Source organism: Phaseolus vulgaris, chromosome 10 (genome assembly GCF_000499845.2).
Source record: "Phaseolus vulgaris cultivar G19833 chromosome 10, P. vulgaris v2.0, whole genome shotgun sequence".
In the NCBI taxonomy this organism is placed as follows: domain Eukaryota; kingdom Viridiplantae; phylum Streptophyta; class Magnoliopsida; order Fabales; family Fabaceae; genus Phaseolus; species Phaseolus vulgaris.
Window position 1 is genome coordinate 16479201 of NC_023750.2, and position 70248 is coordinate 16549448.

Consider the following 70248-nt stretch of genomic DNA (forward strand, 5'->3'; position numbering starts at 1 on the left):
CGAATGCTTCGTGGAACTCGCACCATAATTCCTTGTGGGGTCCCAGCATTTTGTCGGACTTCTCAGGTGGCCTCAGTCTGTCGGCTATGTTAGGCACCGCTATCAGATCTTCGAAGTTCCATTACGAAGTTGTGTCTCGGTGGCCTGTTCCCTTCTCTTCTATCCTCTGCTCGACCCCTAGGCTGGGTCCTCCTTGGCTCGTAGGCACGCTTCCTGTCCAAATGTTTCCTCTCCGTGGTGGCTTGGTGAACCCTAACGGGTTGTGTTCGTATCTGTGCTTTGGGCCGCGTGGGCGGCTTGGTGCACTTCTCATACGCCTCATCTTCTGAGGCAATGTGCTCTACTGCTCGTCGCCTTATTTCAGCGAAAGTTTTTTGGGCGACTGTAGTTGAGCGTTTTACTAAAAGATTCGGGTCGTACCCCCTTCCTGAATGCATACACGATCATGGGTTCTTCCGAGGTGCCTACCTTCACCACTTGTGCCCCAAAACGGCTTATGTATTCCTTCAAGGTTTCGCCTTGGAACTGCTTGACGTCGAAGAGATCATGTGAGACTGGGGCAGGAGTCTTGTTGGTTAGATACTGCTCCCTGAATAGTTGTGAGAGTTGGGCGAAGGACGTGACGTGGCCCTCTGGGAGGCTGATGAACCAATCCATAGCCATCCCTGTCAAGGTGCTCATGAAAAGCTTGCACTTCACGGCGTCTGAACCGCCTACCAGCAACATCTGTGTGGAACGCCGTGAGGTGTGCCTCGGGATCCTCTGCCCCTGTGAAGGTCGCTTTGGGTCCCGTGAACGTGTTGGGGATCGTTGTCTCCAGAATTACCTGTGAAAACGGTGTTGTGAATTCCCTGGGTGGGGACGCAGCCTCAGGCTCGTCTCTGCCACGCCATCCACGGCGTAATTCTTCATTGGCGTGGTGGAGCTCGTCGTTTCTTGCTTGGGAGGTTGCCAGATCCGCCTGTATGTGCTCCTGTTCCACCTTTGAGGTTGCCATTGCGTCCTCCATACGTTCCTGCTCCACCTTTGAGGCTACCACTGCGTCCTGCAGCCCTTGCACCATACCCATGAGTTGTTGTAGGGTCATCTCTTCGCTCCTGGCGCGTGGTGGTCGGGTGGTCATGGCTCTCTGGAGATCCTCTCAGTTTATCTGGGTTTTAAAAACTGAAATTAAAACTTGTGTGGTGGAACCGGTGTTTATATCGACCCCACGGTGGGCACCAAATGTTCCGGCCGGTTGACCCGGGTCGTCCTTACGAGTGGCTTATAATCACGAGCCAGAGCACCTTCGTTCTCTCTTGTATATGAGTACCGGAAAAAGAAGAACAAAGGGGCGCCCTCGCGGCCGTTTGCACTCCGACGCTCAAGTCAGCTAGCAAGAAACACCAAAGTGACTGAAAATTGTATGATTATCTCAATAACTGGAACTATGTGACTAAACTGTGTTGCCCTAATTGCCTTGTGCTCACAGCTGGGTGCGCCGTCAAGAACAACAAGGGTCTAATGTTTTGAGTAACTTTATGAGAACTAGATTAAAGGTTGTCAACTGTAAAGGACGTACCTTACTAGGGTTCTTCGTGCCTTTTATATAGGTGAAAACTAGGGTTTACCTTTGTGTTGCTGCTATTATCTAGGGTTCCTTGGAGAAGGTCCTTGTGCCGCTATCCTTAGGATCTTAGCATATCTGGCCCATGGACTTTCCTTATCTGGAGTGCAATGATTAACCTTGCGGCCCCTTGAGCTCTAACTTAGGTACTGTATTTCTCGCACCATCATACTGTTGGAGTGCTCTAATTAAACACGTGTCATGCATGCAGTCTTCCTTGGAGGTCTTTAACGAGCACGTGGGCATTATCACGTGCCCCCTTTGACTTGATCGTTTACTCCGTGCGGAGGGTCCCACAGCGCCGCCACCCAACTTAGGGTTATTCCATCGTGTAGGCCCTCTTCTCTGCGAAATGCTTCTGTCACGCGGGTTGACTCTTCGGGCGATGTCTTACTGGGGCGACGTCTCGTTTGGGCGATGTCTTGCTTAGGCGATGTCCTTCTCTTGGGCGATCACTCATCTTGGCGGTAACCGGCTATGTATACTGCAGAACGTCGCTTCTACATACGGCGACTATGTTGACTTCTGGACCACTTACTTTTCTTTTGTCCATGTCATCACACCTGATGACCAGGTCGGTACAGAATACATCAATCTCTTTGGAGCGCAGATGGTGAAGGTTGGCACCACAGAGAAGCCTATGATCGTCTACGCGTTCAGGAAAGGAATGTCCCCTAGACCCTTATGTGAATCGATCATACGAAGCCGCCCCAAGACCTTTGTTGAGATAATGCGTCGCGTGGTGGAACACATCGCCTTTGAGGGCGAGGTGTGCGAGAAGCGCACAAGTGTCGCACCCGCACGCCCAAGAGCGCAGTCGCGTGCACAACCCGTCAGGGTCCACGAGGCCACGACGGGAAGGAAGAACCAAGACAGGAAGCGCCCATAGGAGGCGAGGAGGCCTCAGGAAAAGGGGGCAGCAGAAGGGAACAGGCAGGTGAGGAAAGGAAATAGGCCGTTAAGGCACAATTTCGTGATGGAGCTGAAGGATCTTATTGTTGTGCCCAACATAGCTGACAGGTTGAGGCCACCAGTGAAGTCTGACAGGGTGCTCGGACCTCGTAAGGACTCGTGGTGCGAGTTCCACGAGGTGTTTGGGCACCATATCAACAACTGCTTGGCGCTAGGCCATCAGTTGGATGAGCTCGTGAAGAATGGCTTTCTGAAGGATTATCTTGTTGGGCCTACTACGACCACAACCCTAACAGTGCCAAAGGAGGATCAAGCGCATGAAATGCCAATCCATGGAGAAGTGCACACCATCTCTGGTGGCTTTTCTGGAGGAGGACCCACTTCCTCTCAGCACAAGAGGTATGTGAAGGCAGTGAACTCAGTTGCTGAGGAGGGTTTGGATGATCAGTGGGATTCAGACCTTGTGTTCACAAGGGCTGACCTACGAGATGTTGTCCCACATGACAATGACCCTGTGGTCATTTCGGTTGTCACAGCTGGGAGAAAGGTGCATAGGGTTCTCGTCGACCAGGGCAGTTCTGCAGATGTCATGTTTTGGTCGACGTTCAATAAGTTGCAGTTGTCCCCTGACTTGCTGAGGCCCTACACTGGATGCTTGTATAGGTTCACATAGGACCAAGTTGAGGTGCGTGGCTACCTGGAGCTGAGGACGACGTTTACTGATGGAACGGTGTCGCGTACCGAGAGCATCCGGTATCTAGTCGTGAATGCTAATTCAGCCTACAACATCCAGTTGGGAAGGCCAGCGCTGAATAGACTAAGAGCGGTGGCCTCCACGTGCCACATGAAGATGAAGTTCCCGATCTTAGTGGCAGGGTCATTGTGATCAAATCTGATCAAGAGGAGGCCCGGAGATGCTATGAAAATAGCTTAAAGACAAAGAGAGGCGTTGGAGAAGGCAGCGTTGGCAATAGTGTTCTCGGCCAGGAGGCTCCGCCACTATTTTCCCAACTTCATAGTGGTGGTGATGACGAACCTCCCCATTCGGAAAGTACTTCAGAAGCCAGATGTAGCTGGAAGGATGGTTCGCTGGGCGGTGGAGCTGTCAGAGTTTGATATCCAGTACGAAGCCCGGGGATCCATCAAAGGGAAAGTCCACGCAGATTTCGTCGCAGAGCTCTCACCAGGAGGTGCCCCCCAAGAGGTGGAGTTAGGATCACAGTGGATGCTCTCAGTGGATGGGTCCTCCAATCAACAGGGGAGTGGCGCGGGAATAGTTTTGGAGGGGCCTAACGGGGTGTTGATCGAGCAAGCCCTACGCTTCGCCTTCAAAGCAAGCAATAACCAAGCTGAGTACGAGGTGCTGATTGCTAGAATGCTTTTGGCCAAGGAAATGGGCGCGCAGAGCCTCTTGGTAAAGAGTGATTCACAGTTGGTCACAGGGCAGGTAACTGGGGAGTATCAGGCAAAGGACCCGCAGATGGCAGCATATCTAAAGTATGTCCAAGTGTTGAAGGGAGCTTTCGCTACGTTTGAGCTGGTGCATGTCCCTAGAGAGCAAAATGCCAGAGCTGACTTGCTCACGAAGGCAGAGGACAGTCATTTAAGAAACGCTCAAAGCACCGCGAAAATTTGTGGAGGATAATAGGGTGGATGTTCTTCACATTAGCGCAGCGAGAGGAAAGCCAAGGAGTCATCGCTCTCTGACTCAAGATACGGCGAGGACACCACGCATCAGCGCCCATACGGCCTCGCCCGAGGAAGAGAAGCGTGTGCAGGTGTGTGCCTTGGAAGAAGGGGATACGTGGATGACACCTTATAGGCGATACATTGCAGATGGGATTCTCCCAGCAGAGCCTGGAGAGGGAAAGAGGATAAAGAAAAACTCTGCAAGGTACACTCTCATTGGTGAAGTGATATTCAGGCATGGGTTCACGCACCCAATTCTAACATGTGTGAGTGGCGACGAGTGTACGAGGATCATATCGGAACTCCACGAGGGATTTGTGGAAGCCACGTAGGGGGAAGATCACTAGCTTCCAAGGTGATTCGCGCGGGGTTTTATTGACCATCAGTGAGGGAAGACTGTGTGAGGTACGCCCAGCGATGCAAGCAGTGCTAGATGCACGCTGACTAGCACAAGGCGCCTCCAGAAGAGTTGAGGTCGATTTATAGCCCGTGGCCTTTCCACACATGGGGGATCGACATTCTGGGGCCTTTCCCTCTGGCGATAAGGCAGATGAAGTATTTGATAGTCGTCATCGAGTACTTCACGAAGTGGATAGAGGCAGAACCAGTGGCACAGATCACTGCGCACAAGGTATAACACTTTGTTTGGAAGAACATTGTGTGTCGTTTCGAGGTGCCAAGGCGTCTCATCTCAGATAATGGCACTCAGTTTGCGAGCCAACAGTTGGGGAAGCTGTGTGCAGAGGTAGGAATCAAGCAAGTGTTTGCATCAGTCGAACACCCCCAAACGAATGGGCAGGTAGAGTCAGCAAATAGAATTTTGCTGAGGGGATTGAAGCGAAGGCTTGAGAAAGCTAAAGGGGTGTGGGCAGAAGAAGTACCAAGGATCGTGTGGGCTTACCACACCACGCCTCAATCTTCCCCCATGGAGACGCCGTTCAACTTGGTATATGGGTCAGACGCCATGATCCCGGTGGAGATTCACAAGAGCTCACCTCGCTTTCTGAGCTTTGTGACAGAGGAGTCCAACGAGGAAAGAAGGGTAAACCTAGAACTATTGGACGAGGCCAAAGAGGAAGGGAGGATAAAGGCTGAAGCTGTGAAGAGGAGAGTGGAGCATCAGTATAGCTCTAAGGTGAAGTCGAGACAGTTCCAAGTAGCTGACTTGGTCATGCGGAAGGTCATCCTTATGAGTTAGAGAACAAGTTGTCTCCCAAATGGACCGGACCTTTCAGAGTAACCGAAGCCAAGGGAAATGGTTCGTACAAGTTAGAGACTCTAGAAGGGGGGCCCATCCCACGCAGCTGGAATGCAGCCAATTTAAAATTTTATTTCAGTTGAAGAACATTATGAAGTACACAGTTTTAAAGGGGACACTCGTTTTCCCTCTCGGAGGTTTTTTAATGAGGTCACCCAAGTAAAAAAGAAGTTCAAGAAAACTTTGTCTCACCCTTTCCTTTTCTCACAATGTAAAGCAAAGACTAAGAAACAAAAACAAAGGCTCAAGGCGTCGCCAACCGTAGGCGTCGCCTGGGGCAGGCGTCACCAAACGTAGGCGTCGCCAGACGTAGGCATCACCAGGTGAAGGCATCGCCAGATAAGGGAGCGGGCGTCAAAATCAAAGCAAGTAACGGGAGCACACGCTCATACGCAAGGATCAAGGTACACTCAGTATAAGCTAAAATCCGGGTGTCTAGTCCATGAGCAGGGGTTAAGGGATTCCTTCGGGACGCCCCCTCCTCAGGTAGGAATAGCTAGCCCCGGTGTCTGAAGTTTAGACACCTCGTAAGGAAGTGGCGGGGGGCGTTTCCTTTGAGCGTGGGCATCAGACAGTAAGAAGTTCGGAGCAGTGGAGAACCAGGTCACTTGGTGCAGATACACGCAATTAAGGAGAAGCATCGTCCTTCGGGAAACCTCCTCCTTAGGCGTAATCACTAAAATCCCTGGTCATCTTGGTGTTTAGACACACCAGGGACGATACGACGATGTTTCCGACACGCCTCTCCCTAGGCGTGGGCACCAAGAACACTGATCGCCTTGTAGTTTTCAGACACCCTGGGGACAAAACGGCACTACCCCCGGGTAGGCCTCTCCTCAAGCGTGGGCACCAAGCGTGCAGAGATAAGGGCTAAGTTGCCTTGGTGTTTAGGCACCCCGTGGACGATACGGCGCTGCTGTAATAGGCCTCTCCACGGGCGTGGGCACCAAAGCGTGACTTTGTCCCAAGTGTTTAGACACGCTAAGGACAATACGACCTCGCGTTCAGCAGGTCTCTCCTCGAACGTGGACACCCAGTACAGATAAGATAAACCCTCCTCGCCTTCGAGCGATGTCGAGGCCACAGAGGAAGAGATAAAGCCCTCCCTCGCCCTTGGGCGATGTCGAGGCCATAGAAGAGACGAGACCTCTTTTCATCTTAAGCGATCACAAAGCTAGCAATACCCTTGGCAGTAAGCGCCCTGGGACGCAAGGAAAGTGAGCAAAAAAGAAAGTTGAAAATTTTTGCAAGTTAAAAAGGCAAGAGAAATTCGAAGAGCAAAATGAGAGCGTAGATCAAAGCAGGTAGAGGTGATGGGGAATAAAGCATAAATACGAGTGATCGAAGGCAGTAAAGACAGAAAAGAACACTCAAGAGTATGAAACCAGAACGATCAGTTATATTTAAAGTATGCAGATGACATTGTTCATGGAGATTACAAAGATTAGCTATGTGCAAAATGGGTAGCAGAAAATGTTCACAGTAGTTACAAAGTACAATGATTGGCTAGTCTTCAGGGGCCTCCAAAGGCACAAGCTTGCCATCGACCACTTCGTTGAAGGGGCTGCACTCTGAAATGTGGATGCCAGGGTTCGCGCAAGCCGCTTGAGCAAGGGCCTCCGCAAACCCATCAACAAAACCCGTTACAGCCTCTTCGCTCAGCTTTTCCTCTGTGGCTTTGAAGTTCTCAGCTTGTGAAGCCATCTCTTGCTCTTTGGCTGATAAGGCAGCGATCAGCTCTTGAACCTTGGCCTGCAGAGTCGTGTTTTCAGTGGCTAGCAGGGCGTAATCGTTAGTTTTGGCCTCGAGTGCTGCCTCAGCTTTTCCCAACTTTTGTTCCCAGTCAGTGCAATGGTCTTCAAGCTTCTTCTGCTGCGCCACAGAGGTCTTGGCTGCGTCTTCAAGCTCCACGATTTTCACTCGGAGGGGCACGACTTGGTTAAGGAGTTCAGCATGCGCCTGCCCCACATCATGTAGTCGTTTGCTAGCCTCCTCCTTGGACTTTTGAGCCACCTTCAACGAGACCTTGTAGGCCTCCTCTTGATGTTCCCAGTGGCGGGCTAACCTTTCCTTCTCCTCTTTCAACGAGGCGTTCTCCTTCTCCAAAGCTTGGAAGGCAGAGGCTTCGATCGCTCTGGTTTTAGCTTGGGCCCGTCAGGTGTTAGCACAAGCAATGAAGGCGCCCATAGAGTAGTTCATGCCTTCCTTTTTGGGCCCTTCGGTTTGGCTGTTGGGAGACATCTTCTCTAAGTATCCCCTCAGCGTTTCTTGAAGAGGTAGGGGAAGTTCTGGGGCAGGTGGTGGAGCTGATGTGGGCTCAGCTTCAGTCTCACCCTCCAAGGCCAATGGTTGAGGGGGTGAGGTGGCACTTGGAGGGTTCTCCCTAAGAGACTCAGCCCTGTGGGAGGAGGAGGTGGTGGAGGTAGCAACTTCAGGTGTCGCTCGGGTAGTCCTTCTTCTTTTGAAGACTTGCCCTTCAGCAGAGTCTTCCGCGTCTTCAGAAGGCACCACCACCACCCATTTGCCTTTATCAAAGGGGGGCTGGTGCGACGGTAGTCTCAGCCAAAGCAAGTGGAATGGCTGCTGTACCGATCAGGTAATCGGAAGTGATGACGTGGCAGTAAGCGATAATATAGGCGTGTTGAACGAGACACTTGGTCGACAGGAGGGAAGTACGTCGGGAAGTCTGTGTAGTCGCCAATCGTTGAGTTGGCGTTCTCCGATCACTGGTATGTTTAACCGGCGGTCACCAGGTTTGCGTCATAGTCGCCGTATGTGAGTTCTAGGAGATCAGGTGGTTAGAGACCGCCTAAAGGGGCACATCGCCGAAAGATCAGGAAGGCTTACTTAAGGCTTTCAAGGGGTACAAGTACGAAGGACAAGGCTATCAGATGATCACTCCCTAGCCAGAGGTCGAGGCAAGGGAACAGTTTACCAGAACATGCATAATGTGCAAGTGAAGCAGATCGTGATAGCGGCAGGCGAGAGCACAGAGAAGGTGTGCATGGTGACACCCCGTACTCGCCGCTTAAGGGGTCGCGCTCCAAGGAAGCTGTAGTTACTCCTCGCATGGGTAACTTAGTCGAATAGCTTGAAGAAGTAGAGGTGACGCTCAAGTAGAAGGGGGCTCCAGATGGTGACACGTGTACAGCTGGATACGAGCCACGTGTCCAGAGGTGTGACCGTGAGGAGAGAGAAACGCTCAGGTATATAAGGAACTCTTAACAGATTTTGAGGTACGCTTTCTGAGAACACTAGAGTACGTTTTTCAGAACACTTGAGTACGTTGAGAGAATACTTGCACGGTTCCTTGAGTTTAGATTTTGTCTCTTAGTATTTGGTGATTCCGTCACTGACTTGAGCGTCAGAGCGCGATCGGCCACAGCGGCGCCACTCTATCTTTTTCAGGTTCTTGCGGAGAATTGTGGTGTGAAGGACAGTAGCTAACGTGGTGCGAAGCTGATCCAGAAGGAGAAACCTTTGATGTGGCAAGGCTCTTGCACTCAGATCAACCGGCAGGATCATCAGGCGCCCACCGTGGGGTCGTGTAAAACGTGTTTCCCATCCACAGCGTGATTTCTTGAAGTTTCTGCGATTCTTGTGTGGTTGTGTGCTGGCGCAACCATTTTCGGCGTTTTTCACCGTTTGTTCGAGCTTTCAATCGGTAGTTGAAGTTTTTCACCGTTCGTTTGAGCTTTCAATCGGTGAATCGAAGTTTTTACCGTTCGTTCGAGTTTCTGATCGGTGAATCGGGAGTTTTGGTGAAGTGGTAGGTTCGTGTTGACATTGCAAGTTTCTGTGAAGGTTTTTGCATCCGAATCAATTCCGTGCTGTTGTGGTTGCGTTCTTGAAGGTTCTTTGTAGTTTAAGAGGTTTTGACCGATTGATTGCTGGATCGATCGTTCCGCTGGTGAAGGTTTTGGTCGTTGAAGTTTGATTCGTTGATTTTTCATGAGAAAGATGAGAAGTACGCGTTCCAGTCCCGTTGTGCCAGCTACTGCAGAAGGCGCCATGACCATGGCGCAAATGATGGAGATCATGCGCGCGTTGCAAGAAAATGTGGAGGCATCGCGCATAGAGCAGGCGAAGATGCATGAAGACCTGGTCGCCTCTCAGGCCAGAAATGAAGAGCTCAGCAAGGTCACTGAGGAATTGCGTCAAGCTCTTCACGAGCAGAGAGGACGCACAAATGTGGAGGAAGTTGTACCGTCATCGCCACCGCGCGTTTTCCCGATGCCGTTCGCTCAGGCGATCGCAGACACGCCGATCCCTACGAGCGTAGTACCTGTGAAAGCTTCTTTCACCGGCGTGGAGGATCCTGAAACACATCTCACTGCGTTCCACACGCAGATGATGTTGTCAGGAGGCTCAGATGTTGTCTATTGCAAGATGTTTATGAGCACGCTCCAGGGAACAACGCTGGAATGGTTCGTTAGCCTGCCTACAGGTCACATAACCAATTTCCAGCAGTTTTCGAAGCTTTTCGTCGACCAGTACATTGTGAACAAGGCGCCACCTAGGGTGTCTTATGACCTGTTCGACGTGAGGCAGTATCAGGGAGAGTCCCTCGGGGACTATTTGAATCGTTTTGGAGCACAGATGGTCCGCTCGCCCGCCAAAGACGAGGAGATGCTGGTATACGCCTTCAAAAAGAGCGTGTTGCCTAGACCTTTCTGCGAGGCGCTAATTAGGGGCCACCCCGCCACGTTTGCTGAAGTTAGGCGACTTGTTGTGGCCCACATCGCCGACGAAAGTGAAGTCGCCGGGAAGAGAGGGAGCGTGGCTCCTGCTAGGCCACGGGCCCAGACTAGAATCCAGCCCCAGAGGGTGCTGGAGACGGTGGCGGCTAAGAAGGATCAGAGGACTCGCCATCCTTACGATCCAAAGAAAAACAAGGGAAGGGGCCCAGGGCGCCCCAGGGAGTTCAATCGCCCACCCAGGTACAAGTTCGTCATGGGGCTGGCAGACCTGATTGCCATTCCCAACATAGCTGTCAGGGTTAAGGCGCCTGAGAAAGTTGGCGATAAGGAGTTCGGGCCAAAACCAAACGCATGGTGCGAATTCCACCAGAGTTTTGGTCACACCCTTGACTCGTGCTTGGCCCTGGGTTACCAGCTCGACGATGTAATGTTCTGACCGACTTTCACCAAGTTGCAACTACCCCTCGACCAGTTAAGGCCCTATGGAGGATGCTTATATGGGTTCGCTGGCGATCAGGTGGAGGTCAGGGGGTACATTAAGCTGAGAACAACGTTCACGGATGAGGTGGCCTCGAGGACGGAGAAGATCAAGTACCTCGTCGTGAAGGCCCCCTCGGCGTATAACATTCTGTTGGGAAGACCGATCCTCAACAGAATAGGAGTTGTGCCCTCAACCAGGCACATGAAGGTTAAGTTGCTCTCAATGGAGGGGGTGGTGATCACCATAAGATCCGACCAAAAGGAGGAAAAGAAGTGCTACGAAAACAGCCTCAAGAGTAAGAGGTCGGTGAGCTACATCACCACGACGCCGCCTCCCGATGTGAAGCCCAGGCCAACAAAATGGCGAGTTGTTGATGCGGCGATGGAAGTGACCGCCGGAGGCGATGGAAGTGACCGCCGGAGGCGATGTCACCATGGTATACGCTGAGGTTCAGGGAAAGAGCGTCGGACGGGAAGAAGAAGCGAGAAACCGCCCAGAGGAAGCGAGGGAGTCGGGAATCGCCAGGGCGGTGATCGCCAGGGAAACCAGACCCAAACCCGTCGAGGAGTGGCTCGAGAGGGAGATCGGGGGCAAGGTCTTCAAGTTGGGAAGATCTTTGGAAGGTGAGCTCCAAGACCAAATCGCCAAGGTGATAGAACGGCATCTGGATGCTTTTGCATGGTCTGCTTCAGACATGCCGGGAATCGACCCCGATTTCTTGTGTCACCATTTGGCAATGGACATACAGGTAAGACCAGTGCGACAGAGGAGAAGGAAGTTTAATGAGGAGAGGAGACAGGCGATTAGGGATGAAACGCAAAAGCTCCTCGCCGCAAGCCATATCAGGGAGGTCCAGTACCCTGAATGGTTAGCTAATGTCGTGCTGGTAAAGAAGAGCAACAGGAAGTGGCGCATGTGCTTTGACTTCACAGACCTAAACAAGGCTTGTCCAAAGGATTCATACCCTTTGTACCGCCCTGGTAGTCGGAAGTGATGACGTGGCAGCAAGCTATTATGTAGGCGTGTTGAGCAGGGCCCATGGCTGGCAGAAGGGAAGGAAGTCGGGGGGCTCGTGCAGTCGCCAGTCCTTAAGTTGGCGTGCTCCGATCCCTAACATACCTAAACCGGCGGTCACCAAGTTTGTGATGAAGTCGCCGGAGGCGAACCCAGACGACCAAGTGATCAGAGATCGCCGAAAAGAAGGACATCGCCAAAGGATCATAGAAGCTTGTTCAGGCTTTCGAAGCAGAGGATAAAGTCGTCAGATAGTCATTCCCTAGCTAGCCAGAGGTTGAGGTCGGGGAACGGCTTACCTTGAACATGCAAGACGAAGCAAGAGAGGTAGATCATGAAGGCGGCCGGCGAGACCACAGGGAAGGTGTGTATGAAGGCACCCGTACTCGCCACGCAGAAGGGATCACGCTCCAAGGCAGCTATGCGCTGAGTTGTTTCATGCATAAGTAACTTAGCCAAAAGCCTGAAGAGTAAGAAGTGGCGCCCAAGTCAAGGATGCTCCAGATGGTGACACGTGTACAGCTGGATGCGAGCCACGTGTCCAGATGTGTAACTGTCAGGAGAGAGAAAGTGCACAGGTATATAAGAGATTCTAACGAACTTCTGAGGTACGCGCGTTTCAGATTACTTCTTTTACACTTGCGAGAACTTGAGTACGCTGAGAGAGAATTTTGCACGGTTCCTGAGAGTTCTTAAGTTTTCTCTTAGTATTTGGTGGTTCAGTCACTGACTTGGGCGTCGGAGCGTGATCGGCCGCAGCGGCGCCGTTCCGTCTTTTGCAGGTTCTTGAGGTGAATCAAGGCGAAGGACCGAAGCTAACACGACGCAAAAGTCGATCCAGATTTAGGCGCAGCTTGGGAGCCCGCCGCAAGCTTGTGGGATCGGGCGATCGCCCTCAGTTCTGCCAATTTCCCTTTTCCCAACATGTTATCTGCACAAGGTAAAAAATAGATCAGCAACCAAGGCAGAAGCAAAACATGAAAGTGCATTCATACAGAAATGACACAAGTGGTACATGGATGAAAGATCAAGGTCAACACAGAATCATAGAATGCCAAAATAGAGTGAAGGACTTGGTGTGGAGGTAGGAGCTAACCTATGTGTATTTCGAGTTGGCTCTCGAAAAACTCGTAGGGAATGATTGAGGTAGTGGGGAAGGTGATGTTGGCGGCAGCCACGCTCTTCCAGAAGAGACAAAGATCTTTGTCTAACTCCCCCATGTTGTCAGGGCTCCTTGGTCTTCTGAAGTTGTCCTTAGAGTCCTTGTTCCCCTTGTGTACCCAATACAAGGGGAAGCCGTCGAGCAGTGAGGGGTCTTGGTCGTTTTGGCACACCTTCACGAACTTCCCTTTCCAGTCTTTGTAAGACTGCTGGAAGATTGAGAAGATGGATCTCCCAGAAATCCCGTTCAAGCTGACCCAGAGGTGATCTCCGGGATTCTTTGCCTCAAATAGGAAGAGGAAGACGTTGACTAAGGCCGACAGCAACAGGTGCGCACAAAGAATTTGGAACGCCCTTATAAACGCCCAGCTATTGGAATGAAGCTGGGCGGGGGCGATATTGAGCTCGGTTAGCAGCTCTCTCTCGAAACGGGTAAAAGGAAGCCTAAGCTTCACTTTCTTGAACAAAGTGGTGTAGATGAAGCAGAACAACTCGTCGTTGTTCCCCTTTTCGTCCGCACAGATCGGTTCACCCGGGAAGCAGGGCAGCACGACCACTTTGCTATCATGCTCTTTATGGAAGGAAAGGTCGGGCTGATCTCCTTTCCTCAATCGGTGCACGCCCAACTCGGTGTTTATCGAAGAGGTCTCTTTCAGCAGAGTTGGGGTGGCCCAGGGATAGAGTTCTTTATAGTCTTGCGGAAGAAGGGGGGCTCCTCCGGCGACTGGTGGAGTTGCCTGAGTAGGGTTGGCGTGAGAAGAGGTAGGCCTCTCAGCCTGATTAGAAGGAGCACCAGAGGCTCGTGATGGGTTGCGCGCTGGTGGAGGATTTGCCCCAGGGGCAACCCTGCGAGGTTTGGGTAGAGGGTTTCGCGATGAAGGAGGAGGGTTAGCAGTGGACTTCGTGTGAGCCATCGCAGGAACTGCAAAGGAAATAGAAAGGGATGAATGAGGATAACAGAGAACGACTCGATTGAGGACGAAGAAGACAGAACAAACGAATAAGGGTTCACTGGGATAAACGTTATGAAGGACAAAGCCCTAGGTTATGAGAAAAAGAGAAAACAGCCCACAACATATGCTTCAGACAGATAATGGATGATGCGAACCGATTAAAATGCAGCAAGTATCCATAGAAGGAGTAAAAGGGTTACCTTTTTGTGATCGGATGAGCGTTGAAGAAAGTTGAGGATTGAGAGAGACGAGAAGCTTCGTGGTTCGCAGAGAAAATGCTTGGAGTGCTTGAGAGTGAAGAAAGATGATGGAACAGTGAAAAGCGCGAAGGTTTTAAGGGTTTTCGAACGTTTTAGGAAGCGCAATCGTTATTTAAAGACGACCGTTGATGAAGCCACGTGTCGCGTGATTGAAAAGGGGTTGGTGGAGCGTCAGAAAGGCAGAGGGTACGAACGTACGGAAATCCGTACCAGCGCCACGTAGATCGACGATGACGTGACCTCTTAGTCTTTTCGCTGGACAAGTCTCAGCTTAAGACTGGGGACTTGTGTACCGATCAGGTAATCGGAAGTGATGACGTGGCAGCAAGCGATAATATAGGCGTGTTAAACGAGACACCTGGCCGACAGGAGGGAAGTACGTCGGGAAGTCTGTGTAGTCACCAATCGTTGAGTTGGCGTTCTCCGATCTCTGGTATGTTTAACCGGCGGTCACCAGGTTTGCGTCATAGTCGCCGTATGTGAGTTCTAGGAGATCAGGTGGTTAGAGACCGCCTAAAGGGGCACATTGCCGAAAAATCAGGAAGGCTTACTTAAGGCTTTCAAGGGGTACAAGTACGAAGGACGAGGCTATTAGATGATCACTCCCTAGCCAGAGGTCGAGGCAAGGGAACAGTTTACCAGAACATGCATAATGTGCAAGTGAAGCAGATTGTGATAGCGGCAGGCGAGACCACAGAGAAGGTGTGCATGGTGACACCCTGTACTTGCCGCTTAAGGGGTCGCGCTCCAAGGAAGTTGTAGTTACTCCTCGCATGGGTAACTTAGTCGAATAGCTTGAAGAAGTAGAGGTGATGCTCAAGTAGAAGGGGGCTCCAAATGGTGACACGTGTACAGCTGGATGCGAGCCACGTGTCTAGAGGTGTAACCGTCAGGAGAGAGAAACGCTCAAGTATATAAGGAACTCTTAACAGATTTTGAGGTACGCTTTTTGAGAACACCAGAGTACGTTTTTCAGAACACTTGAGTACGCTGAGAGAATACTTGCACGGTTCCTTGAGTTTAGATTTTCTCTGTTAGTATTTGGTGATTCCGTCACTGACTGTAGCGTCGGAGCGTGATCGGCCACAACGGTGCCACTTTGTCTTTTTTCAGGTTCTTGCGGAGAATTGTGGTGTGAAGGACAAAAGCTAACGTGGTGCGAAGCTGATCCAGAAGGAGAAACCTTTGACGTGGCAAGGCTCTTGCACTCAGGTCAACCGGCAGGATCAGCTGCTATGGGGGGTGGTGAGTTTGGGGGGTGGATTGGAGAGGTATAGCTGGGGAAGATGCAGCTGTAGGTGGGTGTTGGGGGCGAAGGTTAGGAGAGTTAAGAGCGGTTTCAGAGGTTGGAGTTATGGGATCCCCAGCCCCCTTTGAGGAAGCCTCGCCTTAGGACTTCAAAATCTGGGCAAGCTTCAATCGTCTTTGTTTGTCCATTTTTTAATCTGCACCAAGAAGAATAAACACAGTAGGGGTTAGGCACAAGCTAAGTTACTACACAAGAAGAGCAGATAAATCATACACCAAGCAGAAAACAAGCAAAAGTAGAGAATAGAAGGCTAGGAGGGGTAACTCTCATACTTATGTATTTAGCAAGAGCCTCAACATCGTACTCGCGACTTATTAGTATAGAGGTGTCAAGAGTCCCCACACTGGCCAGGATTTGGCAAACCTCTCGATCAGTCGAGGGTAGCTCGTCTAAGGATTTGGGCTTCGTCAGCTTGACCTCCTCCACCCAGTATAGGGGAAAGCCGTCCAAGGCTGCGTGGTCATAATTGGAGCAGCACACCTTGAAGAACTTCCTTTTCCATCCTTTGTATGATTGCTGGAAAAGGGAGAAGATGACCCTCCCAGCAATGCTGCTCAGGCTCACCCACAAGCTCTTCCCCTTGTTCTTCACCTCAAAGAAATGGAGGAAGATATCGACTGAGGGTGGCTGGCCAAGGTACCCGCACAAGACGCCGAACGCCTTTACGAAAGCCCAGCTGTGGGATGTAGCTGGGCTGGGGCGACGTTGATCTTTGTGAGTAGTTCTCGTTCGAACGCCGAAAAGGGCAAGCGCATCCCGATGCGCTTGAATACGGTCTGGTAAAAGTAGAAGAAGGGAACGCCATTGTTGGCCCTCTCATCCCCACATATAGGCTTGCCTGGAGTACAGGGAAGCACATCGATATCTTCATTGTGCCTCCTAGCAAAGGCACGATGCTGATAGACCCATGATCCTTCGATATGATCCCTCCAAGCCTTCATGGTGGTCAGGCTAGAGCACTCGGTGAGCAGCTCGTCGGGAGCCCAGGGGTAAAGGGCCCTATAGTTGATCTTTGGGGGTGGAGGATTGGCTGTTGTTTTGGTACACGCCACTGAGAGAGCTGAAGAATGAAGAAAGGAAAAAGGTTTAGCAAATGGGGTTAAGGCAGAAAGGGGGAGAGAAACCCTAAGAAAACCTCTACCCACGCGAGAAGTTCAGAAAGGGAGAAACAGAGAAATGAGGAAGAAGAACGCGAATGCAAGAAAAATAAACAGGCCCAGACAGTTATATCAGTACAAAAGTTAAAGGGAAGGGTCATCGAAGGAGAAAAATAATACCTTTTTGAGTATCAGGTTTGGTGGAGATTAGAAGTGCGAAGAAGGATTGCAGAGAAAATTGGAGAAGATGAACAGTGAGTAGAATACGAAGAAGTGATGAAACAGTGATTTGGAGCGCTCGTTTTTGAAAGGTGTATCGACCAGGTAGTCGGAAGTGATGACGTGGCAGCAAGCGATAATATAGGCGTGTTGAGCAGAACACCTGGCTGATAGAAGGGAAGTACATCGGGAAGTCTGTGTAGTCGCCAATCGTTAAGTTGGCGTTCTCCGATCTCTAGCATATCTAACCGGCGGTCACCAGGCTTGTGTCATAGTCGCCGTATGTGAGCTTAGGCGACCAAGTGGTCAGAGACCGCCGAAAGGAGGACATCGCCGAAGGATCAGGAAGGCTTGTTTAGGGCCTTCAAGGGGTACGAGTACGAAGGACGAAGTTATCAGATGATCATTCCCTAGCAAGAGGTCGAGGCAAGGGAACAGTTTACCAGAACATGCACGATGTGCAAGCAAAGCAGATCGTGATAGCAGCAGGCGAGACCACAGAGAAGGTGTACATGGTGACACCCCGTACTCGCCGCTTAAGGGGTCACGCTCCAAGGAAGCTGTAGTTACTCGTCGCATGGGTAACTTAGTCGGATAGCTTGAAGAGTAGAGGTGACGCTCAAGTAGAAGGTGCCTCCAGATGGTGACAGGTGTACAGTTGGATGCGAGCCACGTGTCCAGAGGTGTAACCGTCAGGAGAGAGAAAATGCTCAGGTATATAAGAAACTCTAACGAACTTCTGAGGTACGCGCGTTTAGAACACTTCTTTACGCTTTTGAGAACACTTGAGTACGCTGAGAGAGCATTTGCACGGTTCCTTGAGTTTAGCTTTTCTCTCTTAGTATTTGGTGATTCCGTCACTGACTTGAGCGTCGGAGCGCAATCGGCCGCAGCGACGCCACTCTGTTTCTTTCAGGTTCTTGCGAGGAATCGAGGCTTGAAGGACGGAAGCTAACGTGGTGCGAAGCTGATCGAGAGAAGATACCTTTGACGTGGCAAGACTCTTGCACTCGAGTCAACCGGCAGGATCAAAAGGTATAACGTTAACTTGAGAAGCGCGAGAGGCACTAAGTTGTGGCCGTGTGATTAGGCCACGCGTCGAGAGATTAAGGAATGGCTTAAAGTGTCACGTCACCAACGCAGAAAGTCTCATGTCAAATTGCGCAGAGAATGTCATGTCATCAGAATGCCACGTGGACGATAGGGCGAGGCCTTAGTCTTTCCGCTAAAAACAAGTTGTCAGCTCAAGACTGGGGGGCTTGTGTACCGTCCCGTCCCCGGGCGTTGACCAAAGCCAAAGTCAAGGCCAAAGTCAAACATATGGTGGGACCCATCAAGGGAGCCCAAGAAGGAAAGTCAATGGGTTGACTGCTTGAGGTGTCGCCAAGTGGAGGCATCGCCAGGTGGAGGCGTCGCCAGGTTGAAGCGTCGCCAGGATGAGGCGTCGCCAGGTTGAAGCATCGCCAGGATGAGGCGTCGCCAGGATGAGGTGTCGCCAGGATGAGGCGTCGCCAAGTTCAGACGTCGACGGTGTCACCCCCCGATACTCGCGGGTAGGAAAGACCGTGGAAGGGGCGACACCATAAGAGGCCACGGTACGGGCAAGGAGGCCTCGGGCCCTGGTACCTCAGAACAGTAATGAAGAGAAGAGAGAGGTGGCTTCAGGGCCATAGTTCTAGTACCAGTAGAGGGTAATCTGACTCGTGAAGTACCCAGGCCACCTCTGGGAGACCCTTGGGACAGATACGACCCATGAGAGGGCCACGCCCAGGGGCGAACCATGTGCGTAGTACGAGAGGAAGGTAGATACACTCCCAGGGCGAGTGACTAGAGGCTGGGGGCGCATGAGTTGGCACCCAGAAAGTCACCCCTCGCGCCAGATGCACTTCGAGGAAGGAGGACTTACACGATGGAATATCCCTAAGTTGGGTTACGGCGCTGTAAGGCCCTCCACCTAGAGTAGCGATCAAGCCAGAAGGACACATGGCAGTAAGCACTGAAACATCAAGGTGTATAAGTTTCTCTGAAAGTTTACTAAGGTACGTTTTTACTCAGTTTACGTTTTGAACGCTTTAAAGCACTTTAAACGCCTTAAATGTTTTAAACGCTTTAAACATTTTAAACGCTTTCAATGCCTTTTAAAACTCTTTATATGCTTTAGGCGTTTAAAAGGGGCTTTAGACGTTTGAGACAAGGGGCCAGACCCAGTCTTTCACACACGCTCTAGTTGCTTGCTCGCGGACCCACTGTACGCACAGGCAATTAGAGAGAAGTTAGTTACTCGGTCATTCGACCACCTTCAGAGCATCCATTCACGGTGCTTCAATACGGAGGTGTGTTCTTTTGATGTTTCTCGCTTGCTGACTTGATCGTCGGAGTGCAAACGGTCGCGAGGGCGCCCCTTTGTTCACTTCTTTTTAGGTGCTCACGACGGAGGAAGGTGGAGATCCGAGTTGAAGATGAAGGTGCCCTAGCTCGCGAGTAGAAGCTACGCACGAAGACGTTTCCGGTCACCGGCAGAACAATAGGTATGTTGGTATATCTGAAGAATAACTTTAATATCTTTCCGTTAATAAATATTTAGCTGATTTCTCGGAAATATTTCCCGTATAATCTAGGACGTAATTATGACTTATAAAATACTTTGGTAACTGTCGTTACTGTCATTTATTAAGTGCCTTAAAGTTTGCTTTGACACGGTCGGTCAATCATCCGCTACATGGTACAATTAGTAAAATAAAATAGGTGAAGAAGCATAACCATTTGGAATAAATAAATAAACAAATGTCTTCGCAAGGCATTTTCTCTTTAAAGGTGGCCAATATATACGGGAAATATTTTATATGCCAGCTAGCTATAACGATGTACGTTGAACATTTATAAAATATCTGAAAAGTGTAAGAGGTATTTATATATTTTGGCATAATATTCGAAAATGAAATTTCTTGTACGTCCATTGCATAACATAATTAATTTTATCAATCCATGTGACTCCCATGCAGCCATGTTCTGTTCGACTCTAGTACTAAGATATTTTGTCTTTGGTTTACATGCATTCATAAAATAATACGTCATTTAGATCAATCCACATCTTCATCCATATATTTGCAAATTGTGTGTTTGCAAATTGTGTGTGCTTGGGTGGTGGAATATTGCAAAACTGATTTTGGGTAACATTGATTATGTGAAATTAAGTCTTTTTAACTCTAAATTAATTTTTGATATATTCAGTTAATTTTTAATCCAACATGAAGCTAAACACAGTTTATATATTATATAATCCAATAAATTTACGTTGGTAACGTCGCTTCTAGTTCAACAACAAAAGACAAAACAAGCACGGCAAGAAAAACGGTAATATTCATATATTTTGTCTTCTTTTAGATAAGGTTTGGTGTAAGAAATGGTTAAATAATTTTTTGAAAAACACTTGGAAATAAAAGCATCTTATTTTTTATAAACGAATTAATAATAACTTTAAGAATGAAATATTCTAAGAAATGTTCATAAATGAATAAATAGAAATTAATTTTTCTGATCTTCAAAACTAGAAATAAAACTTTCTCAAGATAAATGAGTCCATCATTACTAATCTTTTCAGAATAATTGACGGTAAATATATTACTTTAGAAAAGAAAAAAATATATATTTTCAGTTTCATAATTTATTTTCCAACATTTAAAATTAATATTTTAATTCATATAATTTGAATATTTATTTCAATGTATCTATGATTCACAACTCGTATTTAAGATAAAAAATTATTTCAATTTTACATTCTTATTATCAAAAACTCAATCTTTATATTCTCATAAAAAAATGACTAAAAATGTTTAAATGTCAGTCTCAAAAAATGTTAATTATAAATAAAATAATTTCCCGTTGATGAAAAGCTACCTCAACGGTAAGAGCTTGCATAATGAAATAATACCTAGCGTTCAGGCTGATCCACTGAATGGAAATTGTCGTCATAATAATATTGACAAAACTGCAATGATTTATATCAGCATTATATGAATGTGGTAGGGTCTTTGTTTTGAATAATCTAAATTTTCATGGTTTCAGATCGGAAGCTACCAAAAAAGTCCAAACGTGAATTAGAGGGGTCGATATCAAAACGCGTAAAATGCAATAAAAAAATCTTGGTCTTCACGATAAGGTAGCCTAATATTTCATCATTTGTAGCAAACCAGCATTTTACAAAATCAACTTATACCTTATGACTATGTTTACTTTGAACGGTGCAAGCGTTGAAGTTTATATCTCTGACCACTCTATTGTCTGCATTCTGTTTTCAAAATACTTCATTCTAATCTAATTCACTTAACCTTCTCTGCACTCTACCCGTATTCAACACAACTTTTACACTTTTTGACCTAGATTCCTTGCAAAAATTTAGAAGAGTTTAAGAAGATAAAAGAGAGGAGAACACGGGGCACGAGGGTCTTGTTCATGGGTATTAAACTTTATGAGACCACCATCTGTTCCTTCCCTTCTTCACTGTTGTGTTGTTTGATTGTCCCTCAGAGTAGACACCAATGAGAATCACACTAGTTTCATTGCTTTCTTTCTTTCTCTGCTACTTAATATATCTCAGTATCTACTTATCTGCCACCACTGGCAAATGTCTAGAGGATCAACAATCATTGCTGATTCATCTGAAGAACAACCTCACATTCGAGCCTGAAAATTCCAGCAAACTTAAGTTGTGGAATCAAAGCATTGATTGCTGCAATTGGAGAGGTGTAACATGTGACGACGAGGGACGTGTCATTGGCCTTGACCTGAGTGGAGAATTGATCGGTGGTGGATTTGATGATTCGAGTGTTGTTTTCAGTCTTCAACATCTTCATAAATTGAATTTGGCTGGTAATAACTTCAGTACTGTCATTCCATCTGGATTTAACAAGTTGGAAAATTTGACTTATCTGAATTTGTCATGTGCGGGCTTCATGGGTCAGATTCCAATAGAGATTTCTCAAATGACAAGGTTGGTTACTCTTGATATCTCTTCTCAATCCTCTTTAACTGGCCACGGGCTGAAGCTTGAGAACCCAAATCTACGAAAGCTTGTCCAAAATCTCACAAGTATTAGGCAACTATATTTGGATGGCGTAAGTATATCAGCTGCAGAACATGAATGGTGCAGCGCTTTGATGTCACTGCATGACCTGCAAGAAGTTGGCATGTCACAGTGCAATCTCTCAGGACCCCTGGAGCCTTCCCTGGCAACACTTTCGAATCTATCAGTCCTTGTTCTTAATGGGAACAATTTCTCATCCCCGGTGCCAGAAGCATTTTCCCATTTGAAATCTCTGAGCATTCTACGTCTTTCTTATTGCCAGTTGACCGGAACATTTCCACAGAAGATCTTCAACATTGGAACATTGTCAGTTGTTGACGTATCCTTCAACAAAAATCTTCAAGGTTTCTTTCCAGACTTCCTACCAGGATCTCTTCAGACCTTAAGAGTAGGTAACACAAGCTTCTCTGGAGCACTTCCACACTCTATTGGTAACATGAGGAACTTAACTGAATTGGATTTTTCTTGTTGTCGATTTAACGGAACGCTTCCCAATTCACTGTCAAACCTCACAGAACTCAGTTACCTGGACTTGTCATATAACAACTTCACAGGTCGAATTCCATCATTTGAAATAGCCAAAAATCTTACCTACTTACACCTTTCTAATAATGGTTTGAGTGGTGCAATTCCATCATTTTCTCACTTTGAAGGACAGAAAAATCTTGTTAGCATTGACCTGCGTTATAACTCGATTAGTGGGAGCATTCCTTCATCCCTTTTTACACTCCCACAGCTGCAAAAAATTATGCTTTCCCATAATCAGTTTGGTCGACTAGATGAATTCACAAATGTGTCTTCTTCTAAGTTAAACGTCCTCGATTTAAGTTGCAACAATCTATCAGGGTCTTTTCCAGCATCTATATACCAACTCAGTAGACTCTCTATCCTCATACTTTCTTCAAACAAGTTAAATGGGACAATGCATCTAAATAAGCTTTCGGGGATCAGAAATTTAACTACACTAGATCTTTCATACAACAACTTATCAGTCGATGTGAATGTTACAAATTCTGACCCATCATACTTTCCCAGCATTAACAATCTAAGGTTGGCATCCTGCAACTTGAAAACTTTCCCTGGTTTCTTGAGAAATCACTCCAGAATAGCCTCTCTAGATCTTTCAGATAACCATATCCAAGGAATAGTGCCCAACTGGATTTGGAAACTACAGAATCTTGAAAGGCTTAATATTTCTCATAATTTTTTCACTCATTTCCAAGGACCTTTGCAGAATTTTTCTTCCAAGTTGTTAGTCCTTGATCTTCATCATAATAAACTTCAGGGGCCAATACCGGGTTTTCCTGAAAATACATTCTATTTGGACTTCTCAAGCAACAAATTTAACTCTGTTATCCCACAAAACATAGGTAATTACCTGGCTTTCACAATTTTTCTCTCTCTCTCAAACAATACTTTGAATGGCAGTATCCCTGATTCCCTCTGCAATGCTTCATATCTTCTAGTGCTTGATCTTTCCAATAATAACATTTCTGGAACAATTCCCTCATGTTTGATGGCAATGAACCTTGGGGTATTAAATCTGAGAAAGAACAATCTCATGGGCCCTGTCCCAGATATGTTTTCATCTGCTTGTTCTCTAAGGACTCTGAATCTCCATAACAACAAATTAGATGGAAAGATTCCAAACTCTCTTTCAAATTGTACTTCATTAGAAGTGTTGGACCTTGGAAACAACAACATTATGGATGTGTTTCCGTGCTTGTTGAAGAACATATCCACACTCCGGGTCTTAGTCTTACGAAAAAATAATTTGTATGGTCGCATTGGATGTCCAAAGACCAATGGCACGTGGAATATGCTTCAAATAGTGGATCTGGCCATAAACAATTTCAATGGCAAGCTACCTGGAAACTGCTTCACAAGGTGGGAGGCAATGATGTCTGATGAAAACCAAGCTGAATCCAAGGTAAAACATATCCATTATCAGTTTCTTCAATATAATAGCCCAAAATATTATCGTGATTCAGTGACAGTTACAATAAAAGGTCAACGGATGGATCTGATTAAGATTCTAACTCTATTCACTTCGATCGACTTCTCATTCAACAATTTTGAAGGGGAAATACCAAAAGAGCTATTTGACTTTAAGGCACTCTATACACTTAACTTGTCAAATAATGCTTTTTCTGGCAAAATTTCACAATCAATTAGAAATCTGAAAGATCTTGAGTGCTTAGACTTATCAAACAACTCACTGGAAGGAAACATTCCCACAGAACTTGCAACTTTATCCTTCCTATCAGTCCTGAACCTCTCATTTAATCATCTATTTGGGAAAATCCCCACAGGCACCCAAATTCAATCATTTCCAGAAACTTCCTTTATTGGTAACAAAGGATTGTGTGGCCCTCCTTTGATTACAAACTGCAGTGCCAATACCAGTTCTAAAACTACAGAATCAGCCAAGGACTTTGATTGGCAGTACATAATTACTGGAGTTGGTTTTGGGGTTGGAGCTGGAGTATTTCTTCCTACATTGATGATATGGGAGAGAGGAAGGAAATGGAGCAATGATACCATTGATAATTTTCTTTTGCGAGTTTTTTCACTGTTCGGCTTAGCTTATATCCCTATTGAGGATGACGAAGGGGATGATGATGCAGAAGAGATGGACGGTGATTCTAGTGAAGAAGATGTTTGGGACTATCCAAGCTTCAGAGGAAGGTATTGTGTTTTCTGTTCCAAACTTGACATATCTATGAAGAGGGTCATTCATGACCCCAATTGCACATGTTACCCCTCATCATCAGCTTCAAATTCTACTCATTCATCAAAATCATATTCCCCTTAATAACACACAAGATGATCATTTTCTGATTTGCTCTTTCCTTGTTGTCTTCATTATTTCATTTGAAAACAGACTGTATATGCTGTACATAATACACGTCAAAATTATCTAGAGTGGCAAGCAAATAGTGAGAAAGCAATAATAATGACACCTCTGATTTTTCAGAAGGTGCCTTCTGTGGCAATCGGTGATAAGCAAGATAAATAGATAAATAAATAAACTTACAGAATATAGTCAATGCTCAATCAAGATTTTAAACGAACACTTGGGAGACAATCAATCCAGAGCTCAATGACTTCAATGTTTATGTTGCACAATTGGGTGCACAGTGCACATAAAAAAAATCATTTTTGAGAATAATTAGTATGTATTATGTAACACTGAATCACTGTTTGGTTAAAAGAAAACTAAGGTTTATGTTGCAGACTTGGATTTAGTAAATCACAAACTAAGACGCGGCACATTTTATAAGTTGACGTTCAGTTTCTTTGGATATGTGAATGTGAATGAAGAGTATCTAATTGATGATTTTTTAATTTCTTTTCTTCTTATATACTCTTTTAATTATTTTCCTGTACCAAAATAGTATCATTTCAACCACCAATATTCATATCAAGAACAAAGTTTGATTATAAAATCAATAAAATAAATGAAAAACTTGTAAGCTCAACAACATAATCATCTTGAGCTTGTTGTTCCACAAATGACATATTCTGGTACACAATCACATTTGTTATCATGAAAGTCACGTTTTTTATATGTAAAAAATAAATAAAACAAACAAATGAATTGAAAATATAATAATATTCATACCTTATATGTGTGACGAAAATCATGTGTTTAAATATTTGAAATACTTGCTTCTAAACCATATAGTAGTTGAGGTTATTTGTTGTTCGTCTTGATACAAAAACACATTTTCAAACCTTTTGCAAGTTTGTGTATTTGAATCCAAATGAAGAGTATATAACTTATGATCTTTGAATCTCTTTTCCTGGTATACACACTTTCCATTATTTTCCTGTACAAAAATAACATTATTTCAACCATTAATATTTTCAAAAGACAAGAACATGAAAAAATATTCATACCATAACAAAGTTTGATTATACTTGTAAGCTTAGCAACAGAATCATCTTGAGCCTACTACAAATAACATATGTTGGTACACCATCACATTTCCTATTATGAGAGTCACGATTTTTACATGTATAAAAAAATTGACCAAATAAAATAAATTGAAAATATAATAATGTTCATACCTCATATGTGATGTAGCTTCATATTTTAAAGATTTTCAAATACTTCCTCGTAAACAACATTACTTGTTGAAGTAGTTTGTTGTCCGTCTTCATCCAAAATTAAGATTTTCAAATATTTTTCAGATTTTACTCGAGAAACAACAACATATAACTGTCCATGTGTAAATATAGGTCTTGGAAGATAAAGCCCGACTTTGGAAAGTGTTTGACCTTGAATTTTATTTATAGTCATTGCAAAGCACAAGGATATTGGAAATTGTCTTCTTTGAAACTTGAAAGCTAGTCCTTTATGTGAAGGAATCAAGTCCATTCTAGAAATGAGTATTTTAAGGCCAATGTTTTTTCCTATAATCACTGTAGCACCGATAACATTTTTTCCCAACTCATTAACTTGTAATCTGGTGCCATTACATAATCTATTAGCTTGATCAATATTTCTTAAAAGCATTATTGGAACACTAGTCTTAAGTTTTAGGAAATGATTAGGAATTCCTGAGCATCTAATACCGTTTAAAAACTCTTATGTAAACCACTCATCTTGAATGTCTTCTTGTTCATCATATTGGCAAGATGTGTCTGAACTTAAGTAAGTAACTTCTTCTTCAGGCAATAAACATATGATAAATTCATTAACTTGGTAAAGGTGAATCATTGTGTTCGATTAACAGATTTTTGGGTATTTCAATTATGTCTTCCTCTGTACCATTTAAGTTCATATTTCCATCACCAATGTTTAGAATCCAATCAACAAATTCTTTGATCTCTGCAACACTTTCAACTGATTCCTGACTTGTTAATACCATATTCTCTGAAAGTTTAAAAACTTTGCAATATTTCCATAATTGAGAATAGTTTACAACGTACCTTGATCCCTTCTTGACAACAAGCAAAATTTTCCTAAAATTACCTTCCAATATAACAACTTTACCACCAAAATGTTTGTTACTGTTCTTTTCAACCACAACCTTCATAATATCTCTTAATGTTCTATCGAAAGCCTCAAAACACAACCTATTCATCATTGAAGCTTCATCCCATATAATCAACTTTGTCTCAATCAATAACTTAGCACGAAGGCTTCCACAACTTATGCTACAGGTTAATTCCTCATTTATTATAAGTGAAATACAAAAGGTAGAATGAGTTGTTCTTCCCCAGGAAGCAATACAAAAGAAGTTCCACTTGAAGCTACATTTAACACAATCACTCCTCTTGATCTAATTCTAGTGCACAATGTTTTCCACATAAATGTTTTTCTTGTTCTGCCATATCCATATAAGAAAAAAAACCTCCCACTTGAGTATGTACTACTATCATTATATTTTCATATACATTTAGTTGTTTAGTAGTAAGACATCTGAAAGTGATGCATGCATTTCAGACATGCTTGTTCTATCATAACTAAATTAATCAATAAGAAATCTATTTTCCAAAATATATGAATTTGAACGAATAGGTTAAGGCAGACTGAAGTCCTTCAAAGAATTACCATTTGAAACTAATGATTCATCTATTTGCAGAAGACAAATATTATGTATTTCATAATCCTCAATATGAAGGCCTAGAAAAAGAAATTTATATTACATACTGATCCTGCCTGTTGACCGGAACGCTGGAAACTGCCTCGTCAAAGGATCGACGTGCGCACCGCTTCTCACCTCCGTTCCTCTTCGGGATCTACCTCAAGAACCTGCAAAGAAACAGAGCGGCGCCGCTGCGGCCGATCGCACTCCAACGCTCAAGTCAGTGACGGTATCACCAAATACTAAGAGAACAAGAACCGTGCAAATCCTCTCTCACAGTCAGCTCTAGAACTCGCAAGCGTAAAGAGTATGAACTGAACGTGCGTACCTCAGAAAGTTTGTTGAGAACTCTTATATACTTGGTTGTTTTCTCTCTCCTGGCAGTTACAGACCTGGACACGTGGCTCGCATCCAGTCGTACACGTGCCATCATCTGGAGGCTCCTTGACTTGGCGCTGCTTCTACTCTCATTTTGGCTAAGTTACTTATGCATGGTACTGCCCAGTGCATAGCTAACTTGGGAGTGCGATCTCTACTGGAATTGGCGAGTTAGGGTGTCCTCATACACCTTCCCTGTGGTCTCGCCGGCCGCCTTCATAATCTGCTTCTCCTTCCTCTTCGGCGATCTCCAACTGCTTGGTCGCCTGAAACTACATCTGGCGACTTCATCTTAAACCTGGTGATCGCCTATTCTGATAAGCTGGAGATCGGAACACGCCACTTTAACAACTGGCGACTACACGAACCCCCCGACTTCCTTCCCTCCTGCCAACCTGGCGCCTTGCAAACACGCCTATACTGTAGCAGGGTGCCACGTCATCACTCCCGACCACCAGGGCGGTACACAAGCCCCCCAGTCTTAAGCGAAGACTTGTCTAGCGAAAAGACTGAAAAAGTCACGTCAACACCGATCTACGTGGCGCTGACGCAGAATTCCAAGCGGTTGTACCTTCCGCTGCTCTGACGCTCCACCAAACCCCTCACTCATCACTTGACGCGTGGCTTCATCAACGGCTCTCTTCAGTTGCCGTTTGCGCTTCCTAAACCCATTTTGAAAAAACCCTTAAACCCATTTTCACTCAGCACTGTTCCATCACTTTCCCTCGCATTCACGAACGCTCCAACTTTCTTCTGCGAAAAACTCTCAGCGCTCTCCAGCATCCCGCATCTCCATCAACCTTCATCGTCTCCTTGATCATCAAAAGGTACCTACTTTCCTTCTTCTGCTGGCTTTCCTTGCATTTTAACCGATTCGCATCATCCTGTAACTGCCTGGTGCATACGCTGTGGGTTGTTTTTCCATTTATTCTTCTGCGTAACTTAGGGCTTCGTCAATCGTCGCAACGAACCTACATTCGTTCGTCTTTCACCTTCCTTCTATGATCGAGTCAGCCTTTGTAACCCCCTGATCATTTTTCCTTTCGTCTTCCTTTGCAACTGCTATCATGACTCGCACCAAGATTACCCCGAACCCTCCTCCTTCAGCACGAAACTTGCCTTCACAAGCACACGACCCAACACCAGTTCGTGGCGCTTCATCTTCGCAGGCTGAGAGGCCTGCGTCTTCCCAACCTGTCCTGGCCCAGGCGACTCCACCCATCGCCGGAGGAGCCTCTGCTCCCTTGCCAGACTTCAAAACCTTGTATCCCTGGGCCAACTCGACCCTTCTAAGGGAGACATCTTCGGTGAATACTGCGGGAGCAGTTTTGCGGCTGACCAAGGGGGATGAGCCTCATCAAACGTTTCACAAGGAGCACGACGAAAGGATGATAGTGCTACCTTGCCCCCCCGAGCTGCCTGTTTGTGCTGACGAGAAGGTGAGTGCCGACGGGCCCTTCTGTTTCGTCTACACAACCTTATTCAAGAAGGTGAAACTCAAGTTCCCTTTCACCCGTTTCGAAAGGGAGCTCCTAACCGAGCTCAACATTGCCGCCGCCCAGCTCCATCCCAACAGTTGGGCGTTTGTGCGAGCGTTCGAAGTGGTGTGCGCCCACCTGGGGTTGCCCGCATCGGTGGACGTGTTTTTATTCCTTTTTGAAGCCAAGCACCCGGGAGACCGCCTATGGGTTAGCTTGAACGCGATCGCTGGGAGATCCATCTTCGCCATCTTCCAGCAATCGTATAAAGATTGGAAAGGGAGGTTCGTCCAAGTGCGTGCCAACGACAAGGACGAATCCCTACTCGACGGCTTCCCCTTATACTGGGTGGATAAGGGGAAGAAAGAATCCAAAAGCTGCTTCAGGAGACCCAGAAGTCCTGATAGCATGGGAGCGTTGGACAGAGATCTCTGTCTCTTCTGGCTCATGGGTGGCGCAGACCTGCATCACATTCACCTTCTCTCCTCGACATGCTCTAATTCTCGGCGATCTCAGAGTTTCTTGCGTCAAGGACTTATGGCTTCTCGCTGCTCTCTCCGTCGACTTGCTTATCTGAAGGACCAGATGATCTGCTACAAATGCTCTTGGCGTCTTCAGAGTTTCTTTAATCACCGTCCTCTGCCTACCCCCCTTGCCTGAGCTGGCGAGCTTAGCAAGCAAGTCAGCTCGGGCATTCTGCTCTCTGGGCACATGTACTACTTCAAAGGAGGCAAAGGAACTCTTCAATTCCTGCACATACGCCAAGTAAGCCGCCATTTGTGGATCTTTGGCCTGGAACTCGCCTGTTATTTGCCCCGTGACTAGCAGCGAGTCACTCTTAGCCATCAGCACCCTCGCTCCCATCTCCTTGGCCAGCAGAATCCCGGCGATCAGCGCCTCGTACTCTGCTTGATTGTTGCTGGCTTTGAAGGCGAACCTCAGAGATTGTTCGATCAGCACGCCGTTGGGTCCTTCCAATATGACTCCAGCACCGCTGCCCTGCTGGTTCGACGATCCATCCACAGAAAGTACCCAACGGAAATCGTCTACTTCAACCCGCGTCGCCTCTGATGAGAGCTCAACCACGAAATCTGCAAAGATTTGCCCCTTGATCGGGCCTCGGGGCTCATACTTAATATCAAACTCTGACAACTCTACCGCCCACTTCACCATCCTTCCCGCAACGTTGGGTTTCTTCAAGACCTTCTGGATGGGCAGGTCAGTCATCACCAGTATTGTGAAACTGTGGAAGTAGTGGCGCAACCTCCTCGCCGAAAACACCACAGCGAGCGCAGCCTTCTCCAGGGCCTGATATCTCGTTTCTGGGCCCTGCAACACCTTGCTCACAAAATAAATAGGCTTATGAGCCTGGTCTTGATCCTGGGCGAGCACCGCACTCACCGCCCTCTCAGTCACAGCAAAATACAACCTGAGAGGGATTCCCGCCAGCGGTTTGCACAAAACCGGCGGGCTCGCCAGGTACTCCTTTAGTTTGACGAAAGCTTCCTCGCACTCTTTCGTCCACACAAACTTATTATTGCGCCGCAGACATTGAAAATAGGGATGCCCCTTTTCTCCGCTAGCTGACACGAATCGAGATAGGGCTGCCATCCGACCTGTTAGCTGCTGGACTTCTTTCACCGTAGCTGGGCTCCTCATCGCCAAGATGGCGGCACACTTGTCTGGGTTGGCTTCTATTCCTCTTTCAGTCAAGAGGAAACCCAAATATTTTCCAGCCTCCACGCCGAAAATGCATTTCTCCGGATTGAGCTTTAACTTGAACTTGGCGATCGTCGTGAACAATTCTTCCAAGTCTGCAACGTGCTTGCTCTTTTCCTGCGAGGTCACGACCATGTCATCGACGTAGGCTTGCACGTTCCTTCCCAGCATTGGTGCAAGTACTCGATCCATCAGCCTCTGGTACGTGGCCCCCGCGTTCTTCAGCCCAAACGGCATCACCTTATAGCAATATCACGATCTCTCCGTCATGAAGGCTGTCTTCTCTTCATCCATGGGATGCATCTTGATCTGATTATATCCCGAGAAGGCATCCAGGAAGCTCAGCAACTTACACCCTGCAGCACTATCGACCAGGGCATCAATGCTTGGAAAAGGATACGAATCCTTTGGGCAAGCTTTGTTCAAGTCGGTGAAATCGACGCACATGCGCCATTTCCCGTTACTCTTCTTCACCAGCACGACATTTGCCAACCATTCAGGGTACTGGACTTCCCTGATGTGGCCTGCAGCGAGGAGTTTCTTTGTTTCGTCCCTGATCGCCTGCCTCCTCTCCTCGTTGAATTTTCTTCTCCTTTGTCGCACCGGTCTCACCAAATTGTCCATCGCCAGATGATGGCACAAGAAGTCGGGATCAATCCCGGGCATGTCCGAAGCGGACCATGCAAACGCGTCCAGATGCCGCTCAATCACCTCGGCGATCTGGTCCTGGAGATCGACCTCCAGAGATCTTCCTAGCTTGAAGATTTTTCCTCCGATCTCCTTTTCGAGCCACTGCTCCACGGGTTTAGGCCTGGATTCTCTGGCGACCACCGCCCTGGCGATTCCCTGTTCTCTTGCTTCCTCAGGGCGATTCCGCGCCTCTTCCTCCTCCAGGCCAGCATTCCTCTCCCCTAGCTCGGCGTCTACCATCTCCACATCTCTTCCGGCGGCCTCCTCGGTCACCGTCGATCTGGGCTTCACACCGGGTGGTGGGGTGGTTGTTACATAACTCACTGATCTTTTGTTTTTCATGCTATTCTCATAGCACCTTTTCGCTTCTTTCTGATCAGACTTGATCGTGATCACCACCCCTTCCATGGACGGCAACTTTACCTTCATGTGCCGAGTCGACGGAATGGCGCCTATCCTGTTAAGCGTGGGCCTTCCCAACAGGATGTTATATGCCGAAGGGGCGTTTACGATGAGGTACTTGATTTTCTCCGTCCTCGACCCAGCCTCATCTGTAAACGTGGTTCTCAGCTCAATGTACCCCCTGACCTCCACCTGGTCACCAGCGAACCCATATAAGCACCCTCCATAGGGCCTTAGCTGGTCAAGGGGCAACTCCAGCTGCGTGAAAGTCGGCCAGAACATCACGTCTGCCGAGCTTCCTTGGTCCACCAAAACTCTGTGGACCTTCCTTCCCGCTGTAACCAACGAAATAACTATGGGATCGTTGTCATGAGGTACAACGTCCCGAAGATCCTGCTTGGTGAACGTAATGTCCACTTCCGGCGAGTGATCTTCAAACATATCCACTGTCATCACCGATCGCGCGTACTTTTTCCTCTGCGATGCGGTGCATCCACCACCTGAGAAGCCCCCTGCAATGGTGTGGATCTCCTCGTGGATAGGCATCTCGTGTTGCTGGGCTTCTCCACCTGCTGGCTGGGAACTTGACGCTCCCCCTGTCCTCCTGTCCAGCAGATAGTCATTTAGGAACCCGCTCTTAACCAGATCGTCGAGCTGGTATCCTAAAGACAAACACGAGTCCAAAATGTGGCCAAAACATTGGTGGAACTCGCACCAGGCATCCGGCTTTGACCCCAGCACCTTGTCGCCAACCTTCTCAGGCGCTTTCAACCTAGCAAATATGTTAGGAATGGCGATCAGGTCCGCCAGTCCCATGACAAACTTGTGCTTAGGCGGGCGATTGTATTCCCGGCGTGCTGGTGGCTGGCGTGCTTGGCTTCTTCCCTTGTTTCTCCTGTCGTAAGGATGGCGAGTCCTCTGGTCCTTCCTGGCCGCCGCCGCTGTTTCCAGCACCCTCTGCGGCTGGATCCTGGTCTGGGCGCGTGGCCTGGCGGGAGCCACGCTGCCTCTCTTCTCGGCGACTTCACTCTCGTCAGCGATGTGAGCCACCGCAAGTCGCCTGACTTCAGCAAACGTCGCGGGGTGAGCCCTGATCAAGGCTTCGCAGAATGGTCCCGGCTGCACGCCCTTCTTGAAGGCATAGACCAGCATTTCTTCATCCTTGGCCGGCGATCTGACCATCTGCGCTCCAAAGCGATTCAGGTAATCTCTGAGGGACTCCCCATGGTACTGCCTTATATCAAACAGATCATAAGACACCCTGGGCGGTGCCTTATTCACGATGTACTGCTCGACAAAAATCTTCGAGAACTGTTGAAAATTGGTTATGTGGCCGTTAGGCAGGCTCACAAACCACTCCATCGCCGTTCCCTGGAGCGTACTCACGAACATCTTGCAGTAGACGGCGTCTGACCCTCCCGACAGCATCATCTGCGTATGGAACGTGGTCAGATGAGCCTCAGGATCCTCCACGCCGGTAAAGACAGCCTTAACCGGAACCACGCTCGTGGGAATAGGCGTGTCAGTAATCGCCTGAACAAAAGGCATTGGGAAAACACGAGGTGGCGTCGACGGTGCCACCTCTTCAGCAGAAGAACGTCCTTGCTGCTCCCGAAGAGCTTGACGCAGCTCCTCAGTTACCTTGCTAAGCTCCTCGTTCCTGGCGCGAGAGGCGACCAGGTCCTCATGTATTCTCGCCTGCTCTACGCGTGAGGCTTCCACAATTGCCTGCAACGAGCGCATCATCTCTGCCATCTGCGCCATGGTCATGGCGGCGACGCCTTCGTCAGCAACGGGCGCAACTGGACTTGAACGATTGCTTCTCATCTTTCTCATGAACTCAGCGAATCTCAGAATGCAGCGAACGACACTTCAACCACGATCGAATCAGCGATCAACCGGAGAAAATAGTGCGAAACTGCGCAAGAAAACTCAAGAACACCGTAAGCCTTCAAAGAAAACCACAACCTCACCAGAAACCACCGCAACCAAACGAGCGAAAGAACTCGAACTTCCACCAAACAAATTACGCGTAAATAGCAGGAAACTTCACTCCACCGATCGAAAAGCCAAACGAACGGTACAAAACGCGAATTCTCCGAATGAAACTCAAGCAAACAGCGAACGATGGTTGCACCAGCACACAACCACGCAGAAAACTTCGAAAACTTTCAAGAACTCACGCTGTGGATGGGAGCAAGTTTTACACGGCCCCACGGTGGGCGCCTGATGATCCTGCCTGTTGACCGGAACGCTGGAAACTGCCTCGTCAAAGGATCGACGTGCGCACCGCTTCTCACCTCCGTTCCTCTTCGGGATCTACCTCAAGAACCTGCAAAGAAACAGAGCGGCGCCGCTGCGGCCGATCGCACTCCAACGCTCAAGAATACTAAGAGAACAAGAACCGTGCAAATCCTCTCTCACAGTCAGCTCTAGAACTCGCAAGCGTAAAGAGTATGAACTGAACGTGCGTACCTCAGAAAGTTTGTTGAGAACTCTTATATACTTGGTTGTTTTCTCTCTCCTGGCAGTTACAGACCTGGACACGTGGCTCGCATCCAGTCGTACACGTGCCATCATCTGGAGGCTCCTTGACTTGGCGCTGCTTCTACTCTCATTTTGGCTAAGTTACTTATGCATGGTACTGCCCAGTGCATAGCTAACTTGGGAGTGCGATCTCTACTGGAATTGGCGAGTTAGGGTGTCCTCATACACCTTCCCTGTGGTCTCGCCGGCCGCCTTCATAATCTGCTTCTCCTTCCAGCGTCTCTAAGCGGTAGGCGCCGTTCCCGAGCGCCTCGGTTACCCTGAACGGTCCAGTCCACTTGGGCGACAGTTTATTCTCCATCTCGTACTGGTGGGCCTTCCTCATCACCAGATCGCCCTCTCTAAACTGCCTTGGCATCACCTTCGAGTTGTATCTTCGTTCAATCCTTCTCTTTACGGCTTCGGCCTTCAACCTCGCCTCTTCCCTTACTTCATCCAGTAGATCCAGGTTCAGCCTTCTTTCTTCATTCGAGTCTTCCTCCACAAAGTTCTGGAATCTCGGCGAGCTCTCCTGGATCTCCACCGGAATCATGGCATCGCACCCATAGACCAAGCTGAACGGGGTCTCATGGGTTCCTGACTCTCGGTGGTGTGGTACGCCCAGACTATACGGGGCACCTCCTCAGCCCAACTTCCCTTGGCTTTTTCAAGCCTTCTCTTCAAACCTCTCAACAACACCCGATTAGCTGACTCCACCTGGCCATTTGTCTGAGGGTGCTCGACGGATGCAAACACTTGTTGGATTCCCACCCCTTCGCAAAGCTTCTTCAACAGGTGGCTTGCAAACTGCGTCCCATTATCCGACACCAGGCGTTTAGGCACTCCAAACCGGCACACGATGTTCTTCCATACGAAACCTTCGATCTTGTGTGCGGTGATCTGGGCCACTGGTTCTGCTTCAATCCACTTGGTGAAATACTCAATCGCCACCACCAAGTACTTCATCTACCTGATCGCCAGCGGGAAAGGTCTCAGGATGTCGATTCCCCAAGTATGAAACGGCCAAGGGCTATAGATCGACTTCAACTCCTCGGGAGGTGCCTTGTGCCAATCGGCGTGCTGTTGGCATTGTTTGCAACACTGGGCATATTTCTTGCAATCTTCTCTCATAGATGGCCAGTAGTAGCCTGCATGGAGAGTTCTCGCGGCCAGAGCTCGACCCCCGACGTGGCTTCTGCATATACCTTCGTGGAGCTCTGCCATGATTCTCGTGCACTGCCATGATCCAGGAGTGGGTGAGTGAACCCGAACCTGTACAGATCGCCATCAATCAATGTGTACTTGCTGGAATTTTTCTTTACCTTCCTAGCTTCCGTCGGATACAGCAGGAGGAGGCCATCTGCCAGGCACCGCTTGTACTGTGTTATCCAAGTGTCTGGCTCATGGGTGGCGCAGACCTGCATCACATTCACCTTCTCTCCTCGACATGCTCTAATTCTCGGCGATCTCAAAGTTTCTTGCGTCAAGGACTTATGGCTTCTCGCTGCTCTCTCCGTCGACTTGCTTATCTGAAGGACCAGGTGATCTGCTACAAATGCTCTTGGCGTCTTCAGAGTTTCTTGAATCACCGTCCTCTGCCTACCCCCCTTGCCTGAGCTGGCGAGCTTAGCAAGCAAGTCAGCTCGGGCATTCTGCTCTCTGGGCACATGGACTACTTCAAAGGAGGCAAAGGAACTCTTCAATTCCTGCACATACGCCAAGTAAGCCGCCATTTGTGGATCTTTAGCCTGGAACTCGCCTGTTACTTGCCCCGTGACTAGCAGCGAGTCACTCTTAGCCATCAACACCCTAGCCCCCATCTTCTTGGCCAGCAGAATTCCGGCGATCAGCGCCTCACACTCTGCTTGATTGTTGCTGGCTTTGAAGACGAACCTCAGAGATTGTTCGATCAGCACGCCGTTAGGTCCTTCCAATATGACTCCAGCACCGCTGCCCTGCTGGTTCGACGATCCATCCACAGAAAGTACCCAACGGAAATCGTCTACTTCAACCCGCGTCGCCTCTGATGAGAGCTCAACCACGAAATCTGCAAAGATTTGCCCCTTGATCGGGCCTCGGGGCTCATACTTAATATCAAACTCTGACAACTCTACCGCCCACTTCACCATCCTTCCCGCAACGTCGGGTTTCTTCAAGACCTTTTGGATGGGCAGGTCAGTCATCACCAGTATTGTGAAACTGTGGAAGTAGTGGCGCAACCTCCTCGCCGAAAACACCACAGCGAGCGCAGCCTTCTCCAGGGCCTGATATCTCGTTTCTAGGCCCTGCAACACCTTGCTCACAAAATAAAAAGGCTTCTGAGCCTGATCTTGATCATGGGCGAGCACCGCACTCACCGCCCTCTCAGTCACAGCAAAATACAACCTGAGAGGGATTCCCGCCAGCGGTTTGCACAGAACCGGCGGGCTCGCCAGATACTCCTTCAGTTTGACGAAAGCTTCCTCGCACTCTTTCGTCCAAACAAACTTATTATTGCGCCGCAGACATTGAAAATAGGGATGCTCCTTTTCTCCGCTAGCTGACACGAAGCGAGATAGGGCTGCCATCCGACCTGTTAACTGCTGGACTTCTTTCACCGTAGCTGGGCTCCTCATCGCCAAGATGGCGGCACACTTGTCTGGGTTGGCTTCTATTCCTCTTTCAGTCAAGAGGAAACCCAAAAACTTTCCAGCCTCCACGCCGAAAATGCATTTCTCCGGATTGAGCTTTAACTTGAACTTGGTGATCGTCGTGAACAATTCTTCCAAGTCTGCAACGTGCTTGCTCTTTTCCTGCGAGGTCACGACCATGTCATCGACGTAGGCTTGCACGTTCCTTCCCAGCATTGGTGCAAGTACTCGATCCATCAGCCTCTGGTACGTGGCCCCCGCGTTCTTCAGCCCAAACGGCATCACCTTATAGCAATAGCACGATCTCTCCGTCATGAAGGCTGTCTTCTCTTCATCCATGGGATGCATCTTGATCTGATTATATCCCGAGAAGGCATCCAGGAAGCTCAGCAACTTACACCCTGCAGCACTATCGACCAGGGCATCAATGCTTGGTAAAGGATACGAATCCTTTGGGCAAGCTTTGTTCAAGTCGGTGAAATCGACGCACATGCGCCATTTCCCGTTACTCTTCTTCACCAGCACGACATTTGCCAACCATTCAGGGTACTGGACTTCCCTGATGTGGCCTGCAGCGAGGAGTTTCTTTGTTTCGTCCCTGATCGCCTGCCTCCTCTCCTCGTTGAATTTTCTTCTCCTTTGTCGCACCGGTCTCACCAAATTGTCCATCGCCAGATGATGGCACAAGAAGTCGGGATCAATCCCGGGCATGTCCGAAGCGGACCATGCAAACGCGTCCAGATGCCGCTCAATCACCTCGGCGATCTGGTCCTGGAGATCGACCTCCAGAGATCTTCCTAGCTTGAAGATTTTTCCTCCGATCTCCTTTTCGAGCCACTGCTCGACGGGTTTAGGCCTGGATTCTCTGGCGACCACCTTGATCTGCTTCGAATTCTACGAAGACCAGCTAGAAATTCGAATAGGTTAGAACATTAAACTATTGCTTTGATACTGCTTCTGTTTAGCTGTTTCTGGGCGTCTTGCGCGTTATGCGCAAGACTTTGATTTTATCTTTCCTGCACATATCATCTGCTTCGCTGCGTACTACCTTATGCATTTGTTTTCTTTTTTTCCTGAGTTGACCCATGCAATTTCGTTTCATGCAGACGACATGTTGGGCAAAGGCATGCTCGCTGAACTTAAGGCGCTCGCCCGAAACCATGGATTGGCGACGGGCTTGCAAACAGTGCCCAACTCGGTGGTGGAGAAGGCTATCGTCCACGGGCGATCACCACCTAAGGAACCCGCCCAACGCAAAAAACTGGTTCTTAAAAGGCCTAAAAGGAAAGCCGCTCAAGTCATCCATGAGGAGGAAGAAGAGGATGACGAGGTCACCGAAGATGGCCTCATTACAAAGAGGAAGAGGGTGGCACCTTCTTCACCACCCGCTCCACCCCCTCTTCCAACCTCAACACCACCATCGACGCCTGCTCCTCCTTCATCACCGCCACTCCCACAGGCTCCTGCATCTCCAGTCCAAGCGGTTCCACTGGGCACTGCGCCACGTGCAGCTGAGGCCCAAGAGCCAAATTTCCTGGAGGACCCCCCAAGCGCCTCTACGCCATATGCGTCAGCTGGAGGGGGCCCCCCTTCAAACGCTTTAGCTGCAGAAAATGCTCCAATCGGGGATGAGGTTGCTCATACCTCTCTGATTCTGATTACCGAATCCCCGATTGTGTCGCCACGCCCGGAAGCAACTACTGAAGAACCTGCTAAGGAAGGTGGCGACGAGAACCCACAACAAGCCCACCTGGTGCCTCTCCAAGCAGCAAACCTTCCCCTTGAGGTCACAAGGATGTGGGAGCCTCTAACTGCCAAGCTGAAAACCATAGCAGAGGATATCCCAGCGATCATAACCAGGGCTGTGGAAGGCTCAACCAGGAGGCTCCAAGACGACCTCTTCAACCTCAAAACCGAAAACAGCACCATGAGGGTCGAGGTGGAGAAGTTGTCTTTCAGCCTGACGCTCGCAGAAATCGAACACTCCTGAGTGGAGGATGCAATGAATACCGAGCTCAGGCTGGCGCGCAAGGAGGCCACTGACCTTCGCCACAAAGTTCACCAACTTGCCCAAGAGAAGGTCGAGCTGGAAAGCAAAATTGTGCCTCTTCGCGCCAGGGCGGTCGACCTGGAGGCTCTCATGAAAGCTGACGCCGCTAAGGTGCAAAAACTGGAGCAGAGGTCGATCGACCGAGAGAAACTACTTGGGCAAGTAGAAAAGGCGAGGGACGACGCCATGGCTGATCTCGTCGAGGCCAACAAAGAGAAGGGAAAGGTGGCTGCTGAGTTGGCCCAAGCACAATCGGAATCCAAAAAGGTTACTGAAGACCTTCTCCAGGCTCAAGAGACCAACGAACAACTTAAAAAACAGGTTGAAGAGCTGGAGCAGCAAAATAAAGAGCTGAAAGAGCAAACTGAAGACCTCAAGAAGCAGATTGAGGAACTTCAGGGGCAAATTGAAGAACTCAAGCTAAACTCTGCTCAGATTCTGGCTGCTGGATTCGAAGCTGCTCGGGAACAATTCGCTTGCCTATTCCCCGACCTGGATCTCAGCCTGGTGTCACTGAACAATGAAGTAGTAGATGGAAAAGTCGTTCCTGCTGAAGACTAATCAACTCCTCTTCATCTGCTATTTTTATGATTTCCCTTGTATTATTCTGTAATAAACTCGTGTATATGTGCCTTTAACAGATACTTATCTTAATGACAAAGTTTTGGGTATTCCCTCTCCTGACTTCTTTAAGCGCTTTAACCTTCTTTGCATATTCAACTTTATCGGATTTAACTTAACGATTTTGCAAACACGACCTTTGACTTAACTGCTTCGAACCACTTCAAATTTAAGCAAAAATCACTTTAACCAACTTGTACTCTTAAGGCAACTAACCTTATCATAAGAATATCCCTCAAGCAACGAACTGTAACTCAGTTACTGGCTTAAAACACCGTCCCACTCGACCTGCCTTATCAAACAGGTCTTTCAACCTTCTCGCCGCTGTTTGAACCCTTCCTGATCGCCAAAAACTCTTGGTGATACCAGCTTTCTTCTAGCCTCGTGCTTTGGCCATTGTTTCTCCATCTGGGGATAGAAACGCCTTTTGGGATCCTTCTTTACCTCCCTGAACTTCAGAACAAAGACCGGTTGACTAGGCGTTCTCTTCGAACCTACCTTAGCCACCTTTCAAACTTCTTCCACTCTCTGCACCATACCTGAACTCGTTCGAGACGAGAAGGATTTTATCTTGCCTAAACTCGCTCATCGGCGAGAAGGTCTTTAACTTGCCTGAACTCGCTCATCGGCGAGAAGGTCTTTAACTTGCCTGAACTCGCTCAACGGCGAGAAGGTCTTTAAACTCGCCTGAACTCGCTCAACGGCGAGAAGGTCTTTAAACTCGCCTGAACTCGCTCGCCTGAACTCGCTCAACGGCGAGAAGGTCTTTAAACTCGCCTGAACTCGCTCAACGGCGAGAAGGTCTTTAAACTCGCCTCTACATTGCCCTAGGGGTTACATCTTCTCGCCCCCAGAAACACGGAGGACTTTTCACTGGTGCCTCTACATTGCCCCAAGGGTTACATCTTCTCGCCCCCAGAAACACGGAGGACTTTTACTCTTTCTCGCCTGCACTCGCTCGACGGCAAGGAGGTCTTTATCTTGCCTCAGAACGCGCGAGGGCGTTGAGGTCTTTCATCTGGTGCCTCCGATCGCCGAAAAACGATGAGGACTTTAACTGGTGCCTCCAATCGCCGAAAGACGATGAGGACTTAAAAACTTTAACTGGTGCCTCCAATCGCCGAAAAACGATGAGGACTTAAAAACTTTAACTGGTGCCTCCAATCGCCGAAAAACGATGAGGACTTAAAAAACTTTAACTGGTGCCTCCAATCGCCGAAAAACGATGAGGACTTAAAAACTTCAACTGGTGCCTCCAATCGCCAAAAAACGATGAGGACTTAAAAACTTCAACTGGTGCCTCCAATCGCCGAAAAACGATGAGGACTTAAAACTTTTTAGAAAGCATACGATATATCTTTCCTTGCCTTAAATCACGTACAAGCGACAAGGTCTTTCTTCAAAACTTTTGGGAAAAAGCAAACATGCAATCTGAAAACACCTTATACTTCGAAAACTCTTCTTTTATTGGGTGGCCTCATTAAAAACCCTCCTTAGGGAAAAAAGAGTGCCCCCTTCAAACTGTTTCATCAGAGACATTGTAAAGTGACTTTGTGTTTGTCTTTACTTACAAAGTTCTTAACTATAGTACAACTTCAGGTGCGTGGCGTTCCAGGTGCGAGGAATCGCCCCTCCTTCCAGCGTCTCTAAGCGGTAGGCGCCGTTCCCGAGCGCCTCGGTTACCCTGAACGGTCCAGTCCACTTGGGCGACAGTTTATTCTCCATCTCGTACTGGTGGGCCTTCCTCATCACCAGATCACCCTCTCTAAACTCCCTTGGCATCACCTTCGAGTTGTATCTTCGTTCAATCCTTCTCTTCACGGCTTCGGCCTTCAACCTCGCCTCTTCCCTGACTTCATCCAGTAGATCCAGGTTCAGCCTTCTTTCTTCATTCGAGTCTTCCTCCACAAAGTTCTGGAATCTCGGTGAGCTCTCCTGGATCTCCACCGGAATCATGGCATCGCACCCATAGACCAAGCTGAACGGGGTCTCATGGGTTCCTGACTGCTCGGTGGTGTGGTACGCCCAGACTATACGGGGCACCTCCTCAGCCCAACTTCCCTTGGCTTTTTCAAGCCTTCTCTTCAAACCTCTCAACTACACCCGATTAGCTGACTCCACCTGGCCATTTGTCTGAGGGTGCTCGACGGATGCAAACACTTGTTGAATTCCCACCCCTTCGCAAAGCTTCTTCAACAGGTGGCTTGCAAACTGCGTCCCATTATCCGACACCAGGCTTTTAGGCACTCCAAACCGGCACACGATGTTCTTCCATACGAAACCTTCGATCTTGTGTGCGGTGATCTGGGCCACAGGTTCTGCTTCAATCCACTTGGTGAAATACTCAATCGCCACCACCAAGTACTTCATCTGCCTGATCGCCAGCGGGAAAGGTCCCAGGATGTCGATTCCCCAAGTATGAAACGGCCAAGGGCTATAGATCGACTTCAACTCCTCGGGAGGTGCCTTGTGTCAATCGGCGTGCTGTTGGCATTGTTTGCAACACTGGGCATATTTCTTGCAATCTTCTCTCATAGATGGCCAGTAGTAGCCTGCATGGAGAGTTCTCGCGGCCAGAGCTCGACCCCCGACGTGGCTTCCGCATATACCTTCGTGGAGCTCTGCCATGATTCTCGTGCACTTCTCGCCGTGTATGTATTCCAGGAGTGGGTGAGTGAACCCGAACCTGTACAGATCGCCATCAATCAATGTGTACTTGCTGGAATTCTTCTTTACCTTCCTAGCTTCCGTCGGATCCAGCGGGAGGAGGCCATCTGCCAGGCACCGCTTGTACTGTGTTATCCAAGTGTCTGGCTCATGGGTGGCGCAGACCTGCATCACATTCACCTTCTCTCCTTGACATGCTCTAATTCTCGGCGATCTCAGAGTTTCTTGCATCAAGGACTTATGGCTTCTCGCTGCTCTCTCCGTCGACTTGCTTATCTGAAGGACCAGTTGATCTGCTACAAATGCTCTTGGCGTCTTCAGAGTTTCTTGAATCACCGTCCTCTGCCTACCCCCCTTGCCTGAGCTGGCGAGCTTAGCAAGCAAGTCAGCTCGGGCATTCTGCTCTCTGGGCACATGTACTACTTCAAAGGAGGCAAAGGAACTCTTCAATTCCTGCACATACGCCAAGTAAGCCGCCATTTATGGATCTTTGGCCTGGAACTCGCCTGTTACTTGCCCCGTGACTAGCAGCGAGTCACTCTTAGCCATCAGCACCCTCGCTCCCATCTCCTTGGCCAGCAGAATCCCGGCGATCAGCGCCTCGTACTCTGCTTGAACGAATAGGTTAAGGCAGACTGAAGTCCTTCAAAGAATTACCATTTGAAACTAATGATTCATCTATTTGCAGAAGACAAATATTATGTATTTCATAATCCTCAATATGAAGGCCTAGAAAAAGAAATTTATATTACATACCATTTTAATTATTAGTTAACTTTGGATTAAGACATACAAAAACAAACATACATTACATAACTTTGAATCATAAATTAAATTTGGAATAAGTATTTCATTTATACTGGTAAGTTAAACTCTCTCCTCTTTTTATATAAAATGTCAATAGTAGTAACTTCCAAGTACATTTCCAGACTTCATCAGGCTTAGCCATTGTATTCATCATTAGTAGTGTAACAAACAAAATTTCTCAGTTGATGTGCAGAAGCAAGGTAGCTAGATTCTTTAGTTGCATCAATAAATTCTTTATCATCAACCAATAGCCCCATTGCCTAGCAAGCATCTTGATACGTCTTGTATGTTATGCTATTACCAGTTTTTATACTTTGGTAATTAGTACAACCTTTTTTATGTAAATTTAAATAGGAAAATAAATAATATAATTACAAATCAAATAATAATATATAAGAAATAAATATCAGCATATACGAATAAATAAATAAAGTAAACATACTAAAATTAATAAAACAATGCATAAAGATAAATAATACACGTAAAAAAATAAATCGTTCAAGTATTAACAAACTGGCACAATTTTGAGGAAAGTAAGTAACTATAAACAATTATGTAAAAAAATGATTCATCCTAAAAGGCGAATAACTCAAATGTAATAATTTGGTATGTTAACATTTGCTTCAAAAACAATCTTTTCGCCTTCTTTGAAGTCATTATGATCTTCTTTCTTTTATTAAGAGTGAAGGAAGTCCTTTGGTTAAATTGATTAAGCTTGTTGTGATAACTTTTTCTATTTGGATGATATGGTGTATGAGGAATTATACTAGATTTCAGGAGACGATTGATGTTTCTAGGGCTATTTCGGTAATTAAAGATTTAACTTGTCTAATGGGAAATTCGTCTAAAGCTTCAATGAATAACGATATGTTGGATTTCAACGTGATTAAGTTTTTTGGTATTAATACTCATACTGGTAAAGTTTTTCGTCCTCTTCCTATTAGATGAGAGTTCCCTTCACTAGGTTGGGTTAAAATTAACACTGATGGGGCTGCTAGGGGATATCCTGGTCTTGCTACTTGTGGATGTATTTTCGTGGGAGTATGAGGGAGTTTATTGGTGTTTTCTCTGTGTTTCTTAAAGTTCAGACTGCTATGGTTGCTGAGTTTTATGGAGTTATATATGTTATGGAGGAAGCTTAAAACATGGGGCTTACTAATGTATAGCTTGAATGTGATTATGCCTTGCTTTATGTTGCATTTATTGTTAGGACTAATTGATGTGATTTGATTTTAGGATTGTGATCCTGCCGGCAACTTGAACGTGGGTGAATCGCTTCGTAACACTTTCTGCCCTGTCTTCGCGACTGCGTCTCCTGAAGAATCACCTTCTGAACTCTCTCTCTCAGATGGCTTCAAGATGTGACCTGCAAAATACACAGACGGCGCCTCTAGCGGCCGTTTGCACTCCGATGATCAAGTTAGTTCAACAGAACCACCAGAAACTGGAAACTTAGTAAAAATGTGTGTGTGAGAAAAACTTGCACTCTGTTTTTCCTCTATCTCCCCCTCACTCTCCCTCTGATTCTGCCTTTTATCTCTCTTTCCCTGCTTCTGGGCATAACAGAATTCTGTTATGCTTTTCTGGCATGTGTCAGAACCCTGTCATGCTTTTCAGAGAAAGTGTACCTTCAGAATCAGCAATGGGGAGCGTGAGAGTCTGCGCATGTCTGCGCTTGGCTGCGCCTGTCTGTACCTTTAGCGGTACGGAGTGCTCTTTTGTCTGGACCGCACCCCTCTCAGATGGTGACACGGGAAGGCCTGCAACTCACATCTAACCACACACGTGTCACTTACTGGAAGGGCTCTAGCGCCTCTCTTTGTCTGCCTAAGCTACGCCCTTGCGGAGTAACTTAGGATGCTTCCCTTATCTGGGTAAATTGCACACTCTTAGGAGTGGGCGTCGGGTGTGGCTGGTCTAGGCACACTCACCGAACGTTACTCTCTGTGTAGGCGACTTACCCTTCTGGATGACACGCACATAATGGGTTTAGGGAATCACCAATCACCGACTGGCTTACTAGTTCCCTCAGGCCATTCTCGTGCATGATTCCTTGAGGTGTGCTCATGCGAGGTCCATGCGTAACGCTCTCGCTGGGAACCTTAGTCCCAGTTTAACTGCGTGTAACACGAGACCCCGATGACAATACACCCGATGACTGATCAGTGTTTATTCGCTACTCGCGCTCTGCCTCCAGGCGCGAGTCTGGGAACTGGTCTGCTGGTGGTCACTTGGCTACTGACCACCGATCACCATTCTGGGTGATCTATCCCCCGACCTCTCTGCCGCCTGATCTGTCGGTGGTAACTTGGTTACTGACCACCGATCACCTCTCTTGGCGATCGTCCCCCTACCTCTCTGCCACCTGGTCCACGTGTCACCCTGCAAGGGGTCCACGTGGTTCTCTGATGCTGACGTCATCGACTACCGATGACCGATCAGATCAGATTGTTTATTTGATTAGTGACACTTTACTTAGATTTATATTTTAGAACAAATATAGGTGAGAAGCCTAAGGAAAATTCCCACTGGACATTAACTTAACAAGTGTTAAGTAGATGTGAAGGTTCATTTCCATAAGGCCAAAGGAAAAACACCTTTAATGGTGAAGATGAATGACAAATTAGGTGCGGAATTTTAACAAGAACAAGGTGAGCAAAACAACATAGTGACCGAATTTAAAATAAGGAAACAACAACAAGAATAAGACATATTTTGGAATTGAAAATAGGAATGGAAATGGAATGGAAAAGTTGAGTGAAAGGAAACTTAGGAGATGGGGAATTGTAAAGGATCACGCCACTTGGATGGTGAATTGAATCCAAGATAAGTGTAGATGCCGCTACTTGAGAGCTCACAACACTCACAAGATAAGACCAAGGTTTAGAGAGACAATGCTCACAAACTCTAACATAATTTGTGTATAGTAACTTTACTCTTCATTCAACATATGAATACATGAGGTAGGCCTCCCTATTTATAGATTTAGGAGCCTTGGAAAGAAAGCTTAAAGGGTAGAATGGGAAAAGGGAAAAAAGTGGGCAATCATAGGGTTTGACTAAGTCAATCCCTTATTCTAGGCTTATCCTTCTAGAAACTAGGTCAAAATGCCTTCAAATGGGCTACGAACAAGCTAGAATGCTACCCATACTCCCTACTATGCTAAAGGCACTCTATTCTAGCTTATTTATACTATTTGGACCCTTACAAAAGAGCCCAACTTATTTACTACATTTTTTTTTAAATATTTAAGAAGACTAATAGGAAGAACTTCAAGTGTTCTGGACCTTGTCCATTCCTCCTATTGATGAGGTCTTCCTTTGCTTGTTGAGATGACCCTTCATAGTTGGCATCCTTGGTCATCTTCTTGTGGATTTTTTTTTGAGTCTTTGTGGGTTTACATCACTAATGTTCCGTGGATGTTTTGTAATCAATGAAATACTTGTCTTAATTACGGTGGGAAAATCAAGTTTAGGATTACTCATATTTTTTGTGAATGGAATGTTTGTGTTGATAAGTTGGCTAATTTAGGATTTATTCATAGAGAATCATTTCATTGGTATTGTACCGCCCTGGTACTCGGAAGTGATGACGTGGCACCAAGCTACAGTGTAGGTATGTTGACAAGGCGCCAGATCCGCAGAAGGGAAGGAAGTCGGGGAGCTCGTGTAGTCGCCGGTTGATAAGTTGGCGTGCTCCGACCTCCAGCATACCAGAATCGGCTGAAGTCGCCAGATGTAAACTCAGGCGACCACATGATTGGAGATCGCCAGAACAAGCACATCGCCGAAGATGAAGGTGATGCAGATTATGAAGGCGGCCGGCGAGACCACAGGGAAGGTGTACGAGAGCGCCCTAACTCGCCAATTCCAGTAGAGATCGCACTCCCAAGTTAGCTATGCACTGGGCAGTACCATGCATAAGTAACTTAGCCAAAATGAGAGTAGAAGCAGCGCCCAAGTCAAGGAGGCTCCAGATGGTGACACGTGTACAGTTGGATGCGAGCCACGTGTCCAAGTCTGTAACTGCCAGGAGAGAGAAAGTCACCAGGTATATAAGATTTCTCAACGAACTTTCTGAGGTACGCACGTTCAGATTACACTCTTTACGCTTGCGAGTTCTAGAGCACACTGTGAGAGAGACATTGCACGGTTCCTTGAGATTTCTTCTTGCTCTTAGTATTTGGTGGTTCGGTCACTGACTTGGGCGTTGGAGTGCGATCGGCCGCAGCGGCGCCGCTCTGTTCTTTTGCAGGTTCTTGAGGTAGATCTTGAGGAAGGACGGAGGTTCGAAGCGGTGCACGCGTCGATCCTTTGACGAGGCAGTTTCCAGCGTCCTGGTCAACAGGCAGGATCATCAGGCGCCCACCGTGGGGCCGTGTAAAACTTGCTCCCATCCACAGCGTGAGTTCTTGGAGGTTTTCGAAGTTTCTGCGTGGTTGTGTGCTGGTGCAACCATCGTTCGCTGTTTCCTTGAGATTTGTTCGGTGAATTTGCGTTTTCCACCGTTCGTTTCGAGTTTTATTCGGTGAAGTGAGGTTTTCCGCTGTTTACGCGTGATTTGTTCGGTGGAGTTTGAGTTCTTTCGCTCGTTTGGTTGTCCGTGGGAGAGCGGTTGTTTCTGGTGAAGTTGTGGTTCTCTTTGAAGGTTTATGGTGTTCTTGAGTCTTTTTGCGCAGTCTCACGCGGTTTTCTCCGATTGATCGCTGAATTTCATGAGAAAAATGAGAAGCAATCGTTAAAGTCCGGTTGCGCCCGTCGCTGCTGAAGGCGCCGTTGCCATGACCATGGCACAGATGGCGGAGATGATGCGTTCGTTGCAGGCAACTGTGGAAGCCTCGCGCATCGAACAGGCGAGAATGCATGAGGACCTGGTCGCCTCTCGCGCCAGGAATGAGGAGCTCAGCAAGGTGACTGAGGAGTTGCGTCAAGCTCTTCAGGAGCAGCAAGGGCGTTCTTCCGCTGAAGAGGTTGTGCCGTCGTCGCCACCTCGTGTTTTTCCCATGCCTTTTATTCAGGCGATCACTGACACGCCTATTCCTGCAAGCGTGGTTCCGGTTAAGGCTGTTTTCACTGGCGTGGAGGATCCTGAAGCTCATCTCACCACGTTCCATACGCAGATGATGCTGTCAGGAGGGTCAGACGCCGTCTACTGCAAAATGTTCGTGAGTACGCTCCAGGGGACGGCGTTGGAGTGGTTCGTGAGCCTGCCTAACGGCCACGTAACCAGTTTTCAACAGTTCTCGAAGATTTTCGTCGAGCAGTACATCGTGAATAAGGCACCGCCCAGGGTGTCTTATGATCTGTTTGATATAAGGCAGTACCAGGGAGAGTCCCTCAGAGACTACCTGAACCGCTTTGGAGCGCAGATGGTCAGATCGCCAGCTAAAGATGAAGAAATGCTGGTCTATGCATTCAAGAAGGGCGTGCTGCCGGGACCATTCTGCGAGGCCTTGATCAGGGCTCACCCTGCGACGTTTGCTGAAGTCAGGCGACTTGCGGTGGCTCACATCGCCGACGAGAGTGAAGTCGCCGAGAAGAGAGGAAGCGTGGCTCCCGCTAGGCCACGCGCCCAGACCAGGATCCAGCCGCAGAGGGTGCTGGAGACAGCGGCGGCGGCCAGGAAGGACCAGAGGACTCGCCATCCTTATGATAGGAGGAACAAGGGCAGGGGTCAGGAACGCCAGCAACCAGCACGCCGGGAATACAACCGCCCGCCTAAGCACAAGTTTGTCATGGGACTGGCGGATCTGATCGCCATTCCTAACATATCTGCTAGGTTGAAAGCGCCTGAGAAGGTGAGCGACAAGGTGCTGGGGTCAAAGCCAGATGCCTGGTGTGAGTTTCACCAAGGCTTTGGCCACACTTTGGACTCGTGTTTGTCCTTGGGATATCAGCTCGACGATCTGGTTAAGAGCGGGTTCCTAAATGATTACCTGCTGGATAGAAGGACGAGGGGCGCGTCGAGCTCCCAGCCAGCAGGTGGAGAAGCCCAGCAGCACGAGATGCCTATCCACGGGGAGATCCACACCATTGCAGGAGGCTTCTCGGGTGGTGGATGCACCGCATCGCAGAGGAAGAAGTACGCGCGGTTGGTGATGACAGTGGATATGTTTGAAGATTACTCGCCGGAGGTGGACATTACGTTCACCAAGCAGGATCTTCGGAACGTTGTGCCCCATGACAACGATCCCATAGTGATTTCCTTGGTAACGGTAGGAAGGAAGGTCCACAGAGTTCTGGTGGACCAGGGAAGCTCGGCAGACGTGATGTTCTGGCCGACTTTCATGCAGCTGGAGTTGCCCCTTGACCAGCTAAGGCCCTATGGAGGGTGCTTGTATGGGTTTGCTGGTGACCAGGTGGAGGTCAGGGGGTACATAGAGTTGAGAACCACGTTTACGGATGAGGCTGGTTCGAGAACGGAGAAAATCAAGTACCTCATTGTAAACGCTCCTTCAGCATACAACATCCTGTTGGGAAGGCCCACGCTTAACAGGATAGGCGCTATACCGTCGACTCGGCACATGAAGGTGAAGTTGCCGTCTATGGAAGGAGTGGTGATCACGATCAAGTCTGATCAAAAAGAAGCGAAAAAGTGCTATGAGAATAGCCTGAAAAACAAGAGATCAGTGAGCTATGTAACAACCACCCCACCTCCCGGTGTGAAGCCCAGATCGGCGGCAACAGAAGAGACCGCCGGAAGGGACGTGGAGATGGTAGACGCTGAGCTGAGGGAGGGGAACGCTGGTCTGGAGGAGGAAGAGGCGCGGAATCGCCCTGAGGAAGCGAGAGAGCAGGGAATCGCCAGGGCGGTGATCGCCAGAGAATCCAGGCCAAAACCCGTCGAGCAGTGGCTCGAGAGGGAGATCGGGGGGAAGATCTTCAAGCTGGGAAGATCCCTGGAGGTGGAGCTCCAGGACCAGATCGCCAAGGTGATTGAGCGGCATCTGGACGCGTTCGCATGGTCCGCATCGGACATGCCCGGGATCGATCCCGACTTCTTATGCCATCATCTGGCGATGGATAACCTGGTGAGACCAGTGCGGCAAAGAAGAAGAAAGTTCAACGAGGAGAGGAGGCAGGCGATCAGGGACGAAACACAGAAACTCCTCGCTGCAGGCCAAATCAGGGAAGTCCAGTACCCTGAATGGCTGGCAAATGTCGTACTGGTAAAGAAGAGTAACGGGAAATGGCGCATGTGCGTCGATTTCACCGACCTGAACAAAGCTTGCCCAAAGGATTCGTATCCTTTACCAAGCATAGATGCCCTGGTCGATAGTGTTGCAGGGTGTAAGTTGCTGAGCTTCCTGGATGCCTTCTCGGGATATAATCAGATCAAGATGCATCCCATGGATGAAGAGAAAACAGCCTTCATGACGGAGAGATCGTGCTATTGCTATAAGGTGATGTCGTTTGGGCTGAAGAACACGGGGGCCACGTACCAGAGGCTGATGGATCGAGTACTTGCACCGATGCTGGGAAGGAATGTGCAAGCGTACGTCGACGACATGGTCGTAACCTCGCCGGAAAAGAGCAAGCACGTAGCAGACTTGGAAGAATTATTCACAGCGATCGCCAAGTACAAGTTGAAACTGAATCCGGAGAAATGCATTTTCGGCGTGGAGGCTGGAAAGTTTTTGGGTTTCCTCTTAACTGAAAGAGGAATAGAAGCCAACCCAGACAAATGCGCCGCCATCTTGGCGATGAGGAGCCCAGCTACGGTGAAGGAGGTTTAGCAGTTAACAGCAGGGTAGCGGTGTCTCGCTTCGTGTCAGCTAGCGGGGAGAAGGGACATCCCTATTTTCAGTGCTTGAGGCGCAACAACAAGTTTGCATGGACGAAGGAGTGCGAGGAAGCCTTCGTCAAGCTGAAGGAGTATCTGGCGAGCCCGCCGGTTCTGTGCAAACCGCAGGTGGGGATCCCTCTCAGGTTGTATTTTGCTGTAACTGAGAGGGCGGTGAGTGCGGTGCTCGCCCAAGACCAAGATCAGGTTCAGAAGCCTATCTATTTTGTGAGTAAGGTGCTGCAGGGCTCAGAAACGAGATATCAGGCCCTAGAGAAAGTTGCGTTGGCAGTGGTGTTTTCGGCGAGGAGATTGCGCCACTACTTCCATAGCTTCACCATACTGGTGATGACTGACCTGCCCATCCAGAAGGTTTTGAAGAAGCCCGACGTTGCGGGAAGGATGGTGAAGTGGGTAGTAGAGTTGTCGGAGTTTGATATCAAGTATGAGCCCCGAGGCCCAATCAAGGGGCAGATCTTCGCAGATTTTGTGGTTGAGCTCTCATCAGAGGCGACACGAGTAGAAGGGGACGACTTCCGTTGGGTGCTCTCGGTGGATGGATCGTCGAACCAGCAGGGTAGCGGTGCTGGAGTCATTTTAGAAGGACCCAACGGCGTGTTGATCGAACAATCTTTGAGGTTTGCCTTCAAAGCCAGTAACAATCAAGCGGAGTATGAGGCGCTGATCGCCGGGATTTTGCTGGCTAAGGAGATGGGGGCCAGGGTGCTAATGGCTAAGAGTGACTCGCTGCTAGTCACAGGGCAAGTAACAGGCGAGTTCCAGGCTAAAGATCCACAAATGGCGGCTTACTTGGAGTATGTGCAGGAATTGAAGAGTTCCTTTGCCTCCTTTGAAGTGGTGCATGTGCCAAGAGAGCAGAATGCCCGAGCTGACTTGCTAGCTAAGCTCGCCAGTTCAGGCAAGGGGGGTAGGCAGAGGACGGTGATTCAGGAAACTCTAAAGACGCCGAGGGCATTTGTGGCAGATCACCTGGTTCTTCATATAAGCAAATCGACGGAGAAAGCAGCGAGAAGTCACAAGTCCCTGACGCAAGAAACTCTGAGATCGCCGAGAATTAGAGCATGTCGAGGAGAGAAGGTAAACATGGGGCAGGTCTGCACTATCCATGAGCCAGACACCTGGATGACACAGTACAAGCGATGTCTGGCAGATGGCCTTCTCCCACTGGATCCGACAGAAGCTAGGAAGGTAAAGAAAAATTCCAGCAAGTACACATTGATTGATGGCGATCTGTACAGGTTTGGGTTCACTCACCCACTCCTGGAATGCGTACATGGCGAGAAGTGCACGAGGATCATGGCAGAGCTCCACGAAGGTATATGCGGAAGCCACGTTGGGGGTCGAGCTCTGGCCGCGAGGACTCTCCGTGCAGGCTACTACTGGCCAACGATGAGAGAAGATTGCAAGAAGTATGCCCAGTGTTGCAAACAGTGCCAACAACACGCCGATTGGCACAGAGCACCTCCCGAGGAGTTGAAGTCGATCTACAGCCCTTGGCCGTTTCATACGTGGGGAATCGACATCCTGGGACCTTTCCCGCTGGCGGTCAGGCAGATGAAGTACTTGGTGGTGGCGATTGAGTATTTCACCAAGTGGATTGAAGCAGAGCCAGTGGCCCAGATCACCGCACATAAGATCGAAGGCTTCGTGTGGAAGAACATTGTGTGCCGGTTTGGAGTGCCTAAGCGCCTGGTGTCGGACAACGGGACTCAGTTTGCAAGTCACCTGTTGATGAAGCTTTGCGAAGGGGTCGGGATTCAACAAGTGTTCGCATCCGTCGAGCACCCTCAGACGAATGGCCAGGTGGAGTCAGCCAATCGGGTGTTACTGAGAGGATTGAAGAGAAGGCTCGAGAAAGCCAAGGGAAGCTGGGCTGAGGAGGTACCCCGTATAGTCTGGGCGTACCACACCACCGAGCAGTCAGGAACCCATGAGACCCCGTTCAGCTTGGTCTATGGGTGTGATGCCATGATTCCAGTAGAGATCCAGGAGAGCTCGCCGAGATTCCAGAACTTTGTAGAGGAAGACTCGAATGAAGAAAGAAGGCTGAACCTGGATCTACTGGATGAGGTCAGGGAAGAGGCGAGGTTGAAGGCTGAAGCGGTGAAGAGAAGGATTGAACGAAGATATAACTCGAAGGTGATGCCAAGGCAGTTTAGAGAAGGCATCTGGTGATGAGGAAGGCTCACCAGTACGAGATGGAGAATAAGCTGTCACCTAAGTGGACGGGACCGTTCAGAATAACCGAGGCACTCGGGAACGGCGCCTACCGCTTAGAGACGTTGGAAGGAGGGGCGATTCCTCGTACTTGGAACGCCACACACCTCAAGTTATATTACAGTTAAGAAGCTTTGTAAGTAAAGACAAACGTGAAGTTACATTACAATGTTTCTGATAAAACAATTTGAAGGGAGCACTCTTTTTTCCCTGAGGAGGGTTTTTAATGAGGCTACCCAATAAAGGAAGAGTTTTCGAAGTTCGAAGGCGTTTTAGATTGCATGATTGTTGTTTTCAGAAAGTTTTTGAAGAAAGACCTTATCACTCATACGTGATTTAAGGCAAGTAAAGATATATTACATGCTTTCTAAATAAAGTTTTAAAGTCCTCATCGTTTTTCGGCGATTGGAGGCACCAGTTAAAGTTTTTAAATCCTCATCGTTTTTTCGGCGATTGGAGGCACCAGTTAAAGTTTTTAAGTCCTCATCGTTTTTCGGCGATTGGAGGCACCAGTTAAAGTTTTTAAGTCCTCATCGTTTTTCGGCGATTGGAGGCACCAGTTAAAGTTTTAAAGTCCTCATCGTTTTTCGGCGATTGGAGGCACCAGTTGAAGTTTTAAAGTCCTCATCGTTTTTCGGCGATCGGAGGCACCAGATAAAAGACCTCAACGCCCTCGCGCGTTCTGAGGCGAGACAAAGACCTCCTCGCCGTCGAGCGAGTGCAGGCGAGGAAAAGTGAAAAAGTCCTCAGTGTTTCTGGGGGCGAGAAGATGTAACCCCTGGGGCAATGTAGAGGCAAGTGAAAAGTCCTCCGTGTTTCTGGGGGCGAGAAGATGTAACCCCTGGGGCAATGTAGAGGCAAGTAAAGACCTTCTCGCCGTTGAGCGAGCTCAGGCAAGTAAAAGACCTTCTCGCCGTTGAGCGAGTTCAGGCGAGTAAAAGACCTTCTCGCCGTTGAGCGAGTTCAGGCAAGTAAAAGACCTTCTCGCCGTTGAGCGAGTTCAGGCGAGTTAAAGACCTTCTCGCCTATGCGCGAGTTCAGGCAAGATAAAACCCTTCTCGTCTCGAACGAGTTCAGGTATGGTGTAGAGGGTGGAAGAAGTTTGGAGGGTGGCTATGGTAGGTTCGAAGAGAACGCCTATCCACCCGGTCTTTGTTCTGAAGATGAGGAAGGTAGAGAAGGATCCGAAAGGCGCCTCTACCCCCAGATGAAGGAACAATGGCCAAGGCATGAAGCCAGAAAGACGCTGATATCACCAAGAGTCTTTGGCGACTAGGAGAAGTTCAGACAGCGGCGAGAAAGTTAAAGGACCCGTTTTGATGGAGCAGATCGGGTGAAGCAGTGTTTAAGCCAATAGTTGATTTAAAGTCTATTGCTTGAAGACTGTTTTTACGATAAAGTTAATTGCCTTAAGATTACGAATTGTTGAGTGTTTGTTGCTTAGGGCTGAAGCGATTCGAAGCAGTTAAGTCAAAGGTCGTGCCTACAGTTTTCCTAAGTCATTTCTTTGGAATTAAACAAGCAAGGAAGGTTGAAGCGAGTGAAGAAGTCATAAGAGGAAAAACGTAGACCTTTGTCATTAACAGTTAACGGTGAATAACAGTTCAGAACATATATACAAAAGGACATAAAGTCTATTACAAGTTATTTACAAAGGGAAGTATAAAGGGCGATGGATGGATTGAATTGATTAGTCTTCGGCGGGCACCACTTTTCCATCCACCACTTCATTGTTCAGCGACACCATGCTGAGATCCAGGTCGGGGAACAGGCAAGCAAATTGTTCCCGCGCAGCTTCGAATCCGGCGGCCAGAATTTGGGCAGAATTCAGTTTGAAGTCTCCAATTTGCTTCTGAAGTTCCTCAATCTGTTTCTCGGTTTGTTCTTTCAGCCCCTTATTCTGTTGCTCCAGCTCTTCGACCTGTTTCTTGAGTTGTTCATTGGTCTCTTGATCCTGGAGAAGGTCTTCAGCAACCTTCTTGGATTCCGTTTGCGCTTGGGCCAATTCAGCAGCCACCTTTCCCTTCTCTTCGTTGGCCTCGGCAAGATCAGCTATGGCGTCGTCCCTTGCCTTTTCCACTTGCCCAAGGAGTTTCTCTCGGTCGACTGACCTTTGCTCCAATTTCTGCACCTTGGCAGCGTCAGCTTTTATAAGAGCCTCCAGGTCAGCCACCCTGACGCGATAAGGCACAATCTTGCTCTCCAGTTCGACCTTTTCTTGAGCAAGTTGATGCACCTTATGGCGGAGATCAGTAACCTCCTTGCGCGCCAATCTGAGCTCGGTGCTCATTGCGTCTTCTACTCGGGAGTGTTCAACCTCCGCGAGTGTCACATTGGTGGACAACTTCTCCACCTCGACTCAGATGGTGCTGTTTTCGGTTTTGAGGTTGAAGAGGTCGTCTTGGAGCCTCCTGGTGGAGCTCTCCACAGCTCGGGCGATGATGGCAGGGATGTCTTCTGCTATCGTTTTTAGCTTAGCAGATAGAGGTTCCCACATCCTCGTGACCTCAAGGGGGAGGTTTGCTGCTTGTAGAGGCACTAAAGGCGCTGTGGGAGCCTGTTGCTGGTTCTCGTCGCCACCCTCCTTAGCAGGTTCTTCAGTAGGCGCTTGCTGGCGTGGCGACGGAATCGGGGATTCGGTGATCAGAATCGGAGAGGTATGAGCAACCTCATCCCCGATTGGTTCAACCTCTGCAGCTGAGGCGTTTGAAGGGGGACCCCCTCCAGCTGATACATATGGTGTGGAGGCACTCGGGGGGTCCTCCATGAAGTTTGGCTCTTGGGCCTCCACTGCAGGTGGCGCAGTGGCCAGTGGGATTGCTTGGACAGGGGAAGCGGGAGCTTGTGTAGGTGGCGATGATGGAGGAGGAGCAGGTGTAGATGGTGGCGTTGATGTGGGAAGAGGGGGTGGTGCAGGTGGTGAAGAAGGTGCCGCCCTCTTCCTCTTCGTGACAAGACCATCTTCAGTGGCCTCGTCGTCCTCTTCTTCCTCCTCGTGGATGACCTGAGGAGCTTTCCTCTTAGGCCTTTTTAGAACCAGTTTCTTGCGTTGGGCGGCGGGTTCCTTAGGTGGCGATCGTCCGTGGACGATGGCTTTCTCCACCACCGAGTTGGGCACTGTTTGAGAGCCCGTCGCCAACCCGTGGTTTCGGGCGAGCGCCTTCAATTCGGCGAGCATGCCTTTGCCCAACATGTTATCTGCATAGAACGAAAATGCATGGGTTAACTCAAGGAGACAATGAATGCATAAGGCAGTATGCAACAGCAAAGCAGATAAGGAATGCAGAAAAATAAAGCCAAAGTCTTGTGCATAACGCACAAGACGCCCAGAAACAGCTAAACAGAAGCAGTATCAAAGCAAGAGTTTAAGTGTCCTAACCTATTCGAATTTCGAGTTGGTCCTCGTAAAATTCGAAACAGATCAAGGTGGTGGTAAGGAAAGTGATGTTGGCATCCGCCACCCTTTTCCAGAGAGACAGAGGTCTCTGTCTAGTGCTCCCATGCTGTCAGGACTTCTGGGCCTCCTGAAGCAGCTCTTGGACTCTTTCTTTCCCTTGTCCACCCAGTACAAGGGGAAGCCGTCGAGTAGGGAGGCGTCCCTATCATTAGGGCGCACTTGAACGAATTTCCCTTTCCAGTCCTTATAGGATTGCTGGAAGATGGAGAAGATCGACCTCCCAGCAATCCCATTCAAGCTGATCCACAGGCGGTCTCCTGGGTGCTTGGCTTCGAAGAGGAACAGGAACACGTCCACCGATGCGGGCAACCCAAGATGGTCGCACATCACTTGAAACGCTTGGATAAACGCCCAGCTATTGGGATGGAGCTGGGTGGCGGCGACGTTGAGCTCGGTGAGGAGCTCCCTTTCGAAACGAGTGAAAGGGAACTTGAGCTTCACCTTCTTGAATGGGGTTGTGTAAACGAAGCAGAAGGGCCCGTCAGCACTCGCCTTATCATCAACGCAAACGGGCAGATCGGGGGGGCAAGGTAGCACTATCATTTTCTCATCGTGCTCCTTATGAAACGTCTGGTTGGGCTCATCCCCCTTTGTCAGCCGCAAAACTGCCCCAGCAGTGTTAACAGAAGATGTCTCCCTCAAGAGGGTCAAGTTGGCCCAGGGATACAGGGTTTTGAAGTTTGGTGGGGGAACGGGGGCTCCTCCGGTGACAGGCGGAGCAGCCTGGGCCTGAGTGGGGCGGGAAGACGCAGGCCTCTCAGCCTGGGAAGATGAAGCACCACGAGCTTGTGGTGGGTCGTGTGCTTGTGAAGGGGGGTTTCGTGATGAAGGGGGAGGATTCGGGGTGATCTTTGTGCGAGTCATGGTTGCAGCTGCAAAGGAAAAAGAAAAGGAAAAATGATCAGGGGTTACAGAGGCTGACTCGATCATGGAAGGAAGGTGAAAAACGAACGAACGTAGGTTCGTTGCGATGATCGACGAAGCCCTAAGTTACGTAGAAGGAGAAATGGAAAAAGCAACCCACAGCGTATGCACCAGGCAGTTACAAGATGATGCGAATCGGTTAAAATGCAAGGAAAACCAGCAGAAGAAGGAAAGTAGGTACCTTTTTATGATCAGGAAGGCGATGAAGAATGTTGGTGATTCGGGAAGTTGAAGAGCGTCGAGAGCTTTTTCGCAGAGGAAGGTTGGAGCGTTTGAGAATACGAACAGAAGAGTGATGGAACATGATCCTGCCTGTTGACCGGAACGCTGGAAATTGGCTCGTCAAAGGATCGACATGCGCACCGCTTCTCACCTCCGTTCCTCTTCGGGATCTACCTCAAGAACCTGCAAAGAAACAGAGCGGCGCCGCTGCGGCCGATCGCACTACAACGCTCAAGTCAGTGACGGTATCACCAAATACTAAGAGAACAAGAACCGTGCAAATCCTCTCTCACAGTCAGCTCTAGAACTCGCAAGCGTAAAGAGTATGAACTGAACGTGCGTACCTCAGAAAGTTCGTTAAGAACTCTTATATACCTGGTTGTTTTCTCTCTCCTGGCAGTTACAGACCTGGACACGTGGCTCGCATCCAGTCGTACACGTGCCATCATCTGGAGCCTCCTTATGCATGGTACTGCCCAGTGCATAGCTAACTTGGGAGTGCGATCTCTACTGGAACTGGCGAGTTAGGGTGTCCTCATACACCTTCCCTGTGGTCTCGCCGGCCGCCTTCATAATCTGCTTCTCCTTCATCTTCGGCGATGTGCTTTCTCCGGCGATCTCCAATTGCTTGGTCGCCTGAAACTACATCTGGCGACTTCATCTTTAACATGGTGATCGCCGATTCTGGTAAGCTGGAAATCGGAGCACACCAATATAACAACCGGCGACTACACGAGCCCCCCGACTTCCTTCCCTCTTGCCAACCAGGCGCCTTGCCAACACGCCCATACTGGAGCAGGGTGCCACGTCATCACTCCCGACCACCAGGGCGGTACACAAGCCCCCCAGTCTTAAGCGAAGACTTGTCTAGCGAAAAGACTGAAAGAGTTACGTCAACACCGGTCTACGTGGCACTGACGCAGAATTCCAAGTGGTTGTACCTTCTGCTGCTCTGACGCTCCACCAAACCCCTCGCTCATTGCTTGACGCGTGGCTTCATCAACGGCTCTCTTCAGTTGCCGTTTGCGCTTCCTAAACCCATTTCGAAAAACCCTTAAACCCATTTTCACTCAACACTGTTCCATCACCTTCCCTCGCATTCACGAACGCTCTAACTTCCTCCTGCGAAAAAACTCTATGCGCTCTCCAGCATTCTGAATCACCCTCAACCTTTATCGTCTTCTTGATCATCAAAAGGTACCTACTTTCCTTCTTCTGCTAGTTTTCCTGGCATTTTAACCGATTTACATCATCCTGTAACTGCCTGGTGCATACGCTGTGGGTTGTTTCTCCATTTCTCCTTCTGCGTAACTTAGGGCTTCGTCAATCGTCGCAACGAACCTATATTCGTTCATTTTTCACCTTCCTTCTACGATCGAGTCAGCCTCTGTAACCCCTGATCATTTTTCCTTTTCTTCTTCCTTTGCAGCTGCAACAATGACTCGTACAAAGATCACCCCGAATCCTCCCCCTTCGCAACGAAACCCCCCTTCACAAGCACACGGCCCACCAGAAGTTCGTGGCGCTTCATCCTCGCAGGCTGAGAGGCCTGCGTCTTCCCGTCCTAATCTGGCCCAGGCAACTCCACCCATCGCCGGAGGAGCCTCTGCTCCCTTGCCAGACTTCAAAACCTTGTATCCCTGGGCCAACTCGACCCTTCTAAGGGAAACATCTTCGGTGAATACTGCGGGAGCAGTTTTGCGGCTGACCAAGGGGGATGAGCCTCATCAATCGTTTCATAAGGAGCACGACGAAAAGATGATAGTGCTGCCTTGCCCCCCCGAGCTGCCTGTTTGTGCTGACGAGAAGGTGAGTGCCAACGGGCCCTTCTGTTTCGTCTACACAACCTTATTCAAGAAGGTGAAGCTCAAGTTCCCTTTCACCCGTTTCGAAAGGGAGCTCCTAACCGAGCTCAACAGCTGGGCGTTTGTGCGAGCGTTCGAAGTGGTGTGCGCCCATCTGGGGTTGCCCGCATCGGTGGACGTGTTTTTATTCCTCTTTGAAGCCAAGCACCCGAGAGACCGCCTATGGGTTAGCTTGAACGCGAACGCTGGGAGGTCCATCTTTGCTATCTTCCAGCAATCGTATAAAGATTGGAAAGGGAGGTTCGTCCAAGTGCGCGCCAACGACAAGGACGAATCCCTACTCGACGGCTTCCCCTTATACTGGGTGGATAAGGGGAAGAAAGAATCCAAAAGCTGCTTCAGGAGACCCAGAAGTCCTGATAGCATGGGAGCGTTGGACAGAGATCTCTGTCTCTTCTGGAAGAGGGTGGCGGATGCCAACATCACTTTCCTGACCACCACCTTGATCTGCTTCGAATTCTACGAAGACCAGCTAGAAATTCGAATAGGTTAGAACATTAAACTATTGCTTTGATACTGCTTCTGTTTAGCTGTTTCTGGGCGTCTTGCGCGTTATGCGCAAGACTTTGATTTTATCTTTCCTGCACATATCATCTGCTTTGCTGCGTACTACCTTATGCATTTGTTTTCTTTTTTTTCCTGAGATGACCCATGCAATTTCGTTCCATGCAGACGACATGTTGGGCAAAGGCATGCTCGCTGAACTTAAGGCGCTCGCCCGAAACCATGGATTGGCGACGGGCTCGCAAACAGTGCCCAACTCGGTGGTGGAGAAGTCTATCGTCCACGGGCGATCACCACCTAAGGAACCCGCCCAACGCAAAAAACTGGTTCTTAAAAGGCCTAAAAGGAAAGCCGCTCAAGTCATCCATGAGGAGGAAGAAGAGGATGACGAGGTCACCGAGGATGGCCTCGTTACAAAGAGGAAGAGGGTGGCACCTTCTTCACCACCTGCCCCACCCCCTCTTCCAACCTCAACACCACCATCGACGCCTGCTCCTCCTCCATCATCGCCACTCCCACAGGCTCCTGCCTCTCCAGTCCAAGCGGTCCCACTGGCCACTGCGCCACCTGCAGCTGAGGCCCAAGAGCCAAACTTCCTAGAGGACCCCGCAAGCGCTTCTACACCATATGTGTCAGCTGGAGGGGGGCCCCCTTCAAACGCTTCAGCTGCAGAAGATGCTCCAATCGGGGATGAGGTTGCTCATACCTCTCCGATTCTGATTACCGAATCCCCGATTCCGTCGCCACGCCAGGAAGCAACTACTGAAGAACCTGCTAAGGAAGGTGGCGACGAGAACCCACAGCAGGCCCACCTGGTGCCTCTCCAAGCAGCAAACCTCCCTTTGGAGGTCACAAGAATGTGGGAGCCTCTAACCGCTAAACTGAAGACCATAGCAGAGGATATCCCGTCGATCATAACCAGAGCTGTGGAGAGCTCAACCAGGAGGCTCCAAGACGACCTCTTCAATCTCAAAACCGAAAACAGCACCATGAGGGTCGAGGTGGAGAAGTTGTCTTTCAACCTGACGCTCGCAGAAATCGAACACTCCCGAGTGGAGGATGCAATGAACACCGAGCTCAGGCTGGCGCGCAAGGAGGCCACTGACCTTCGCCACAAGGTGCACCAACTTGCTCAAGAGAAGGTCGAACTGGAGAGCAAGATCGTGCCTCTTCGCGCCAGGGCGGTCGACCTGGAGGCTCTCATGAAAGCTGACGCCGCTAAGGTGCAAAAATTAGAGCAGAGGTCGATCGACCGAGAGAAATTACTTGGGCAAGTGGAAAAGGCGAGGGACGACGCCATAGCTGATCTTGCCGAGGCCAACAAAGGGAAGGGAGAGGTGGCTGCTGAATTGGCCCAAGCGCAAGCGAAATCCAAGAAGGTTACTGAAGACCTTCTCCAGGCTCAAGAGACCAACGAACAACTCAAAAAACAGGTTGAAGAGCTGGAGCAACAGAATAAAGAGCTGAAAGAGCAAACTGAAGACCTCAAGAAGCGGATTGAGGAACTTCAGAGGCAAATCGAAGAACTCAAGCTAAACTCTGCTCAGATTCTGGCCGCTGGATTCGAAGCTGCGCGGGTACAATTCGCTTGCCTATTCCCCGACCTGGATCTCAGCATGGTGTCGCTGAACAATGAAGTAGTAGATGGAAAAGTCGTTCCTGCTGAAGACTAATCAACTCTTCCTCATCTACTGCCTTCGTGTTTTCCCTCCTATTATTCTGTAATAAACTCGTGTATATGTGCCTTTAACAGATACTTATCTTAACGACAAAGTTTGGGTATTCCCTCTCCTAACTTCTTTAAGCGCTTTAACCTTCTTTGCATATTCAACTTTATCGGATTTAACTTAATGATTTTGCAAACACGACTTTTGACTTAACTGCTCCGAACCACTTCAAACTTAAGCAAAAATCACTTTAACCAACTTGTACTCTTAAGGCAACTAACCTTATCGTAAGAATATCCCTCAAGCAACGAACTGTAACTCAGTTACTGGCTCAAAACACCGTCCCACTCGACCTGCCTTATCAAACAGGTCTTTCAACCTACTCGCCGCTGTTTGAACCCTTCCTGATCGCCAAAAACTCTTGGCGATACCAGCTTTCTTCTAGCCTCATGCTTTGGCCATTGTTTCTTCATCTGGGGGTAGAAACGCCTTTTGGGATCCTTCTTTACCTCCCTGAACTTCAGAACAAAGACCGGTTGACTAGGCGTTCTCTTCGAACCTACCTTAGCCACCTTCCAAACTTCTTCCACCCTCTGCACCGTACCTGAACTCGTTCGAGACGAGAAGGATTTTATCTTGCCTAAACTCGCTCATCAGCGAGAAGGTTTTTAACTTGCCTGAACTCGCTCAATGGCGAGAAGGTCTTTAAACTCGCCTGAACTCGCTCAACGGCGAGAAGGTCTTTAAACTCGCCTGAACTCGCTCAACGGCGAGAAGGTCTTTAAACTCGCCTCTACATTGCCCCAGGGGTTACATCTTCTCGCCCCCAGAAACACGGAGGACTTTTCACTGGTGCCTCTACATTGCCCCAGGGGTTACATCTTCTCGCCCCCAGAAACACGGAGGACTTTTACCCTTTCTCACCTGCACTCGCTCGACGGCGAGGAGGTCTTTATCTTGCCCCAGAACGCGCGAGGGCGTTGAGGTCTTTCATCTGGTGCCTCCGATCGCCGAAAAACGATGAGGACTTTAAAACTTTAACCGGTGCCTCCAATCGCCGAAAAACGATGAGGACTTAAAAACTTTAACTGGTGCCTCCAATCGCCGAAAAACGATGAGGACTTAAAACTTTTTAGAAAGCATGCGATATATCTTTTCTTGCCTTAAATGACGTACAAGCGACAAGGTCTTTCTTCAAAACTTTTGAGAAAAAGCAAACATGCAATCTGAAAACACCTTATACTTCGAAAACTCTTCTTTTATTAGGTGGCCTCATTAAAAACCCTCCTTAGGGAAAAAAGAGTGCCCCCTTCAAACTGTTTCATCAGAGACATTGTAAAGTGACTTTGTGTTTGTCTTTACTTACAAAGTTCTTAACTATAGTACAACTTCAGGTGCGTGGCGTTCCAGGTGCGAGGAATCGCCCCTCCTTCCAGCGTCTCTAAGCGGTAGGCGCCGTTCCCGAGCGCCTCGGTTATCCTGAACGGTCCAGTCCACTTGGGCGACAGTTTATTCTCCATCTCGTACTGGTGGGCCTTCCTCATCACCAGATCGCCCTCTCTAAACTGCCTCGGCATCACCTTCGAGTTGTATCTTCGTTCGATCCTTCTCTTCATCGCCTCAGCTTTTAGTCTCGCCTCTTCCCTGACCTCGTCGAGTAGATCCAGGTTCAGCCTTCTCTCTTCATTCGAGTCTTCCTCTACGAAGTTCTGGAATCTCGGCGAGCTCTCCTGGATCTCCACCGGAATCATGGCATCACACCCATAGACCAAGCTGAACGGGGTCTCATGGGTTCCTGACTGCTCGGTGGTGTGGTACGCCCAGACTATACGGGGCACCTCCTCAGCCCAACTTCCCTTGGCTTTCTCAAGCCTTCTCTTCAAACCTCTCAACAACACCCGATTAGCTGACTCCACCTGGCCATTTGTCTGAGGGTGCTCGACGGATGCAAATACTTGTTGAATTCCCACCCCTTCGCAAAGCTTCTTCAACAGGTGGCTTGCGAACTGCGTCCCATTATCCGACACCAGGCGTTTAGGCACTCCAAACCGGCACACGATGTTCTTCCATACGAAACCTTCGATCTTGTGTGCGGTGATCTGGGCCACTGGTTCTGCTTCAATCCACTTGGTGAAATACTCAATCGCCACCACCAAGTACTTCATCTGCCTGATCGCCAGCGGGAAAGGTCTCAGGATGTCGATTCCCCAAGTATGAAACGACCAAGGGCTATAGATCGACTTCAACTCCTCGGGAGGTGCCTTGTGCCAATCGGCGTGCTGTTGGCATTGTTTGCAACACTGGGCATATTTCTTGCAATCTTCTCTCATAGATGGCCAGTAGTAGCCTGCACGGAGAGTTCTCGCGGCCAGAGCTCGACCCCCAACGTGGCTTCCGCATATACCCTCGTGGAGCTCTGCCATGATCCTTGTGCACTTCTCGCCGTGTACGCATTCCAGGAGTGGGTGAGTGAACCCAAACCTGTACAGATCGCCATCAATCAATGTGTACTTGCTGGAATTTTTCTTTACCTTCCTGGCTTCTGTCGGATCCAGTGGGAGGAGGCCATCTGCCAGGCACCGCTTGTACTGTGTTATCCAAGTGTCTGGCTCGTGGGCGGCGCAGACCTGCATCATATTCACCTTCTCTCCTTGACACGCTCTAATTCTCGGCGATCTCAGAGTTTCTTGCGTCAAGGACTTATGGCTTCTCGCTGCTTTCTCCGTCGACTTGCTTATCTGAAGGACCAGGTGATCTGCTACAAATGCCCTTGGCGTCTTCAGAGTTTCTTGAATCACCGTCCTCTGCCTACCCCCCTTGCCCGAGCTGGCGAGCTTAGCAAGCAAGTCAGCTCGGGCATTCTGCTCTCTGGGCACATGTACTACTTCAAAGAGGCAAAGGAACTCTTCAATTCCTGCACGTACGCCAATTAAGCCGCCATTTGTGGATCTTTAGCCTGGAACTCGCCTGTTACTTGCCCCGTGACTAGCAGCGAGTCACTCTTAGCCATCAGCACCCTAGCTCCCATCTCCTTGGCCAGCAGAATCCCGGCGATCAGCGCCTCATACTCTGCTTGATTGTTGCTGGCTTTGAAGGCGAACCTCAGAGATTGTTCGATCAGCACGCCGTTGGGTCCTTCTAATATGACTCCAGCACCGCTGCCCTGCTGGTTCGACGATCCATCCACCGAAAGTACCCAACGGAAATCGTCTCCTTCAACCCGCGTCGCCTCTGATGAGAGCTCAACCACGAAATCTGCAAAGATTTTCCCCTTGATCGGGCCTCGGGGCTCGTATTTGATATCAAACTTTGACAACTCTACCGCCCACTTCACCATCCTTCCCGCAACGTCGGGTTTCTTCAAGACCTTCTGGATGGGCAGGTCAGTCATCACCAGTATTGTGAAACTATGGAAGTAGTGGCGCAACCTCCTCACCGAAAACACCACAGCCAACACAGCTTTCTCCAGGGCCTGATATCTCGTTTCGGGGCCCTGCAACACCTTGCTCACAAAATAGATAGGCTTCTGAGCCTGATCTTGATCCTGGGTGAGCACCGCACTCACTGCCCTCTCAGTCACAGCAAAATACAACCTGAGAGGGATTCCCACCAGCGGTTTGCACAGAACCGTCGGGCTCGCCAGATACTCCTTCAGTTTGACGAAAGCTTCTTCGCACTCTTTCGTCCAAGCAAACTTATTATTGCGCCGCAGACATTGAAAATAGGGATGCCCCTTTTCTCCGCTAGCTGACATGAAGCGAGATAGGGCTGCCATCCGACCTGTTAACTACTGGACTTCTTTCACCGTAGCTGGGCTCCTCATCGCCAAGATGGCGGCGCACTTGTCCGGGTTGGCTTCTATTCCTCTTTCAGTCAAGAGGAAACCCAAAAACTTTCCAGCCTCCACGCCGAAAATGCATTTCTCCGGATTGAGCTTTAACTTGAACTTGGCGATCGTCGTGAATAATTCCTCCAAGTCTGCAACGTGCTTGCTTTTTTCCTACAAGGTCACGACCATGTCATCGACGTAAGCTTGCACGTTCCTTCCCAGCATTGGTGCAAGTACTCGATCCATCAGCCTCTGGTACGTGGCCCCCGCGTTCTTCAGCCCAAACGGCATCACCTTATAGCAGTAGCACGATCTCTCCGTCATGAAGGCTGTCTTCTCTTCATCCATGGGATGCATCTTGATCTGATTATACCCTGAGAAGGCATCCAGGAAACTCAGCAACTTACACCCTGCAGCACTATCGACCAGGGCATCAATGCTTGGTAAAGGATACGAATCCTTTGGGCAAGCTTTGTTCAGGTCGGTGAAATCGACGCACATGCGCCATTTCCTGTTACTCTTCTTCACCAGCACGACATTTGCCAACCATTCAGGGTACTGGACTTCCCTGATGTGGCCTGCAGCGAGGAGTTTCTTTGTTTCGTCCCTGATCGCCTGCCTCCTCTCCTCGTTGAACTTTCTTCTCCTTTGTCGCACCGGTCTCACCAAATTGTCCATTGCCAGATGATGGCAGAAGAAGTCGGGATCAATCCCGGGCATGTCCGAAGCGGACCATGCAAACGCGTCCAGATGCCGCTCAATCACCTTGGCGATCTGGTCCTGGAGCTCGACCTCCAGAGATCTTCCCAGCTTGAAGATTTTGCCTCCGATCTCCTTTTCGAGCCACTGCTCGACAGGTTTAGGCCTGGATTCTCTGGCGATCACCGCCCTGGCGATTCCCTGCTCCCTTGCTTTCTCAGGGCGATTCCGCGCCTCTTCCTCCTCCAGACCAGCATTCCTCTCCCCTAGCTCAGCGTCTACCATCTCCACATCTCTTCCGGCGGCCTCCTCTGTCACCGTCGATCTGGGCTTCACACCGGGAGGTGGGGTGGTTGTTACATAACTCACTGATCTTTTGTTTTTCATGCTATTCTCATAGCACCTTTTCGCTTCTTTCTGATCAGACTTGATTATGATCACCACCCCTTCCATGGACGACAACTTTACCTTCATGTGCCGAGTCGACGGAATGGCGCCTATCCTGTTAAGCGTGGGCCTTCCCAACAGGATGTTATATGCTGAAGGGGCGTTTACGATGAGGTACTTGATTTTCTCCGTCCTCGACCCAGCCTCATCTGTAAACGTGGTTCTCAGCTCAATGTACCCCCTGACCTCCACCTGGTCACCAGCGAACCCATATAGGCACCCTCCATAGGGCCTTAGCTGGTCAAGGGGCAACTCCAGCTGTGTGAAAGTCGACCAGAACATCACGTCTGCCGAGCTTCCTTGGTCCACCAGAACTCTGTGGACCTTCCTTCCCGCTGTAACCAACGAAATAACTATGGGATCGTTGTCATGAGGCACAACGTCCCGAAGATCTTGCTTGGTGAACGTAATGTCCACTTCCGGCGAGTGATCTTCAAACATGTCCACTGTCATCACCGATCGCGCGTACTTCTTCCTCTGCGATGCGGTGCATCCACCACCTGAGAAGCCCCCTGCGATGGTGTGGATCTCCCCGTGGATAGGCATCTCGTGTTGCTGGGCTTCTCCACCTGCTGGCTGGGAACTCGACGCTCCCCCCGTCCTCTTGTCCAGCAGATAGTCATTTAGGAACCCGCTCTTAACCAGATCGTCGAGCTGATATCCTAAGGACAGACACGATTCCAAAGTGTGGCCAAAACATTGGTGGAACTCACACCAGGCATCCGGCTTTGACCCCAGCACCTTGTCGCCCACCTTCTCAGGTGCTTTCAACCTAGCAGATATGTTAGGAATGGCGATCAGGTCCGCTAGTCCCATGACAAATTTGTGCTTAGGCGGGCGATTGTATTCCCGGCGTGCTGGTTGCTGGCGCCCCTGGCTCCTTCCCTTGTTCCTCCTGTCATAAGGATGGCGAGTCCTCTGGTCCTTCCTGGCCGCCGCCGCTGTTTCCAGCACCCTCTGCGGCTGGATCCTGGTCTGGGCGCGTGGCCTGGCGGGAGCCACGCTGCCTCTCTTCTCGGCGACTTCACTCTCGTCGGCGATGTGAGCCACCGCAAGTCGCCTGACTTCAGCAAACGTCGCGGGGTGAGCCCTGATCAAGGCCTCGCAGAATGGTCCTGGCTGCACGTCCTTCTTGAAGGCATAGACCAGCATTTCTTCATCCTTGGCCGGCGATCTGACCATCTGCGCTCCAAAGCGATTCAGGTAATCTCTGAGGGACTCCCCATGGTACTGCCTTACATCAAACAGATCATAAGACACCCTGGGTGGTGCCTTATTCACAATGTACTGCTCGACAAAAATCTTCGAGAACTGTTGAAAATTGGTTATGTGGCCGTTAGGCAGGCTCACAAACCACTCCATCGCCGTTCCCTGGAGCGTACTCACGAACATCTTGCAGTAGACGGCGTCTGACCCTCCCGACAGCATCATCTGCGTATGGAACGTGGTCAGATGAGCCTCTGGATCCTCCACGCCGGTAAAGACAGCCTTAACCGGAACCACGCTCGTGGGAATAGGCGTGTCAGTAATAGCCTGAACAAAAGGCATTGGGAAAACACGAGGTGGCGTCGACGGTGCCACCTCTTCAGCAGAAGAACGTCCTTGCTGCTCCCGAAGAGCTTGACGCAGCTCCTCAGTCACCTTGCTAAGCTCCTCGTTCCTGGAGCGAGAGGCGACCAGGTCCTCATGTATTCTCGCCTGCTCTACACGTGAGGCTTCCACAGTTGCCTGCAACGAGCGCATCATCTCTGCCATCTGCGCCATGGTCATGGCGGCGGCGCCTTCGTCAGCAACGGGCGCAACTGGACTTGAACGATTGCTTCTCATCTTTCTCATGAACTCAGCGAATCTCAGAATGCAGCGAACGACACTTCAACCACGATCGAATCAGCGATCAATCGGAGAAAATAGTGCGAAACTGCGCAAGAAAACTCAAGAACACCGTAAGCCTTCAAAGAAAACCACAACCTCACCAGAAACCACCGCAACCAAACGAGCGAAAGAACTCGAACTTCCACCGAACAAATTACGCGTAAACAGCAGGAAACCTCACTCCACCGATCGAAAAACCAAACGAACGGTACAAAACGCGAATTCACCGAACGAAACTCAAGCAAACAGCGAACGATGGTTGCACCAGCACACAACCACGCGGAAAACTTCGAAAACTTTCGAGAACTCACGCTGTGGATGGGAGCAAGTTTTACACGGCCCCACGGTGGGCGCCTGATGATCCTGCCGGTTGACCGGAACGCTGGAAATTGCCTCGTCAAAGGATCGACATGCGCACCGCTTCTCACCTCCATTCCTCTTCGGGATCTACCTCAAGAACCTGCAAAGAAACAGAGCGGCGCCGCTGCGGCCGATCGCACTCCAACGCTCAAGTCAGTGATGGTATCACCAAATACTAAGAGAACAAGAACCGTGCAAATCCTCTCTCACAGTCAGCTCTAGAACTCGCAAGCGTAAAGAGTATGAACTGAACGTGCGTACCTCAGAAAGTTCGTTAAGAACTCTTATATACCTGGTTGTTTTCTCTCTCCTGGCAGTTACAGACCTGGACACGTGGCTCGCATCCAGTCGTACACGTGCCATCATCTGGAGCCTCCTTGACTTGGCGCTGCTTCTACTCTCATTTTGGCTAAGTTACTTATGCATGGTACTGCCCAGTGCATAGCTAACTTGGGAGTGCGATCTCTACTGGAACTGGCGAGTTAGGGTGTCCTCATACAGCTTCCCTGTGGTCTCGCTGGCCGCCTTCATAATCTGCTTCTCCTTCATCTTCGGCGATGTGCTTTCTCCGGCGATCTCCAATTGCTTGGTCGCCTGAAACTACATCTGGCGACTTCATCTTTAACATGGTGATCGCCGATTCTGGTAAGCTGGAAATCGGAACACACCAATATAACAACCGGCGACTACACGAGCCCCCCGACTTCCTTCCCTCTTGCCAACCAGGCGCCTTGCCAACACGCCCATACTGTAGCAGGGTGCCACGTCATCACTCCCGACCACCAGGGCGGTACAGAACAGTAGAGTGAAAAGGGGTTTAAGGGTTTTTCGAAGCGGGTTTGGGAAGCGCAAACGGTTACTGAGGAGAGCCGTTGATGAAGCCACGTGTCGAGCGATGGGTGAAGGGTTTGGTGGAGCGTCAGAGAAGCAGAAAGTACAAATCGCTTGAAATTCCGCGCCAGTGCCACGTAGATCGGTGTGGTCGTGACTCTTTTAGTCTTTTCGCTGGACAAGTCTTCGCTTAAGACTGGGGGGCTTGTGTACCGCCCTGGTAGTCGGAAGTGATGACGTGGCA

General features: G+C 48.9%; 5 protein-coding genes across 5 annotated transcripts; 4 read left to right on the forward strand and 1 right to left on the reverse strand.

The window, feature by feature from the left end:
• The first annotated feature begins 2582 nt into the window (after positions 1-2582).
• LOC137815646 (uncharacterized) lies at positions 2583-3191 on the forward strand. Its single transcript, XM_068618761.1, has one exon. The coding sequence runs from the start codon at positions 2583-2585 to the stop codon at positions 3189-3191; it is 609 nt and encodes a 202-aa protein (XP_068474862.1).
• A 354-nt stretch (positions 3192-3545) lies between these two features.
• On the forward strand, positions 3546-4163 carry LOC137815650 (uncharacterized). The gene has a single exon (XM_068618766.1). The coding sequence runs from the start codon at positions 3546-3548 to the stop codon at positions 4161-4163; it is 618 nt and encodes a 205-aa protein (XP_068474867.1).
• Positions 4164-4326: 163 nt separating this feature from the next.
• On the forward strand, positions 4327-5405 carry LOC137815656 (uncharacterized). The gene is made up of 2 exons (XM_068618769.1): positions 4327-4473; positions 5007-5405. Exons 1-2 carry the CDS (start codon positions 4327-4329, stop codon positions 5403-5405), a joined length of 546 nt encoding a protein of 181 aa, XP_068474870.1.
• Positions 5406-20955: 15550 nt separating this feature from the next.
• On the forward strand, positions 20956-44726 carry LOC137818998 (receptor-like protein 7). The gene is made up of 2 exons (XM_068622688.1): positions 20956-24430; positions 44544-44726. Exons 1-2 carry the CDS (start codon positions 21198-21200, stop codon positions 44566-44568), a joined length of 3258 nt encoding a protein of 1085 aa, XP_068478789.1. The 5' UTR covers positions 20956-21197; the 3' UTR covers positions 44569-44726.
• A 10291-nt stretch (positions 44727-55017) lies between these two features.
• On the reverse strand, positions 55018-57648 carry LOC137815662 (uncharacterized). Its single transcript, XM_068618775.1, has 3 exons — positions 57115-57648; positions 55996-56331; positions 55018-55281 (listed from the first exon to the last, which is right to left on the reverse strand). Exons 1-3 carry the CDS (start codon positions 57646-57648, stop codon positions 55018-55020), a joined length of 1134 nt encoding a protein of 377 aa, XP_068474876.1.
• Positions 57649-70248: the final 12600 nt, after the last annotated feature.

Coding starts and splice junctions, on each gene's coding strand:
- LOC137815646 (XM_068618761.1), top strand. CDS start 2,583: ATGGAGCTGAAGGATCTTATTGTTGTGCCCAACATAGCTGACAGGTTG.
- LOC137815650 (XM_068618766.1), top strand. CDS start 3,546: ATGACGAACCTCCCCATTCGGAAAGTACTTCAGAAGCCAGATGTAGCT.
- LOC137815656 (XM_068618769.1), top strand. CDS start 4,327: ATGACACCTTATAGGCGATACATTGCAGATGGGATTCTCCCAGCAGAG. Junction 4,474..5,006: donor CGCACCCAATTCTAACATGT/GTGAGTGGCGAC, acceptor ACGAATGGGCAG/GTAGAGTCAGCAAATAGAAT.
- LOC137818998 (XM_068622688.1), top strand. CDS start 21,198: ATGAGAATCACACTAGTTTCATTGCTTTCTTTCTTTCTCTGCTACTTA. Junction 24,431..44,543: donor TATCCAAGCTTCAGAGGAAG/GTATTGTGTTTT, acceptor ATTTGATTTTAG/GATTGTGATCCTGCCGGCAA.
- LOC137815662 (XM_068618775.1), bottom strand. CDS start 57,648: ATGACTCGCACAAAGATCACCCCGAATCCTCCCCCTTCATCACGAAAC. Junction 56,332..57,114: donor CGTTTATCCAAGCGTTTCAA/GTGATGTGCGAC, acceptor AAAGCTCCTCAG/GTCATCCACGAGGAGGAAGA. Junction 55,282..55,995: donor TTGAACCAATCGGGGATGAG/GTTGCTCATACC, acceptor GACCTTCTCCAG/GATCAAGAGACCAATGAACA.